Raw genomic sequence first — 72,089 nt, forward strand, 5'->3', positions numbered from 1 at the left:
TGCTTTAGAAATTAATTTTGTCCTTGGTAGTTTTCTATTATGAAATGTTAGTATTCTAAATTTTATTTTCTGTTGCCGACTTGCAAAAGATAATGCTTTTTTTTTTTCCACATCAATATATATGAAGTTTCTGCCCTCTTGATTATTTAAAAAAAAAGCTCTATATTTAAAAATATTACCTAATTGACGAGCTATTTGTAGATGACACCAATTTAGTCACATGCTCCTTACGTTTTGCTTTCCTGTATCTTGTTTTTATTTTTATTTTTTTAATCTCACTTATATAAATTTCTTTACATTATAGACTATATCTTTAAAAATCGAAAAAAAATCGCAAAAACCGAATCAAACCGATAAAATTAAAATCGATAAAATTTATACTGTATTGGTTTGGTTTAGTTTGAATATTAAAAAAATTATCTTAGTTGGTTTGGTTTAGTTTTAAGCAAAAACCGAGCCAAACCGAATCACGAACACCCTAACTCCAGGTCATTTCGGGGCAAATGGATCATTTATGATGAAGATGATAAGCTTCAAGATAATGATTTTGTGATGACCCAAAATGTCATCTCTAAATTTAATAAGTAAGTATGTGTTATAAGACCTCAAAAAATACCATTTATCATTCCTCGACTTGCGTGCACAGTCCGTATAATTTTTCGGAAAGTTTTTATGTGAAAAATGGATTAAAATGTGAAATAGAGCCTTAAAACTCAATTGAGTTGATTTTGGTCAACATTTTGAGCAAACATACCTAGATCAGTATTTTGACAGTTTCGGTAGCTTCGTATCGTGATTTGAGACTTGGGCATATGCCTGAAATTTAATTTGGATGTCCCTAGCTCAAGTTATGACCATTTAACGGAAACCAGTAATTCAAAGGCTAAAGATTTACAAGTTTGACCACGGGGTTGACTTTTTGATATCGGAGCCGGAATTCGATTCTGAAAATTTGAATAGATCCGTTTATGTTATTTATGACTTGTGTGCCAAATTTGAAGTCATTCCGGATTCATTTAATATGTTTTGGCACAAGATTTGCAAATTGGAAAGTTTAAAACTCAAAAGTTCGAATCGGGGTGTGAATTGTAATTTCAGAGTTGTTTGACGTGATATTAGACCCCGAGTAAGTCCGTATTATGTTACGGAACTTGTTGGTATATTCGGATGGGGTCCTGAGTACCCCGAGTGTGATTCAAATCGAAATCGGAACAAGAATTGGACTTAAAGTAAAATCTGATATTTGGCCTTCTGGTGTAATCGCACTTGCGGATTTTGGACCGTAGGTGCGAGCTCGCAGAAGAGAGCCTTCCATCGCATATGCACCCGGGCATGGCCGGGCAGAAGTCCGCAGGTGCGGAAACCTGCACGCACTCGCGCGTCCGTAGAAGCGGACACAATAATCGCAGAAGCGGAGGTCAGCGCAGATGCACATTTTTCCTCCGCAGATGTGAGGCCTCACCTGACAGCCACTTTTCGCAGATGCGAGATTTTCTCGCAAATGCAATCACGCAAATGCGAGCCCAGGCACCGCAGGTGCAAAAATGCCCGGGCAGTGTATAAATCGAAGAGTGCGATATTATTTCCACATTTTGGTCGTTTTGAGCTCCGTTAAGGCGAATTTTTGGGCGATTTTCACGAAAAATATTGGGGTAAGTGTTCCTTATCCTATATTAATTATATTTCATGATTCCATACTCGTTTATATCATGAATCCGTGAATTTATGGAAGAAAAATCAGATTTTTCTAAAAATCTTTCAAAAATGAAATATTTAGATTTGAAGGTCCATTTGACATCAGAATTGGATAATTTTTGTATGGTTGAACTCGTAGCGGAAAGGGTGTTCGGATTTCACAAGTTTTTTCGGGATTTGAGACGTGGGTCCCACTGTCGAATATTTTAATGAATTTTGGATTTTTATCCGAAAAATTAGTAAATTCATATGGAATTAATTCTTATGATTCGTATTGAGTATATTAAATTGTTTATGAATAGATTTGAAGCTTTTGGAAATAAATTTAAACGGAAAAGTTATGGTCGAGTAATTGATTGTAATTTGCAAAGCGATGTAAGTGTCGTGGTTAACCTTGACTTGAGGGAATAGAACCCTTAAATGATTTATTATGTGAACTGCATATGAACGACGTATAGGCAAGGTGACGAGTGTCTATACATCGTCGAATTAATTATTTGCATAATTATTTAAAAATCATAAATCATGTTAAATCATGAATGAATTATTATATTAATTGTTTCACTCACAATTCCTTGTCAAATATTAATTCTTGAATTCCTGTAATAATTGCTACATGCTTATTTGAATTATGTGCATTAATTGCTACTTGACATTTAGTATATTAAACTGCCTATTTTCTCTCTGATTTTCATAATAAATTATTATTTGTCATTGTTTGTTTCATAATTAAATAATAATTATTGTATGGTTGTTGTCTTAAAATTTTATATTAATTGTTGTATTTATTGGAGAAATTTCTTCTATAAAAATTGGTAAATGAATATATATTGGAGGATCAGGTTACACGCCGCAACCGAATTAATCGAAATGAATATATATGAGGATCGGGTTGCACGCCGCAACAGACTTATTAAAAGTCCATATTGGAGGATTGGGTTGCACGCCGCAACAGACTTATTTAAAAGTTGATATATATAAATATATTGGGGGATCGTGTTGCACGCCGCAATAGACTTGATTAAAATGAATATATTGGAGGAGCGGGTTGCACGCCGCAACAAAACTGAATGTGAATATATTGTGAGAGCGGGTTGCACGCTGCAACAGAATTGAATGTGAATATATTGTGAGAGAGGGTTGCACGCTGCAACAGAATTGATGGAAATGATAATTGGTTATGACTGCTGAGTTGGCTTCAATTATTATAAATGAGTTACCTGATTTATTTTTATTATTGTTGTTGTTACTAATATTGAGTACATGTAATGTAAGTGACCCGCCTTTGCCTCGTCACTACTTCGTCGAGGTTAGGCTCAGCACTTACCAGTACATGGGGTCAGTTGTACTGATACTACACTCTACACTTCTTGTGCAGATTTTGGAGTTGGTCCCAACGGCGTACCATAGACTTGCTCGGATTTCAGCTATTCAGAGGAGACTTGAGGTATAACTGCACGCCGTTCGCATTTCTGAAGTCCTCGTCTACTTTATTTTAGCTGTGTGTTTGTTTCCAAACAACTTTATTTTATTCAAACCTTTATTTGTATTATTTTAGAAGCTCGTGCACTTGTGTCACCAAATTATGGGATGGTATTTAGACACCATTTTTTGTTTCAGACTTTACTTCCGCAATTATTCTTTGATATTAATAAATTTAAAAATTATTTAAAAACTAGTTAATATTATTCTAACGTTGGCTTGCCTAGCAAGTGAAATATTAGACGCCATCACGGTCCAAAAGTGGGAATTTCGGGTCGTGACAGTTAGTATCAGAGCACTAGGTTACATAGGTCTCACGAGTCACGAGCAAGCTTATTAGAGTCTGAAAGATCGGTACGGAGACGTCTGTACTTATCTTTCAGAGGCTATAAAGTTTAAGAATAATATCACTTCTTTCTTAGTCTGTCGTGCGAATTTATTCTATCATCAATGATTGAATCATTATACTCTTATTCTCTCGCAGATGGTAAGAACACATGATACCTCTACCGATGGAGAGGGACCAGAACCCTCGGTGGCAACTATGGCCAGGGGTAGAGGTCGTGCTAGAGGCCGAGGTAGAGCTCAGTCCAGAGCTCGAGCAGCTGCACCTGTTGAAGAACCTCAGGTGGACCTTCAGGAGGAGGTTCCAGTTCAGAATATACTGGTTGGACCAGTTCAGGTCCCGGAAGGATTCATAGCCACTCTAGTACTTTAGGACCCTCTAGTCCATTTGGTAAGTCTTATGGAGGGCGTGACCCATAATGGTACATTTCTAGCGGCACCAGCCGTCTCACAGGCTGTGGGAGGAGCACAAACTCCCACTACTCCCGCTCCGGAGCAGATGGCTCCCCAGAATCAGGCTCCAGCAGCCCCGCCAGTTGGGGTAGTTTAGCTAGTTGTTGCGGTACAAACCGGTGATAGGCCCGCCATGTCTTTTGAGGCCTTATTGAGACTGGATAAGTTTACTAAGCTCTTTCCAGTTCACTTCAGTAGTACACCTTTTGAGGACCCACAGGATTATCTTAAACACTGCCACGAGGTGCTGCGGAACATGGGTATAGTTGAGACCAATGGGATTGATTTTGCTGTATTTCAGATGACGGGTTCTGCCAAGAGGTGGTGGAGAGATTATACATTGACCAGACCATTTGGATCACCTACACTTACCTGGGGGCAGTTCTCTCAGCTATTTCTGGAGAAGTTCCTTCATATCACACTGAGAGAGGAATTCCGCAAGCAATTTGAGCGTCTACAACATGACAGTATGACTGTTACTTAGTATGAGTCACGTTTTGTGGATTTGGCCTGTCATGCTCTCCTTTTACTACTTATGGAGGGAGAGAGAGTGAGGAGGTTTATTGAGGGACTCACTCACCCTATCAGACTTCAGATGGCCAAGGAGACCGGAAGTGATATTTCGTTTCAGGCGGTTGCTAATGTCGTAAGGAGGATCGAGATGGTTCTTGCACAGGAGAAACGGCAGATTTCCGATAAGAGGCCTCGTCAGTTCGGTCGTTTTGGTGGTGCCTCGTCTGGAGGCAGGGGTAATTTTGGTAGGGGGCATCCTCCCAGACCGTTTCATTCATCACTTCATGCATCTCATAGTGCTTCAGGGAGTCACGGTCCTATTATGCCTTACTATGGACAACCAACATTTAGTGCACATTCAGCTCCTATCAGTGTGCCGCCACTCCAAAGTTACTACAGTGGTTATCCAGCCCATTTGGGTCAGCTTCAACTTTAGCAGCCATGGCATCAAGATGGGTGTTATGAGTGTGGGAACATTGGTCATATCAGGAGGTATTGCCCTAGATTGGCGAGTAACAGATCTCGGCAAGATTCTCGTGCCATCATACCGGCACTGGTTGCTTCATCACCTGCTCAGCCAGCTAGAGGTAGGGGTCAGACAGCTAAAGGTGGAGGTCAGGCCACTAGAGGTAGAGGTCAGGCCATTAGAGGTGAAGGTCAGACCGTTAGAGGTGGAGGCCAGCCAGTTAGAGGCCGTCCCACGGACGCAGTTCAGAGTAGTGGGGCCCAACCCCTATTTTATGCTTTTCCAGCTAGACCTGAGGCCGAGTCATCTGATGCTGTGATCACATGTATTATTCCAGTTTGCCATAGAGATGCTTCAGTTCTATTTGATCCAGGATCTACTTATTCCTATGTGTCTTCCTATTTTGCTTCATATTTGGTTGTGCCTTATGATTCTCTGAGTGCTTTTGTATATGTATCTACACCGGTGGGAAACTCTGTTATAGTAGATCATGTATATTATTCTTGTGTGGTTACTATTGGTAATCTTGAGACTAGTGTGGATCTTCTACTTCTTGATATGGTAGATTTTAATGTCATCTTGGGTATGGATTGGCTGTCCCCTTATCATGCTATATTGGATTTTCATGCCATACAGTGACCCTAGCTATGCTGGGGTTACCTCAGTTAGGGTGGAAAGGAACTCCTGGTCATTCTGCCAGCAGGGTTATTTCTTATATGAAAGTTTGGCGTATGGTAGAGAAAGGGTGTCTAGCCTATTTGGCTTATATTTGCGATCCCAGTGCAGATGTTCCTTCTATGGACTCAGTACCAGTTGTTCGTGAATTTTCAGAAGTATTTCCTACAAATTTGCCGGGGATGCCACCCGACAAAGATATTGACTTATGTATTGATTTGGCTCCGGGCACTCAGCTCATTTCCATTCCACCATATCATATGGCCCCGCCGGAGTTGAAAGAATTGAAAGAGCAGTTACAAGACTTGCTTGATCAGGGATTCATTAGAACCAGTATCTCGCCCTGGGGTGCACCAGTATTATTTGTAAAGAAGAAAGATAGTTCAATGCGAATGTGTATAGATTATCGACAGTTGAATAAGGCCACTATCAAAAACAAATATTCGTTGCCAAGAACTGATGACTTATTTGATCAGCTTCAGGGTGCCAAGGTATTTTCGAAGATCGATTTGAGGTTTGGTTACCATCAGTTGAAGATTAGGGCATCTGATGTCCCTAAAATAGCTTTTCGGACTCGGTATAGGCATTACGAATTCCTAGTGATATCATTTGGGTTGACAAATGCCCCAGCAACATTTATGGATTTGATGAATCGGGTGTTCAAGCCTTATTTGGATTCTTTTGTGATTGTATTCATTGATGATATCTTGATTTACTCCAGCAGTCGAGAGGAGCATGAGTAGCATCTTCGAAGTGTGCTTCACACTTTGAAGAATAATCAGTTATATGTCAAGTTTTCAAAATATGAATTTTGGTTAGACTAAGTTGCCTTTTTGGGGCATGTTGTATCGGCAGAAGGCATAAAGGTGGACTCTAAGAAGATTGAGGCTGTTCAGAATTGGCCTAGACCTACTTCAGTTACAGAGATCCGGAGTTTCCTGGGTTTAGCAGGTTATTATCGTCGGTTCGTGGAAGGGTTTTCATCTATAGCAAACCCATTGACCAGACTGACCCAGAAAGGTATCCCATTCAGATGGTCAGACGAGTGTGAGTTGAGTTTTCCGAAACTCAAGACTGCTCTGACTACGGTGTCAATGTTGGTATTACCCACAGGTTCAGGATCGTATACAGTATATTGTGATGCATCTCACATTGGGCTTGGTACAATATTAATGCAAGATGGCAGGGTGATTGCATATGCGTCGCGGCAGTTAAAGGTTCACGAGAAGAATTATCATGTTCATGACTTAGAACTGGTAGCCATTGTTCATGCGCTGAGGATTTGGAGGCATTACCTCTACAGTGTCTCGTATGAGGTATTTACTGATCATCGTAGCCTTCAGTATCTGTTCAAATAAAAAGATCTTAATTCGAGGCAGAGAAGATGGTTGGAGTTGTTGAAAGACTATGATATCACCATTTTGTATCACCCCGGAAAGGCCAATGTGGTGGCCGATGCTTTGAGTAGAAAGGCTGTGAGTATGGGCAGTCTTGCGTATATTTCGGTTGGTGAGAGGTCATTAGCTGCAGATGTTCAGACTTTGGCTAATCAGTTTGTGAGGTTAGATGTTTCAGAACCCAGTCAAGTTCTAGCTTGCACAATCGCTCGATCTTCTTTATATGAGCGCATCAAAGAGAGGCAGTATGATGATCCTCATTTACTTGTCCTTAAGGACATGGTGTGGTACGGTAATGCCAAACAGGTTGTTGTGGGGGAAGATGGAGTTCTGCGAATGCAGGACCGTATTTGTGTGCCTAATGTGGATGGGCTTCGTGAATTAATTCTTGAGGAGGCACACAGTTCCAGGTATTCTATTCATCCAGGTACCGTAAAAATGTATCAAGATTTACGGTAACATTATTGGTGGAGGAGAATGAAAAAGGATATAATTGCATATGTAGCTCGGTGTCTGAATTGTCAGCAAGTTAAGTACGAGCATTAGAGACCTGGTGGTTTGCTTCAGAAGTTAGAAATTCCTGAATGGAAATGGGGGAGTATCACTATGGATTTTGTTGTTGGACTCCCACGGACTCAGAGAAAATTTGACGCAGTTTGGGTCATTGTGGACAGGTTAACCAAATCAGCACATTTTATTCCAGTGACAGTTACCTATTATTTAGAAAGGTTAGCTGAAATTTACATTCGTGAGATTGTCCGCCTTCACGGTGTTCCTGTGTCTATTATTTCAGATCGAGGTACGCAGTTTACCTCACATTTCTGGAGGGCTGTACAACGTGAGTTAGGCACGCGGGTGGAATTGAGTATAGCATTTCATCCACAGACAGACGGACAGTCAGAGCGCACCATTCAAATATTGGAAGATATGCTTCGCGCTTATGTTATAGACTTTGGAGGTTCTTGGGATCATTTCTTGCTACTTGCGGAATTTGCTTATAATGATAGCTACCAGTCGAGCATTCAGATGGCTCCATATGAGGCATTATACGGAAGGCGATACCGTTCACCAGTTGGCTGGTTTGAACCGGGAGAGGCTCGGTTATTGGGTACCGATTTGGAACAAGATGCCTTGGATAAGGTCAAGATTACTCAGGATGAACTTCTTACAGCTCAGTCTAGGCAAAAGAGTTATGCCGACCATAAAGTTTGTGATATTGCATTCATGGTTGGAGAAAGAATATTGCTCCGAGTTTCACCTATGAAAGGTCTAATGAGGTTCGGAAAGAAGGGCAAGTTGAGCCCTAGGTATATCAGACCCTTTGAAATTCTTGAAAGGGTGGGTGAAGTAGCCTACAGGCTTGCATTACCACCTAGTTTATCAGCGGTTCATCCGGTGTTCCATGTGTCTATGCTCCGAAAATATCATGGTGATCCGTCCCATGTGTTAGATTTCAGCTCAGTCCAATTGGACAAAGATTTGACTTACGAGGAGGAGCCGGTGGCTATTCTAGCCCGGCAGGTCCGACAGTTGAGGTATAAGAGTTATCCTTCAGTTCGGGTGCAATGGAGAGGTCAGCCGGTAGAGGCATCTACCTGGGAGTCCGAGTTGGACATGCGGAGTAAATATCCACACTTATTCACCAGCTCAAGTATTTTTTTCTAACTCTGTTCGAGGATGAACGTTTGTTTTAGAGGTGGAGAATGTGATGACCCAAAATGTCATCTCTAAATTTAGTAAGTAATTCTGTGTTCTAAGACCTCAAAAAGCACCATTTATCATTTCTCGACTTACGTGCAAAGTCCGTACAATTTTTCAGAAAGTTTTTATGGAATTTGCAAAGTGAGGTAAGTGTCGTGGTTAACTTTGACTTGAGGGAATAGAACCCTTAAATTATTTGTTATGTGAATTGCATATGAACGACGTATAGGCAAGGTGACGAGTGTCTATACGTCGTCGAATTAATTATTTGCATAATTATTTGAAAGTCATAAATCATTTTAAATCATGAATGAATTATTATATTAATTGTTTCACTCATAATTCCTTGTCAAATATTAATTCTTGAATTTCTGTAATAATTGCTACATGCTTATTTGAATTATGTGCATTAATTGCTACTTGACATTTAGTATATTAAATATTAAACTGCCTATTTTCTCCCTGATTTCCATAATAAATTATTATTTGTCATTGTTTATTTCATAATTAAATCATGGTTGTTGTCTTAAAATTTTATATTACTTGTTGTATTTATTGGAAAAATTTCTTCTATAAGAATTGGTAAATAAATATATATTGGAAGAGCAGGTTGCACGCCGCAACATAATTGATCGAAATGAATATATATGAGGATCGGGTTGCACGCCACAACAGACTTATTAAAAGTCCATATTGGAGGATCGGGTTGCACGCCGCAACAGACTTATTTAAAAGTCGATATATATAAATATATTGGGGGATCGGGTTGCACGCCGCAATAGACTTGATTAAAATGAATATATTGGAGGAGCGGATTGCATGCCACAACAGAGCTGAATGTGAATATATTGTTAGAGCGGGTTACACGCTGCAACAAAATTGAATGTGAATATATTGTGAGAGCGGGTTGCACACTACAACAGAATTAATGAAAATGATAATTGGTTATGACTGCTGAGTTAGCTTCAATTATCATAAATGAGTTACCTGATTTATTTCTATTATTGTTGTTGTTACTAATATTGCGTACAGGTAATGTAAGTGACCCGCCTTAGCCTCGTCACTACTTCGTCGAGGTTAAGCTCAGCACTTACCAGTACATGAGATCGGTTGTACTGATACTACACTCTGCACTTCTTGTGCAACTTTTGGAGTTGGTCCTAGCGGCGTACCATAGACTTGCTCGGATTTCAGCTATTCAGAGGAGACTTGAGGTATAACTGCACGACGCTCGTAGTTCTGAAGTCCCCGTCTACTTTACTTTAGCTGTGTGTTTGTTTTGAGACAACTTTATTTTATTCAGACCTTTATTTGTATTATTCTAGAAGCTCGTGCACTTATGACACCAAATTCTGGGATGGTGTTTAGACATCGTTTTTTTTTAATGGATTATTCACAATATTTCAAACTTTACTTCCGCAATTGTTCTTTGATATTAATAAATTTAAAGATTATTTAAAAATTAGTTAATATTATTCCTAGCAAGTGAAATATTAGGCGCCATCACGATCCGAAGATGTAAATTTCGGATCATGACGGATTCGGAGTTCTTGCGAAGTGAACCCATGCATTACCAGATACGATATAGATCATTTGGGACCCTTCAAATTCACTATTTTTTCCTATTCAAAGGGGGCTATGTGCTTTCACATTGATAATTATTTATAGATAAAGAGATATCAAAAGGACTTCTTAATTCCCAAACAAATCCTCCTACATCAATATATAAGCGCTACTTTATCAAGAATATGCAAAAAAAGCACTTCGAATTGTTGATTAATCTTTAGAGATTGCTTAGAACCAGTAGTCATTATATAATGGATCTTTTCGTTCTAATACTCTATCCGAGAGTTATTAGTATTTATCAAATCTATTCCTATCTAACAAAGTGTCATTGGATCATATGACAAAGATATTGTTAAGAAAAAGATGGATTTTTATGTGTCTTTCATACAATATTTATCACTTAATTGTATATAATTTCACTTTGATTTTTAACTATTAGCATAAAATTGATTTATATATCGAATGCGGATAAGTATTTAACGCAAATTAGTTAATGTGCTATCTGTCGAAGTCAAGTGGCAACTGGCATTAATCTTTCTGTGATAGTGTACTTCAAGTAGAAAACTGGCAAGCCATTTTCTTATTACTATTGTTTCTCCTTCTTGTTTCTTAGTTGCAATTAATGCCTCTCATGCTCCTTATCATATTTGCAAGTGACAACTACCAAATGCCAAGTCCAACTATGAGTATTAGGTCTCACTCTTTTCGCCATTTAATTAAGGGAGATTGAACAACCTAACAAGAATCCAGATTTAAGCTTTGAAATGATGAATATGATCCATGTATTAATGGCGAAAAATTTTGTTGGGTGTGCGAACAAATACTACACCAATAGCTTAAAAGAATGGAAACTTATATATTAGAAGGAGTAGGATCTCTTAATAGTATATGTCCTTTTGGAGAGTATCTTTGGGCTGGTTTAGCCTAACAATTGATATTAGAGCCCATGTTCAGGGGGACGAGTATGACGATAGTAGAATGATGGTGTGAGGCTCGGTTTATTTTCCATTACGAGCTTAGAGACGCACACATATAACAAGAAGGTAGTAGCGACTTCAATTGCCGTAACTACTCTGACGATGTACGCAACTCATGGGCCGTGGTAATGTACCACGTGGAATTTAGTTCCAGGAGGAGATTATTGGGTGTATAGGTGTCACACAGTGAATTTTAAAAATTGACTCGTAGATCGTGATAATGAGCCACGTGAAACGTAGTTCAAGGAAAATATTGTTGGTTGTGCGAACGGAGTCCCACGTTAGTAGTTGTGTGTTTGGCCCAAAACGAATAATATTATTTCAAGCTAAAGAGTATCTTTGAATTGATTTAGCACAAAATATTTTAAAGCAGTTACAAAGTTTTTGCTATTTTAATTGATGATTGCCTCGGTTAACATTTATGTAAACTTTTTCTATCTTAGGAGGTCGCAAAATGTTTGACTTCCTTGCACTAACAGTTATTCTACATAATCTTTAAAACTTTGAAGATTTTCAAATTCAATTAACTAATCAAACTTTTTAACTTTGATGATGCAATATTTTTTCATCATATTAACTTTATTACTATTGCTTTAATATTTTCTTATTAGTATTATTGGATCAAATTAACTAACATATCACAGCATTGTCCAAAGTTAGGATGCTCATGAGATGATCTTGTATTAGAGAAAGACCCAAAAGTATGCTTATGTGATTGAAATTGATGCAAAAGTGTTAGCGATAGCTAACTACCTGATATAAATAACCATACATGCACAAAAATGGTAAAAACTTATCCTCACCTACTGTTTCTAAAAGCAAATGGAAATAGTGGTGGTGTCAGCACTAGTTAACTCTCAGACACCCTATATATCACCCCTGCAAAAACATTTCTTTTTGCTATAATTAATTCTTCACACTATAAAAGGAGGTCAATTAGGCATTGGCCAATTCTGCTGCTGCTGCTGCTGCTGCTGCTTTTGCTACTCTTAACTATTGTTTACTTCTACTATTTTTTTGCAAATATTAGTATACCACTATTGGCTACTGCAGAAATCCAAGAATCCCATGAACTCATGGTTTTGTATCATTGTGATGCTCTTCTCTATTCCAATCACCCCTGTAAAAAGTTTTTAAAAAAAATGATAAGTCTTTTTCTTTCTTTTCTTGAATTTATGTTTGAATTGGATCCTTAGAATTATTTTGAGACTTACCCATTGTAAGAGCGCTAGCGAAAATGACACCAGAGAGTATGAAAACAATGATTGATGCTCTCTTTAATATTGTGATAACTTTTCTTATGAAAAACTGTCCCCAGAATCCAGCCACTACAGAAACCATCATCAGGAACAGAGCTGCAATTAATAGGGAAATTTAATTAGGACTATAGTAATATTCCAAATAAAAAAGATTAATACTGATGTGGAATTTTTAGAAAAGCAGAAAGTTGTGATTAATGAATGTACCATAAGGTATTGGGAATCTCTTGAGTAGATGAAACTCTACCACAGATAAAGATGATGAGAACATCATCACAAAAGTTGCTGTCGCACTAGCTACCTGATCATGAAAACAAACAAATCCAACAGTCAATTTCCCTTTAAAAACTTGTGACCTTACCCCATATAGTTAAAAAATTTAGGGTAAATATTTCGCCCGCAGTCAAAACTATTTACATTATATAACTGTAAAAGTATATAAAAGCAATTTTACCAGTGGAATGATGTTAGACCGAATTACATTGAGTCTATTGTATGCAATTTTTTTTATCGTTGGATGATGCGAAATTGAATCATATTGAGTCTAGAGGTGGAGCTAAGATTTTAATTTTAAATATGGGTTTTAGAACGATAATTTTAAGAACTAATAACTAAGTTCTAAATTTAACATATGTACATATTTAATGAATTTTTTAACACAAATATACTGTTTGAGCAAAATTTAATATAAATATTGTACTAATTCAAATGAATTCGTATTAGACTTGTACTGATTGAGTCTATTATATGCAATCATACCTGTGGGATGACGCCGATTTCAAGAAGAAGAGGGCCAAGAATGAATCCACCCCCAGAGCCAAGCAAACCACCAACAGTTCCTCCCAATATGCCACAAAAGGCACAAAATACAAGGTTTGTCACTGACCATTCAATGTCAGCTTCACAAACTGATATTGGGTTCCCTGCTAGTCTTCTTTTCTTGCTCTCTTTGTAAAGTTTGAGACATTCATACAAAAACACAGCCAGTGCTACTGGGACCTGAAATATAACATGAAAATATGCACTATAATATATAACTTAACCCCATTATAATAAAATTACATAGGTAGATTAGTAACAAGACTTTTCATGTACCTGTAATAAGATGAGCACCCAGTACAATGGACTACAAGCCACTAGATTATTCTGTAAACATGTAAAAACATGACTAATTTAGGCTCAAACATAAAAAAGAGATATTCACAAGAGTTTAAGTATTGTGCGCTGATGTCATTTATAAGGTAATAAGCATCTGATAGTGTAAGAACTTTTTTAAATTGTCAATGTATATATTAATTGTTTACTTTTTCTAGCTATATACATAGATTATGCATTGATTATACACGATTATGCACATGTAATACATAAATGATGCATATATTATACATTCACTGACTATTTTTAGTTTAAGTGATAGGGTGGACGGCTATTTGGGTTAATTCTTCTAATTTAAATCCCTATTTTAATGTGCTTAAATTTGGGAAATAGTTTGTAAAAGAAGGAAAACTAGTAAATTCAAGTTAGAAGAGTTGACTCGCCTTAAAGACTTGAAGAAGCAGAAATATGATCCAAAGTAGAAATAGCACAAGTACTCTCTTTAAATCAAGGTTGAACGTCATAAGTTGCTGTAAGATGATAACACAAAGATCATTTAATATTAACAAGAATAAGCAAAAAAAAAACAAGGTAATAAAAAAAGTAGAAATATCAATGCTGATAATTGATATGAATAAGCTTACTAGTGCAGTTTTCTCCTCCTTGGGGACCATAGGTTCATAAGCTGTATTAATTGCAACTGAAAAAACAGGAAGTAAAACCAAGTATTATTAGACTAATTTAAACCAAGAAATTTAATGAAGTTTCTTTTTCCTTAAACCTGCCAAAAGACAGGATTAATTGTTATTGGACTACTTACGTTCACCATGAGAATTAATTGTAGCTTCTTCCCTCGCTTTCTGCAAGTTTCACATTAAGGAGAATGGTTAATTAATATTTTTGCCTTCAAATCCTAGCAATTTGACCACCACTTTTAATGTACTATCCTGTATAATTAATAATGTAAAATGCACGTTAACAATACACCATTTGAAAGTAACACTTTCAAGCTCCGTTTGGCCATAGAATTTGAAAGATTTTATCAAATTTTGTTTTCAAATATCTGTTTGTTTATAGATTTTAACCATATTTGGGCAGATTTTGAAAATAAAATCTTCAAATCCCAAAAACAGCTCTAGAGTAGTTTTTGAAGTTTTCTCGTCATAAAATTTCAAATTCTTTTAAAGTAAAATACATGTCCAAATATAATTTCAACTTTCAAATACAATTTTTTATCTCATCTTCAAAAACTTATTTTTTCAAGTTCCAAACGGCAGCTAAATACTTATTACACTTAATAAGAATTATATGAGGATTATTATTTTGTTGATGCATGGATTAGTAAAACTAACCTTGAGAATAGTTTCTTCTTTCCACATCTTAATCCCTTTAAAAAATGACCTTGATGAAGTCCCTGTAAGCAATATTATAATAACAATAATTGAACAAACAAAATATTAGAATAGAAGGTCAAACAATATATGAAATTAATGATTGCTAGGAAAAGGTTGTGCAAAGTTACCTAAGAAAAGGATGATAATAAGGACAGTTATGAGCCAATAGGGGAAAACAACACTAAGAGAAACACCAATGGTGATTCCTAGCATGAGCATAGGCTGAAAAAGTAGAGCTAAATCATAATCAATTATTGGTACTTCTCTGCATGGATGTGGTACTCTTAAGTTGTACCATACTGATGATGCTGATGCCCCCATAATCATACCTGTAAAAAGCAAATCAACCAAAAAGTCTTCAACAACCCCAAAAAAGCCAAAAAAGAAGAAGAAAAGAGATGGATATTTATCCTCAGTAAAAAACTATTGCAGATTAGGTTCAATAAAGACAAAAAAATTGAGTGATTTCTTCAAAACTGTCTAAGTTCTAGTGACGGGCAAATTAAATGTTAGGTATAACTCGAATTACACAGTAATAAAAAGAATGATATTCATCCTTCTTCACCCTCTTTGCTTTCCCTTAACGACATTCATGTTTTTGCATGTGATAGTCTTTTTTCAAACTACAACAATAACAACAACGGCTTAATATAATTTTAGTCGGTTATATGAATTATCATTGTCTTTTTTTGAAACTGAAAAGAAGAAGGAGAAAAAGAAGCTTACACTTGGAAATAGCAGCAGCAGATTTGGTATCAAATCCAACAATCAAAGTGAGCATAGGAACAAAAATACCTCCTCCACCAACTCCACCTACTGTTCCACAAGCTGATCCCAAGAATCCTATCACTGCAGCTAAAACTGGCCTCCAACCAAACTTCAATTCCTGCATAAAAATTTTTTTGAAAAAAAATTAAGAAAGACCCCCATCGAAGTTAAACTCAAGAAACACATTTTTATGGTAACAATGGAAAGTGAAAAAAAATAAACAGGAGGCACTAGAGATACAAGACTACAAAAGACGCACTACAAGAAAAACTGGAATTATCAACGAATTTTACCAACCACTTAAATTTACTAACTAATTAAAAAATAAAACAAAAAAATGTGATGTAAACAGTCTAGCCTAATGCAAGCATTAGTTGTTGGTTTCACGGTTCGAACCCGTGACCTATAGGTCACAACTTTACCGTTGGCTCCAAGGCTCCCCTTAATTACAAACAGACTAATAACAAGTCTTTTTTCAAGAATTTAGCAAACATACCGGCCAAATTTTGGTTTGAGATCCAACAGGCAACTGCAAAAAGTTGGAATTTGGGGAATATCTTGGTTCAAAACCACCATTTTGAAAGTTATTGATGAAGAAAACTGCTAGAACAGCCACAGAGAAACTTGTTAACAAGTAAACCACAAAACTTTTTGTAGCCATTGAAGACTAGATTTCCTTTAACAATCACTTAAATATTTTCTTCCTTTAATTTGTCCCACAGCCTAGCTCCACCTTTAATTTGTCCTGTGTTTATATATGTTGTTTTATGAAAACCAATTGACTCTTATAAATACTACCAACTTTCTAAACACGGCAAACCAGCTAGCACATGTTGCATATAAGGAAAGAAATCAATTAAGAATCTTGCTAGCACCACACTAAATTATTACTACAAGACTTCCTTTATTATTATTATTATTTTTTTGGTAATGACTTTCTTTAATTACTTTCACTTTTTGTTTTATGTTTCTTGACGTTGGGTAGAGGAGAAGACCCCGGGGTTGGCGGGAAGGGGGGAGGGGAGGGTGAACTTTGTCCCGTTTTGTCGAATTTCTTTTACTAAATGTGTACAAATAATATGTAGTAAGTAAAATAAAAATATATATAATATATGAATATAAAAAATGATTCTGCTTGTCATTATAATGATTTATTTATATGTTTACTTCTTTAAATATTAACACGGATTATGAAAAATAATGCATACTCAATCTAGGGTGTAACAACTTATGCAGTTTCCAAAAGTAGGCAAAATGTTACACAATTGAAAATGCAAGGTTTCTTCCAATGTCCATACATGTGTACACGGTTATTGTTAAGACAATTCTAAAAACCGTTACTAAGTTGTTTAACTTCTACTTAAGTATGATTTGGAAGGGAAACTTTTACGTAATTATTCCACTTTCTTTGTATTTATTGCTTCCTCCATTTCACTTTTGTTTGGTGTGGTTATAGTTAAAATTCTTAACTTTCGGTGTAGTAAATTTAAAAATAAATTCTTCAAAATTTTGAAAATAAAATTTGCATATTTGAAAACTAAGTACTAAAGTCAAAATAGTTAAAGAATATTTTAATATGGTCAAATAATAACCTTTTTGATTCATTGTGTAGTTACTGCAATCCCATTATTAGTAGTTTAGTACCAACATAAAAAGTAAATAAAACGGGTTTTCATAATTTTGGGACAACGTTTTAATAGGAAATCTTGAGTTATGGTATTCAACTCTGAAAGAGGAACTTTTCCATAATTGCAAAAGCCTAATTTAAATTTGTTTTGCATGGTAACTAGTGAGCAATGATTTGCATATCTCTATGTTACTTAATTAAGTACCAAAAAGAGTTGTCTTTGAGCTCAAGGTTATAGAGTCTCATTTATTAAGGAACGTTTTACTCATAATGCGAGGTGTTCCTGCGCGAAATTTATTTGGGTCTCAATACGAATACCAGACATCAAGTAGGGAACCAATTTTTTTTAACAATAAGTGCATTAAATATAAATCAATAGGAATCTTAGTCAAACATTTAAGATTAAGCTATTAAAGTTAAGAGATACGAACGAAATAAGTTATAAGAAAAGAGCGTTTAAACTGTAAATGCGATCAATTAAAATGCTTTTCAAAGAATCTATCCAAACCCCAATGAGGCAATAACAATATTTGAGTCAAACTAAACAAAATACAGCGTGAAATTGACATAATGAAGTTTGACCTTATTGATCCTCACTATATATACACACAAAAGGGGGAGAAAAGTTGACGTTATTATCATCTATTTTTAAGTAGTCTATGCCAAAGTATAAAATATAGCCATGTGGCAAGAAAAAATCAAATCGTGGGGAAATATATATACATTCTTGATAAGTTGGACAAGTATTATTTTTTTCAACTCGAGGGTTGTAATATTTTTCATTACTGACTTTTTTTTCTGTCCAACCTCCAATAACGCACTAACAATATTTGAGTCAAACAAAATAAAATGTAGCGTGAAATTAACATAATGAAGTTAGGCGTTGTGAATCCTCACTATATACACAGACAGAGAAAAGGGGGGAAACAAAGTTTGACGTTATTATCATCTACTTTTTAACTTTTAAGTAGTCTTTTGTTCATATATGCCAAAGTAAAATGTCGACCCAATATACTATATGAATGACTTAAACGTGGGGAAATATTTTACTATATATATATGATTGACAAGTTCGTCAAGCATTACAATTATTATTTTCAACTCGAGGGTTGTATTACTTTTTATTTTTAACCTTTTGTTTTCTGAAGAAAATGTTGAGTAAACTCTATGATTTCCTCTTCTCTTTTTTTGTGCACGTCTGAAATGACCCTAAACGTGGAGGATTTTGCGTATCTTTTAAGGGAAAATAAAAAAGATCCTTTGAATGGCTCAATGAAGGTCTACAAATAACAAAGAGAGAAAAAATGAAGTGAAAGTAATTAAGTTGCAATGTGAATGAGTAATAACTAATAAGCCTCATTCCTCCACCTCTGACCTTAACAACATATAAGCTTAAGAATTTTAATTGGCCAAATACGCCCTCAAAATATGTGCGTAAGACCAACTATTCCTTCCATATGAGCCGTTTAAAAAATATTTTTGAAGCAAGTATTGAACAACATGGACATATTTGTACCAACGTATTAACGACAGACAAATTTGCTCAATATTACATAATTCAGGGACATATTTGGACCTTTTCCGTTGCTTTAACGAAGAAGGGAAATAATATGGTCACATTAACAAGCTAACAAGCTATTCTCCAATCAACAATTTGAAAAATTAAATATTTGGAAATCGAGACCCCTTTTCTAATTTTTCGCATTGTTCTGAATCGTTATATAAAGAAAATATGGGAATTTCGTAAATAATCTTTCATTTTCTTCAGCTCGTTCATATTTAAAATTTCCCTATTTGAACTCATCAATAATCTACAAAGTATTTCCTTAAGACATTCTCTTGGTTTAGCTCTTACATACCTTTCTTCGGCATTTTGCTATTCAGAATTTTTCTTTTACATAAATGTGTCAAATTTTATTTTAATTTCTCCCAAGAACCCAAAAAAAAACCGGACCCACCTTGGGGAAAAAAAAAACCAAATTTACAACTAGTAATTGAAAAATAGCCACAGTTTTAAAAAAAAATCGAAATTTAGCTATTTTTCATGTAAAGATGAAATCTGAACAAAACACCCTTAAAAATCTGAAAAATTTCCAACACAAAATGCTGGAGTTCGAATAATTTACATATGAAATTCCAGATAATGTGATGGCAGGGGCGTACGCTGAATTTATTGCAAGCGATGTCATATTTAAAGTATGGAACAAATAGCCTAATTACTTATTATTTGTTTTTTCCATAATTAAAGAATAAGATTGGGTGTTGTCCCGCTGGTTACAAGAAATTTTTGTTTATAGGAGGTGAGGATTCAAATCCAGCTCAACCTATTTTATTTTCAAACAAAATAAGCTTCAAAATTTGCCAAAAAAGAAATTACTAAGGAGGATCGAACACTAGACCTAGAGGTAATGAGGCAGGAGCTTAATCACTGGACCAAGAAGAGAATAGTGCTAAGCGGTGTCACTCTTGTGCTATATATACTTATCTGATAAAATTGAAATATTATTTGTATGCCATTTGGTAAAAAAATTTACAAGAAGGTGTCATGTGACGCCGCTTCGTTATACATGAATCCGCCACTGTGTACTGGATCTCATAATGTGCTGGAGTTCCGACATAATATTCTGGAAGTTTATATGCACGAGCTCCAAAATCTAGCATAATATGGTGGAACTTTCCGTGTTCAGCTAAAATAGTGGCTATTTTTAATGACTTTGTAAACGCTGACTATTTTTCAATTACTAGTTCAAAAACTCGCTAGCTCATGCTATTTTCACCATTCCCACCTATCACGACCCAAAATCCCACTACAAGTGTCGTTGATGACACTTAATCTTTAAGACTAGGTAAGCCGATTACAATTACATTTCAAGCCATTTTTTAAAAATAGATAATCGAAACCAACATTGGAAACAAATATGAAATCCTCCCAAGACTGGTAATACTGAGTCACGAACTCTAACAGAATACATGGAATGATCTCAAGGATCGAATACTCAATACTGTTTGATTAATAATTAACAGTACAATAAAATGGAAAGACTCCAAGGGACTGCGACGACCGAGGAGCTCTACCTTGAATTCTTGCGATCACGCTTTAACTCTGTCTGAGTCCGATATCTCCAATACCTGACTATGCACAAAAATATGCAGACGTGTAGTATGAATACACCACAGTCAGTACCCAGTAAGTACCAAGACTAACCTCAGTGTAGTAGTGACGAGGTACAGTCACAACACTCACTAGTCTAATAACCTGTGTATTATAGTATACAAAAATAATAGAAAATAAATAACAATAATGGCAACACTAATCAACCAGTGATATGCACAACAGGGCAACAAGAACACCATTAATATTGCTCAACAAATAATAAATACAAGTATACCCAATTAAATCAAGTCCTTCAAATATAAATCTTTCGCATATATGCTTCTCAAATAATAAATTTCAGGATATAATACTTTTCAATAAATATATTTCGAATATACTCCTTTCAAATAAATATCTTTCAAATATAATTCTTTCAAATATAATTCCTTCAAATAAATCTCTTTCAAATATAATTCCTTCAAATAAATCTCTTTCAAATATAATTCCTTCAAATAAATATCTTTCAAATAAATCTCTTCCAATTATAAGTCACCATGTGACGCCTCATTTCAAAATCATAAAATACGGGTCTCAGTCCACTTTTATATTTTCACAGTACCTCATGCCAATTTCTTTATCACAACCGCACGGACAACTCACGTGCCAATATCATCACCATTTAACCACGGCACCTCGTGCCCACATTTCATATCACACCTGCACGGATAATTCACGTGTCAATATCATCATTATTTACTCACGACACCTCATGCCCACATTTTATTTCATAATCTGCCTGCCAATAGCCACAGGCTCCCAATTTCAATATAGATCAGACTATTATCAAGTTTACCGAAACAACAAGATAAATTGCACAAGATATAAAAATAAACACAAGGAAGATCACAACATCACATATAAATTACCAACGCAATAACTCCACATCACCACATATCATCCCTGACAATAGCCACCCTTATCTCTCCTATAGCCACCTTATCACTCATATAATAGCCTCCCTTATCCCTCTGCCATGACAATATCACTAGCCACCCTTATTGCTCCTATAACCACCCTTATCACTCCGCCCAAATAATATCCCAACACATATAACAATAGTGAAATGGCACCCTTATACCCACATAATATCAATAGTGGAATGTCACCCTTATATCCTCAAAATAGTAACTCAAATAACACAACAATTTACACGGGATATTATCACGACAATATAACAATATCAATTCATATCACAATTTGCCCAATGGCCACAATCACTTCCAAAGATATAACAAAATCAATTAATTTCATAACAAATAGCCCAAGGCTCCACACAATGTGTATAAAACCTTAAACCAACAATAAAGATGGAAAAATACTCCGTATAGGGCAACAACTTCATTAATCCAAATTCTTGATAATTATATTAACGCCTCAGTTTAAACTTGTTTCATTAATTATTTGCAGATGGAAAATCGATAATATAATTATTTCCAGAAAATATCAAATAACCAAACTCATGTAATTCACATAAATATACAAGTAATAATCACATCAAATTGTCATATAAAAATAAATTCAACAAACACGAATTAAGGCATAACAAATAGATAATTTAATAAATGCCAACAATTATCTAATTTACTACACAATATGCCTAAGACTTTAACCCAATATATTTTGAACATATAAGCCCGAGTACGTACTCGTCACCTCGCGTACACGGCTTTTCACATTTCACAAATGGCACATAAGACTCGATGCCTAAGGGATAATTCACTCATTCGAGGTTAGGCAAGATACTTACCTTTTTGAAGTTATGCCGATATTCTAAAATCATCTTCTTGCTTGAATTGACCTCAGTACCGCTCAAATCTATCTAAATTAATTGTATAACTTCATTAAAATTTATCGGAAACAATTCTAGATAATAAAATGTCGACTTAAAAATTTATTATAAAAAGTCAACAAAAGTCAACGCGGGGCTCGCCTCTCGGAACCCGACATAATTTTTACGAAATCTGTACATCCATTCCGATACGAGTTCAACCATACCAATTTTATCGAATTCCAATACCAAATCGTCCTCCAAATCTTGAATTTCCGTTTTTGAAAAGCTTTTACAAAAAAATTCCATTTCCTCCATTAAACTCGAACTAAATGATGAATATAACCATGTATTTATGAAATATAAACACCTTCGTGTATAGAACACTTACTTGAGTTGAAATCGTGAAGAAATCCTCAAAATCGCCCAAGAACTGAGCTCCAAAAATTCCAAAACGAAATGGCAAAATGACCATTTTTGGTCCTTAACATTCTGTCCAGTTTCCGCTTCTGTGGACAAAATTTGTGTTTATGCGAAGCAGATTTTGCGAGACCCTTCTCGCTTCTGCAACAGACCACTGCCAACAACCCTACCGCACATGCGGACTCCTCTCTTCTTCTGCGCATTCACAGGTGCGATGCAACCTGCTCATCTGCGAAAGCAGTCGCTTCTGCGTCGTCCCTTCCCGCTTCTGCACTTCAGCAGGTGCGGGAATTTCTTCGCACCTGCAACCACTGCCATGCCCTTCCATCTTCGCTTCCGTGGTGCAGAGGTCGCTTCTGCAGCCCTGGCATCGCAGAAGCGATTTCACCAGCTGCTGCCATTTTTCAGCAGTTTCCTTCAAGTCCAAATTGCTCTGTTAACCTTCCGAAATCCACCCGAGGTCCTCGAGACCTTAACCAAATATACCAACATATCCCAAAATATAATACGAACTTAGTCGAGGTTTCAAACCACATCAAACAATGCCGAAATTATGAATCGCGCATCGAATCGAATTATGAGTTTTCAAATCTTCTAACTTCTATATTTTGCACCGAAACGTATCAATCAATCTGGAATGACTTTAAATTTTGCACACAAGTCATAAATGACATAATAGAGCTATTCCAATTTCCGCAATCAAAATCCTACCTCGTTATCAAAAGTTCGAACTTTTCAAAAATCTTCTATTTTTCAACTTTCACCAAAATGCGTCGAATTGTCCTACGGACTTCCAAATCCAAATCCGAACATACGCCTAAGTCCGAAATCATCATACGAATCTATTTTCATCATCAAAATTTTATTTCGGGGCCGTTTGCTTAAAAGTCAACTCCCCGGTTAACTCTTTCCATTTAAGCTTCTAAATAAGAATTGTTCTTTTAATTTAATTCTGAATCTTCTGAAAATAAAACTCGACCACACTCGCGGGTCATAATACATATTACGAAGCTTCTCGAGACCTTAAGTCACTAAACGAGGTGTTAAATCTTAAAACGACAAGTCGGGTCGTTATACCACCTTAGCTGGGTTCGGCTTCCTAAGAGTATCGTTCCAAGACCAGCCCATAGAGTCCTTCGACCCACTTTAACTCTTCCATTTTGACATGTTTAATATTAAGGGGTCGTTTGGTTACAAGAATAGGAATAATTTAAAAATATTTGATTATTTTATTTTGTGTTTCGTTAAATGTTTATTCGGGTATAAGCAATTAGGGATTATTCATACCACAATTATGGTATCATTTTGTACCACACTCAATGCAGGATAATAAACCTGAAATTACTAATCCCAAGATAAAACAACAAAACGATAGAAATGCCCTTCTTCAAAGATTTTGTCTCAAAGCCCTTAAAGAAATTCAAGGTTAAAATTAAGACAAAAGCTTATCCAAGTTTATCAATGTAAAATGAAACACATATTTTTATATTATGCTCTGTGTATCCCATTTCTAGTTCAATGAACTAAATTAAAAAAATGTGCGTGGATGTTCTAGCTGAAATACTTGGAATAATTCTATCACTTCTACTAGGAGTATCCTTTTTAGTACTAGTTGAACATAAAGTAATGGCTATTATGCAACGTCGAAAGGATCCTGATGTAGTGAGATCGTTTGGTTTGTTATAACCTCTAGCAAGTAGTCTGAAATTGATTCTGAAAGAACCTATTTCACCAAGTAGTACTAATTTTTTTCCTTTTTTAAAATGGCTCCAGTGTCTACTATGTTAAGTATGGTAGGTTGGGCCATTGTACCTAGGCTTCATGTAGGCTAGTTGCAACTTGAAATTCAAACTATGGATGAGTTTTATGAGTTAGTTCATCATAGCAGCGGAACTGAATTAGAAAGCAAGATAGAATAAGCTTTTATTGCTCTAGAAAAAACTTACCTTGAATCAACTAATATTGATAGTAGCATAGGGGCATCGTTGCCTTAAGCGGAGTATGAGATTTCTTTCTCTTTCTGGCAGTTACGCTCCTTTCTTATTCTTTTGTTTTCACTCTGAAAATGAATGTAGTCAGAAAACGTGAAGCGTTCTCTTGCTTTTCTAACCTGTTCTCTCTCAAGACTTCCCTCTTTCGGTTGCTAGGAAAGCTTCGATCCATATGAAACGAAAAGGTAATGGAGAAAGAGACCTAACCATTGAATGAAAGACTTTAGATTCGCTAGTTCGGCAAGAGCAATCAGAATACAAGGATGCAAGGACAGGATAGGGATAGAGGACTCTCTATCGTCCCCATTATCCTAGCAGATGGTCACGTCAAGCAATCAGAGTTATGAACTGTTTGATTATTTTTGGGAAACTAGATCCTTAACACAATCAAGGGTGCCGGGTGTGAATACCTAATTTTTGTAATATTTTAACAACTCCTAAAGTCATTAGTGTTTTGTTACTTTGATTATTTTTTCCAATTTTTGTGTCTTTGATTGAATATTTCCTATCATAAAAATACCAAAAAATAGTTCTTTCTTTATTTGTGCATTTTAGGAATTAACTAATTATTTAATTGGTGAATTAATCTAGTTAATTGATCATTTGAATAAGTTACTTAATTAATTTATTTATTTGTGTAAATTTAGTTTAATAAGTAGGATTAAGAAAGAAATTGGGCCAAATTTGAAAGAGAAAGTGGCCAAAAGTGCAAGATAAGGGGCTGCCCTTGAAAGGGTCTGAAACGACGTAGTTTTGCCTCAAAACTACGTCGTTTCATTAAGTGACCAAAGATCAAATCTCACTCATTGATTACCCCTTGATCTAATGGTCCATATTGATCTCTCAAGAGGTATTTAAAGTCTCAAAAATCTGAAAAATTCCCTCATTTCTCCCATAACTCTTTCTCTCTTCTCTCTCTTCTCTCCGCCACCGCCGCCGCCGGAAATCACCCACCAGCGGCGGACCACCTCCAAACACCTCCAAATTAACACCATGTAATCTCCACAACCTCCTCTTCCCATATCTATAAACCAATTCCTTCAAAACCCCTCTCAAACTCCTTGAATTTTAGATCTAGGAAACTTTAGCCACCACCCATTTTGCCCAAATTCGTACTATTCATGGCATCTCCACCCCATGATACATACATAAGCGAATAGACCTCCACGAGACGTATATTTTCATGTTAATTTCCACCCCAAACGCCCACTACCCCACTGCCCGCCGCCCACTCACACTGCCTCACCACTACCAAAATGCCCCGAGCCCCTATTTTAGCTATTGTTCGACTCAAAGACACTTGTTTCTTTTGGCGAGATGCTGAAACTCATTTCGTTCTTAGCATCTACCCAAAAGAAACGTGCGTTTCGGAGTCGGACAACTGTCTCTTGGCCTCCCTGGAGTTTTCTCGTGGCTCGCTCAGTTTCAAGCATACTCGTTAGGTATAATCGTCATCTCTTTAATTAATTTCTGATTTTTTATATTAGTAGATTAGTTTCTGAATTTTGATTTTTCTGTTTTGGTTGTTTCTTGTTAATTAGAGTTTCAAGTTAGGTTTATTTAATTAGTTATCTCTATTTAGTTTAGTGGTTTGTTAGATTGTTATTGATTTAAACATAATATTTAGTGTATTAGTTAAATCGTTCACTTAGTTTGTCGATTATTCAATTGTTGTTAGTCGTTGTTCGATTATTAACGATGCTCATTCTGGTTTGAGCATTTAGTTTGTGAATTTAGTTGCTTGTTTAGTAATAAGTTTGTAAAAATCGAATTCATTCCAATCAAGTTGGTTTGCATACTTAGTTCAATTACGTTTTTAGTCTCGTTTATGCTTTGTCAGTTCGTAGTTGTTCAAGTTTAATTTGTTTGAGCAATTAGTTTGTTGTTGATGGTTAAAATCTGAAGTTTAGGTTATTTTATCACAAAATAGGGTAATAGTAGCCTACTTTTACTAGTAGGGTGGCTGAAATGATATTTTTTCTCCTTGCTTCTGACACAGCAGATTTTCAGGCTGTCCTTTCACCTTTGGGACAGATCTTGAACAGTGTTTAGCACACAAAGTCAGTCTTTTGGACAGATTTTTGGTGAACCAAATTATGTCCCAAAAAGTGAGTGTATTTGCCTATTTAAGGGGCTGCTCTTCCCACACTTAAGGGACTCTATGTTACACATACAGAGATCTTGAGAGTTGCTTGAACACATATATGGTTGAACAAAAAATCAGCAGCTGAATACTTTAGTAAGCTGAAAATTTTTGCGCTTTGTGAGTGAATCTTAGAGTGCAAATTTTTAGAAAAGTAGAAGTCTTTCTTTAGAGTTAGTTCTGGGTTTCTTCTCTAAAGTTTTCGGCTGTTTAAACACAATTTGCTGCTGGATTTCTGCTGATTTTGTTGTTGTTTCTCTGTTGTTGAGCTTCAATTCCTCCCCTGTTGTATTTATATTCAGCTCTTCAGGTAACCTTCTAAATATTTGTAATGCAGACACTTTTTCTTTAATAACAGATGATGAAAATTTGAGCATATTTAGATTATATGTGCATTTTCAATATGGACGATGTCAAAGTGTAACCTTGAAATCGAATCTGGTGGTTTAAGTATTAAATCCATGACTTTGTTTAATTCCTTTTTTTTTTATTTTTTCTTTAGCTTAATAGCTTTCCCTATGTTAGTTTTCAAGTAGTGTTTCCTCGGTAATGGTAGTATTTTTATTTAAAAATATAAAAGTTATATAAAGACCTTGGAGTAGGCTAATAAACAAAGAATTTTGTTTGGTTTAAATTTTTGCCATTCTTTTCGCTGTGAAGTTTTAGAAGATTGCATAAAGGTCTATTTCTTATTACTTTACTGTTTTAGTCATAAGGTTTTTGTTGTGGTTAGGTTTTCGTTATCTGAATGCTTCTCGTTCCTAATTTTCATATTTCTTTACTTAATTACTTTTTTTTAAATGTTGTTCTTGATTTTACTATTTTCTTTTCTAATTTTTTTTAGTTTCTTTTAAAGAAAAGCAAAATTTATCTTATAAGTTATGTGACAACATTGTACGATGCATAATAGGCTTTTGGTTAGTTGTTAAGCTATTGGGTTACAATGTTAATTAAAATTAATATGATTGGGCCAAATTGGTTAACCTGCTAGTCTATTCTTGTTCTCAAAACAAGCGGGACCATTTTTCTTTAATAACATAGCTGCCCATTTTCTTTATGTAGCTAATTGGGCCAAATGGATTCATTTCAGCTGGCCCATTTTGTATACAAAAATTGCAGCAACCCAATACCAATAAAATTCAAGAGTTTGCCCATTTACTTTTAATAACAAAGCTGGCCTATTTTCTATGTGCTCATATACGATCCTTGGTCCATGTAATTAATAAAAAATGGTCGCGTATGCATTATCGCTCCTTGACCTTTGTTTTATAAATTATGCTCTTCGGTGATTAATCGCATTTAAACCATGTGTACCGACACGTATCTTGGTTTAGTACATGTAATTAAATAAAGACCTTGTGTGCTTACACGCTCCAAGGCAAAATTTATACTCCCTCTGTTTTAATTTATGTGAACCTATTTTCTTTTTAGTCTGTGCCAAAAAGAATGACCTCTTTCCTTATTTGGAAATAATTTACTTTTATGCAATGATTTAAAGCCACACAAAATATATGTGTCTCATTTTACACCACAAGTTCAAAAATCTTCTCTATTTTCTTAAACTCTATGCCCAGTCAAATGGGTTCACATAAATTGAAACGGAGGGAGTAAAATTTAATTATTAATTTTTAGGCATTTGACAATAGTAATTTAAGGCTAATAAAATACACTTTATCCAAAATTAATTCAAGCTAATTTTAGTCAATAAAAGCGACTGTGCTAGAACCACGGGACTTGGGGAGTGTCTTACACCTTCTCTCCGGTCAACAGAATTCCTTACTCGGAATTTGTTTTCGCAGACCAATAATAATAGACTCAAATCTTTCTTTGACTAGGGATTCAAATAAAAGGTGACTTGGAACACCAACAAAATCAATTCCAAGTGGCGACTCTGTAAATAAAAGAATCCCTACTCAATTTTGTCACTTTAATTGGAAAACCCTTTAATCCACATATTATTTTATGGGTAGAAAGGGGGTGTGACAGCTCTGGCGACTCTGCTGGGGATCTTCAAGAATTCGAGCTTGTACATTGACTTTATTTGAATTTATTAATTTTTATATAAATTGTGATTTATTTGGGTCTAATGTGTTACTTGTCCATTTTTTACTGTTTTGATATTGTTGAATTGTACATATAAATTGTGTCCTCTCTCGCATCCCTTTGAGTCTTCTGATAATTAGTTATGTTGTGTTTGCCTACCAGCATCACAAAAGTTTTGTCTTGAGATAAAGCCAGTTAGCCTACCAGCTTCTGGTGAAGGATTTAGTCACACATGTTTAGGCGGGAGAGCCGTTAGTTAGCCAGTACTGTTCTACTACTGGTGACGCTTGACGCTCCTCGGATCGGATTGTCTTCCCGGGTAAGCCAGGTCTAGATACCATCTCCTTTAGGATTTACAAACTTAGAAGAACAAGCCACAAGCAATGAATATCCCTAGTAGGCTATGCTTTATTTGCATCATGTGCATTTGACTTAGCAGCGCTCGACACAGGGGCCGAGTTCTATTTTAGGACAGGCCTTGTTGAGACCATTATGTCATTTTATGTGCTACTTGTTGCATTATTTGGGAGGCTTACTTGTCGACCGACTTTAGCATAAATCAGTTGAACGAACAGAGAAAAAATGATGTGGTCTAGTGCATATAGGTTTTAAAGATTAATTTTCATATAACAAAAAGAGAAGAACATAGTCGATTTTAACCGAACTACGCAGGTCTGATTCTCACCGGATGTGAGATACGTAGGCAAACCTCATTGATTTAGGCCCCAATTTAAAAAAAAAAATTCAAAAATATTTTTCTTTTCCTTAATTTACTCTTTACAATTCTTTCCTTAGAAAGTCCAAAAAAAAAAATACTAAATCCAAATATATTTTTCTAGTCCCACCGTTTAGTTTATATTTATTTATTTATTTTTATTCTTTTATAGAGTCAAAACCCGAGAAATTAGAATTTTTGTGTGTCAATAATATGTTTGATCAAAGCCTAACCCCGTGTCTGGGTAGACAGGTATACCATGAGTGGGGAAAGAGGTAAGTCCGAAAAGAGGCCCAGATTAGAAGGGATACCAGATTTTCCGATTGTCGATCAGATACCACAGTTATTGTGGGATTGGTGGAGAGACTTTAAGGAATATGAGCGAAACCAGATAAAGAAATACTTGGGACATTTGGTTCACATGATTACGATCAAGCCCAGGAGGGATGTGATCGAAGCTTTGATTCCGCACTGGGATCCTGAAAACAATGTGTTCTGTTTCACCGACTGTGAAATGACTCCGACCTTGGAGGAAATCGCCCATTTACAGGGGTGGGGCCGTAATCTTCGCCGCCAAAGGCCCATAGTACCAAAAAATATGAATGAGGGTAGGTTTCTGAAGCTCTTGAACATAAATTACGGACAATATGAAGGTTTATGAGGCAAGTGGGTTAAGTTGGGCTTTTTGTTTTAGTTGTATGGCCTAGAATGCAATTTCGAAAGGAATGTGGGAAAATTGAAATCAAAGGAAGATAAGGAAACATGGAAGGTACATAGAAGGTTTGTATTTATGGTTACTTTTTTGGGGCGTGTAGTTTTCTCGGAAAGGGAGGGACGCATTGACATCTGCTTGGCAGGTGTAGTTGAGGCTCTGACCTCAGAAGGGGATGATTATACTTTGGTCCCTATGATTCTTTCTTGCATTTTTCGTGCTTTAACTAGATATAAAATGGGCACGCGAAACTTTGATGGTTGCAACATTTTGTTACAGATATGGTTTTTGGAGCATTTCTATCGTCATCCTACGATCACTGATTTTAGTGAGCTATGGCCCAATCATACTTATGATCACCAGAAAAGAATTGACGAATGTGACTTACCAGAGGGGATTGGCGCCTGGAAAGAACTACTTCTTACTCTGTCTGCCAAACGTATCACTTGGAACTACGATTGGTTCTCCTCTAAAGAAGTCATTTGTGAGTTTGCATACCATTCTTATTTGGTACTCATAGGATTGGATGGTGTTCAGGCCTATGCTCCAATTCGGGTAATGCGCCAATTTGCATAAGTATAAGAGGTGCCACCAACACGAGATATGAGCAAGTTTTGTTATGATTTTGGTAAAGATCAACCTCATAACGAAGAAGAAATTATGAAAATTTGGTATGCAAGTAAAGTCTCGGAGTTGAATGATATGGTAGAAGACCGAGATCGTAGAGAGGTGATCCCTGAATATATTACCTAGTTTCATGATCCTTCGTTGCTTAGAGATAGGCCTGAAGGGTCCAACAGGAGGAGAAATGATCAAAGAGCTATAGAAAGGCTAAAAGAGGAATTGGAGCATGCCCGGATGACCATATCCAAACAACAAGCCCAACTGCAAGCCGTAGTTGCTCAGATTCGTTTAAATATTGAGAAAGATTATCAATCTGCCTTACGGGTCATGGATAAAGATCTAAAGCATGCTAAAAATGAGGCGGCCCTCTTAGAAGAAGAACTGGCAAGCACTATTGGTTTAGTCAGAAGAGTTGAGGCAAATAAAAATGCTGAAATGCATAAGCTGCAAGAAGACTTGAGTATCATTGAATAGGATGCGCACAAACAACAATTGGAGTTTGATCTGCAGAGAGAGCAGTTTGAAAGAGAAAAGGCCCACTGGATACGCTCAAAGGGTCAGTTTCATACACAATTGGAAGAAATAAAAAGGCATAAGAGAGGTTATCAACATGCAGATTTTGAGGCAGAGCGGCGTCAGTGGATGATTGAGAGAGCTGTGCTAAACCGTCGTATTGAAGAATACCAGGGACGCAAGACTCAGATAGGGAACACCCTCAACACTACCCAGATATGGTTGTAGAATTGTCACGTGAATATGGGTCAAGTCAGAGAGCAAGTACTTCAATTGGCAGAGAAAGCAACATATATTCATAACGATCATCGTCATCTAAACAATGAGAAAGTTGGTCAACATGCACGTACCCTCGTTCCATAGTTGCCGACAGTGTTTCAGAATTTGTACGAGATTTTCGGGGGAGAGTGGAGGCCAAGGGATGCAGACCATTGATGGTATCAGTTCAAGCAAGAATGCCATTGAATATTAAAGTTTTAGTGCAGTCAATTAGTTTTTAGTTTCATTTTCCATTTGTCGCATTTTTAATTTTATATTTGTCGCATTTTCAGTCATACTTATGTCTTTAGAGTCAATTTGAATAATAATAAATAAAACAAAATTCAAAATTATTATTATTTCCTCATAAACTATGTTATGATCTGATTCATACAGCGACATGATACATAGGCAACCCACAAAAGGTTCGATCAAAATATTTTTCAATGATTCTAAGATGAGGGATCAAAATGAGGCGTGAGTGAAAAGAAAAAAAGGAGAGAAGAAGATAAGAGCGTCAATAAGAAGCAACCTCATAAGCCGGAATGAAACATGAAGCCTCCAAAAGCATGTTAGAAATAGTGACAATGATAGGAGCATGGCACATTACGTGTGATTCATATCTATAAAATGCTTAACCCTAACACGTTTGCTGTCTCTTATATAGTAAGCTTAAGGTGGTTGGTTTGTGGTGAAACTAGAAACACACCATTACTTCACCAGATCTAAGGGAACGGTAGTAATGGCCAACGATGATGAGATAGAGCTGGTCAGTGATGACCCCCAGGGTCAGTCAGTTGAATAAGAGTCAGAGGAAATAAGAAAATTGAGACAACAATTGTCTGATATATATCAAGCTTGGGTGTCTGGTCAGCCTCCACCTCGGGGTCCCTTAGAGGGAACTTCCACCGTACCCCTTGCTACTCAACCACCGCTCCATGAAACGAGCGACCACATTCTACCACCAGGGTATGTGCCAAACTACAGCCTCCATGCTACTCCTGGTACCTCTAATGTGCGACCTCCAGTCGCACTGGTCAGGAACACTCCTCTAGTCGTGTCTGGCGCACCGGTATACACAATCCTGCCTCCACCTTCTGTGACAAGGCCAATAAATGAGCCACCATCTCATGCTTATGATGACCAATACTACTCTCCAAATATGTCTTTCGGGGTCTCGGCTCCATACAATCAAACTCCTCAGTACGAGTCACCAGTGGAAAATGAAAAGCTTGCCAAGACGGTTGAGCCGGATGAGATGGCAAGGAAAATGAGAAGTCTTGAACAGAACATAAAGAACATACAGGGACTAGGTGGTCACAAAAGTGTTTCGTTCAGTGATTTATGCATGTTTCCTCACATCCATTTTCCACCAGGGTTCAAGACCCCAAAATTTGAGAAGTATGATGGACACGACAACCCTATAGCCTATTTGAAAAGGTACTGCAACCAGCTGAGGGGTGCAGGTGGAAAAGAAGAATTGCTGATGGCTTATTTTGGGGAAAGTCTTGTGGGGGTAGCCTCCGAATGGTTCATTGACCAAGATATCTCTCACTGGCATGTCTGGGACAACATGGCCCAGGCCTTCATCAAACAATTTCAATACAACATTGATATTGCGCCGAATCGCAATTCCCTGTCCAATATGAAGAAAAAGCCGACTGAAAGCTTTAGGGAATATACAATCAAGTGGAGGGAGCAAGCGGCTAGAGTTAAGCCACACATGGATAACCACGAGTTGATCACTGTTTTTCTGGAGGCCCAAGAGCCTGTATACTTTTAGAACATGATGTCCGCAATGGGTAGACCTTTTGTGGAAGCGATAAAAATAGGAGTAAAGGTCGAAAATGGCCTCAAGACTGGCATAATTTTAAGTCAAGCTGCTCTCAAATCCACCAACCAAGCTATCCAAAATGGGTCGGGAAGTTTGGCAAATATAAAGAAGAGTAATGAAGGGTCCATGATGACTTCAGGATCCGGGGAAGTTCAAAGAGGGGCATCGCACCCTTATGTGCAAGTTCAACAGGGGCAATCCAGCTACCCTCAACATTACTATCCCCCGCCAATTCCTCAGTACTCTGTGGGACCACCACAGTATACAGTGTTTAATGCTCAATCCTATGCTCGTCCTCCCAATCAACAGGTACGGGCACCAACTACAAGATTCCCCCGACCTTAGCAGCAAAATTTCCGAGCACCCTACAATGCTCGTCCTAGGCAGGATTATGGTCGAGAGTAGAGGCCGGTGGAAAAATTTACTCCATTGGCTGAATCATAGTCTAGTCTATTCCAAAAGTGGAAAAATGCTAGATGTGAATATCATTCAGGTGCTTCGGGGCATAGCACTGATGACTATTGGACCCTGAAAAGAGCCATAGAAAGACTCATTGTTGAAAAATTGATTGTAGTCACGAATGGAGAGGACCCTCCTAATATGACCAATAACCAGTTGCCAGTACACAATGTTGTTCATTTTGAGGGAATGATTGGCCAAGATCGTGAATACAAGCCGATTGGTCGAGTAGAAATGACAGTGGTAACGATTCAAGAGGGAACCAAACTGGAAGTAAGTCCAAGCCGAGATGAACCGTTGATTGTGAAAGGCGCCCAGAGCTCAGAGAGGGCAACTTTATTTGTTCCAAAAATCTCGAGGTTGGAAGTTCGCTCCAATGTTCCAAGCCCAAAGTTATATGTCCTTGGAGGTCACCCCATCACAAAGCAGAATCAGGGCGGTACGACGGGTATAATACAGCCGATCATAATCAAGCCTACCACACAACCCCGTGTAACAAATACGAAAACCATCCCTTGGAACTACAACAAAATTGTAGTAACCTACAAAGGCAAGGAAATCATAGAAGAAGTGGGGGAAACTGGAGGTTTGACTCGATCATGGAGGTGTTACTCTCTGGAAGAGTTGAGGAAGGCTAAGCAAATCAGAGAAGGCCAAATGCCAATAAAGAAACCGGTCACTGAAGAAGAGGCGGAGGAGTTTTTGAAAAAGATGAAAGTTCAGGATTACTCAATCATTGACCAGCTGAGAAAGACTCTTGCCCAAATCTCTCTGTTATCTCTGCTCATACACTCAAGAGAGCATGCCCGTGTACTAATCAAAATCTTGAATGAGGCACATGTCTCAGAGAAGACCACCGTGAATTAGTTAGAGAAGATGGCCAATAGATTTTTTGAGGTGAACAAAATTTCCTTTACTGATGATGAACTTCCTGAGGAGGGAGCCGGTCACAATAGGGCTTTGCACCTGATTGTCAAATGTGAGGGGCATTATGTGAAGCGAGTCATGGTTGATGGAGGCTCGAGTGTAGATGTATGCCTTCTCTCTACCTTGCAAAGCATGAAGATCAATACAGACAGAATCCAACCCAACAATGTTTGCGTCCGGGCTTTTGATGGCTCAGCGAGAGATACCATTGGGGAGATCAACCTCACAATGACGATTGAGCCTGTTGATTTTGAAATTGTCTTCCAAGTAGTGGAAATGGAAACTTCTTATAACTTTCTTCTTGGAAGGCCATGGATCCATACGGCCCGAGCTGTGCCATCCACCTTGCATCAGATGCTCAAATTCGAGCACGACAAGCAAGAAATTATTATTCACAGAGAAGACGAGTCATCCATTTATAAAGACCTGTTAATCCCATGTATTGAGGCCAAGGAAGGATGTGAGTCTATTGTCTATCAGGCTTTCAAAGTGGTGGTTGTGGACCATGTTGAGGAAGGAAAGCCCATTCTGTATCCTTGTCTCTCCACCACATCTGTAATGGTGGCTGCACTTATGATGAGATAAGGTTATGAGTCAGGAAAAGGCTTGGGGGTATCATTGCAAGGAATTTCAGAACCTATTTCTCCGTTCAGTAACATGGGTACTTTTGGTTTAGGTTTCAGGCCAATACAAGAAGACGAAGACAAAGTCAAGCACCGCAAAAAGCACGGGTGGGTCTTGCAGCAACCTGTCCCTCACATTTTCTACATTTTTGTCAAGCCACGACTCAAAGAGGGTCAAAATTCCTCAGCGCAGGCAAACATTGATGAAATTTGCCATGGCCTCAGCCAGATGTTTTCTGAAGTGAATATGATCCAGGCTGGTGAAGGCACTAGTCGTGTCGATATGCAACTAATTGGCTCGGACACTATGCTCAACAACTGGGAAGCAACTCCTCTCCCCACAAGGAAAGTGTCTTGGTAGTTTGCTTTTGCAGCTTCTTTCTTTTGTACTTTGGGTTACTTTCAGGGTTGTAATCCAAACATCTTAGTATGATTATTTAATTTGATATTAACCCTTTTATCCTTTCAAATTTAATGAAATACAGTTCAGTTTCGTATTAAGTTTTGTATCTCTTCATTTTCCTATTTCCTGCCATTTTATTTCCATTTTAGTTTTGTTAATGCCGGCTTTAATAACATGACATGCATGCGGAATTCACGCCCAGATCTCAAAAAGCTGTCTAATTTCGAAATAATGCATCAAGAGGTCAAATATGATGAAGATAAGGGTTTTTAGGAAATAAAAAGAGAGTTAGAACAATTTGAAAACAAGCCTAGGCCCAACCTAAATGAAACTGAGCCAATTAATATCGGAGGTCATGAAGAAGTCATAGAAATAAAGATAAGCATTCACACTGAACAAAAAATCATAGATGCCTTAATTCAAATTTTATTTGAGTACATAGATATGTTTGCTTGATCTTATGATGATATGCCAGGTTTAAGCGCCGATTTAGTGGTTCATAAGCTTCCCACGTAACCTGATTTTCCACCAGTCCAACAGAAGCAACGGAAATTTAAAACGGACATGAGTGATAAAATCAAAGAGGAAATAATGAAGCAATTAAGCGCCAACGTAGTTAGAGCCGTACGATACTCCACCTGGGTGGCAAATGTTGTGCCTGTACCAAAGAAAGACGGAAAAACCAGAGTCTGTGTTGACTACAAGGACCTGAACAAAGCAAGCCCAAAGGATAATTTTCCTTTACCAAACATCCACATACTTGTATATAATTGCGCTAAACATGAGATACAATATTTTGTGTATTGCTATGCCGGATACCAACAGATTCTAATGGATGAGGGTGATGCAGAAATGACCGCTTTCACCACTCCGTGGGGGTACCTATTGTTACAAGGTTATGCCATTCGGTTTAAAGAATGCAGAGGCAACTTACATGAGGGCCATGGCCACCATTTTTCACGACATGATGCACAAAGAGATTGAAGTATATATTGATGATGTCATCATAAAATCAAAGACACAGGCTGATCACGTGCACGATTTGAAAAAGTTCTTCGAACGGCTTCGAAGGTATGACCTTAAGCTCTATCCAGCCAAGTGTGCATTTGGGGTTCCATCTGGGAAACTCCTCGATTTTATAGTCAGTCGGAGAGGCATCGAATTGGATCCATCTAAGATAAAGTCTATTCGAGATCTGCCACCCCCGAAGAATAAAAAGGAAGTCATGAGTATGCTCGGGAGGTTGAACTACATCAGTAGGTTCATTGCTCAGCTCACAACCACGTGCGAGCCCATCTTTAAGTTGCTGAAAAAGGATGCTGCTATCAAGTGGGCGGAAGATTGCCAAAATGCTTTCGACAGGATCAAAGATTATTTGGGATCAGGGCAATCCTCATCTCACCTATTGGACATTATTACCCTGCAACGGCCTGACTTTGGTTCTTTTGTACCAATAATACGGCAGAATACGAAGCCTGTATCATGGGTTTGAAAATGGCCATCGATCTGGATGTGCATGAACTATTGGTTATGGGAGATTCTGACTTGCTTATCCGGCAAGCCCAAGGTGAATGGGAGACTCGAGACATAAAGCTTATTCCATACAGACAATGTGTACAAGATTTGAGAAAAAGATTCAAATCCATCGAGTTCAGGTACATTCCCAGGTTTCACAACGAGCTAGCCGATACTTTGGCTACTTTAGCCTCGATGCTCCCTTATCCGAAAAACACTCATATCGATCCACTAGAAATCCAAGTTCGGAATCAACACGGTTACTGCAATAAAATTGAGACAGAACCAGATGGTGAACCATGGTATCATGACATAAAACGATTCCTGAAAATAAGAGAATACCCAGAGCATGCCAAGGGAGATCAAAAAAGAACTATAAGGCAGCTCGCCAGCGGTTTCTTCCTGAATGGGAAATTTTATACAAAAGGACCCCAGATTTGAACTTGTTGAGATGCGTAGATGCCACAGAAGCTGAGCGGATCATGAGTGAACTGCATTCGGGGGTATGCGGACCTCACATGAATGGATATGTTTTGGCAAAGAAGATTCTGCGGTCATGGTATTATTGGCTTACAATGGAGCGAGATTGCTTCAGTTTTGTTCGCAAGTGTCACTAATGCCAGATTCAAGGTGACATGATTCACTCGCCACTTTCGGAGTTGCATCCCATGTCCTCTCCTTGACCTTTTGTTGCTTGGGGAAAGGATGTTATTGGGCCAATCGAGCCAAAGGCTTCAAATGGGCATAGATTGATTTTGGTTGCAATTGATTACTTCACTAAGTGGGTAGAAGCCATCACTTTCAAAGCAGTCACCAAGAAAGCAATGGTAAACTTTGTTCATTCCAACATCATCTGCCGATTTGGTATCCCAAAGACCATTATCACTGACAATGCAGCCAACCTCAATAGTCATTTGATGAAGGAGGTATGCGAGCAATTTAAAATTATGCATCACCATTCTACCCCATACTGGCCAAAAGCCAATGGAGCCGTTGAAGTGGCGAACAAGAACATCAAGAAGATTCTTAGGAAAATGATCCAAGGTTCCAGACAATGGTATGAAAAGTTACCTTTGCTCTTTTGGGATACCGCACGACTGCTCGTACATCTGTTGGTGCAACTCCTTATTTGTTGGTATATGGAACGGAAGATGTAATACCGGATGAAGTCAAAATTCCCTCTCTTCGGATCATTGTGGAGTCAGAGATTGAAGATACATAATGGGTAAAGAACCGATTAGAACAACTAATGTTGATTGATGAAAAACGGCTAGCAGCAGTGTGCTTTGGCCAGTTATACCAGCAAAGAATGGCACGTGCTTATAACAAGAAAGTGCGTCCAAGGAAATTCGAGGTAGGCCAACTCGTTCTGAAATGCGTTCTTTCACACCAAGTAGAAGCTAAAAGAAAGTTCGCCCCAAACTGGAAAGGACCCTACATTATCAAGAAAGTGTTACCTAAAGGGGCCTTGCACTTGGTAGATGAAGAAGGACGGGTACCAGACATGACTATTAATGCAGATGCAGTCAAAAAATATTATGTCTAATATATACCCACAGTGAAACTTTCACGCATGATTTTATTAGATTGAGACGACGAAGGCTATCATTGCTCGCTTTCCAAATAAGTGTCACCCTTTTGTTACCCCTTTTAAGCTGTATTTGTCTTCCTTGTTTTCCACTTTTTGGAACCTATGTACTTACAAAAAAAAGAAGTCAAACAACAAATTTTCTGAGTCATTGAACTACGTCAGTTAGCGAAAACCCGCAAAGGGCGCTACTAGCCGAATGAGGGTCTTCGATGCTCCGGCATGAGCACAACCAAGACAGTTTCTAGATGAACATTTGCGACGTATTTTGAGAATTAAACAGCTCAGATGGATCAGGCGTCCAGTCCAAAATGCATGTCATGACTCATTGAAGTCGGCACATATCTCCAGATAAGTCTCCTTATTTCTCTCCCCGAAAGGGACACCTTTTTAGACACATTTCCTTTTTCACTTCTTATTGGTCTTCTATTCTTTTCCATAATTTTTCTTTGATTCCCTTTCGGTCTAATCTTGCATCCAAAGCAAAGCAAAATGACTGCAAAACTAGCTACAGTTTCCCCGTAATACCGAGCACAATTTGGAGCATATACTGCATTGAAGAAGGCAGGAATCCATCTGTGATCTCTTTTGATAAGGCGGACAATATGTCTCAAAGAAACTGAAAAGGTTGCCTAAGCAAGACTTGCTTAATGGGAAAAGTTGATAAGTACAACAGACACAAATTGGTTCTGGGTGCAAGACAACTAAGTTTGATTTTAAAGAAAAATTGCCTTGCCTTTGGGACAAGGATTAGCGGTACCATGGACATCCGGGTATGAAATAGCCAGGGGCAATGTACCGGGCACCTCGGTACCACACTGACAAAATCAGTTCTTCGACAACGGAGTATTGAATTCAAACTACTCAGGGCATCAAGGCCACAAACCGACCACCATTTTAAAAACTCACAAATTTTTATTTGTTTAAAGCAGGATCAAAGCAGTGCAGAATGTCGATTCTCAAAGGACGAATGTCACCAAAGGTAAGTTTCCTCAAAATCTCCACTTTCCTTTATTTGCAGCATGCATCACTACTGTTCGTACCTCCCATTTTCGTAGCTTAAATCAGGTAGAACCTTTTCGCCTAGGGGGATCCAGCTCACAGTTCCGGGTAGAAGTACTCTTCGCTCAGGATGTTTTATGTAGCTTAAACCAGGTAGAACCTTTTTGCCTAGGGGGATCTAACTCATAGTTTCGGGTAGAAGTACTCTTCGCTCAGGTTGTTTTACAGTAGCTCAACCCAGGTAGAATATTTTCGCCCAGGGGATTCAGCATCTTCCAGTAATGCAGGGCGTCAGCCTCTGGTTACACTCCTTTTTAGGTAATACAGGGTACTAACCCCTGGTTACATTCCTTCTCAGTAATATAGGGTGCCAACCCCTGGTTACACTTCTTTCAGTAATACAGGATGCCAGCCCCTGGTTACATTCCTCTTTAGTAATACAGGGTACCAACCCTTAGTTACATTCCTCTTTAGTAATATAGGGTACCAACCCCTGGTTACATTCCTTTCGGTAATACAGGGTGCCAACCCCTGGTTACACTCATTTCAGTAATAGAGGATGTCAACCCCTGATTACACTTCTTTCTGTAATACAGGGTACTAACCCCTGGTTACACTCCTTTCGGTAATACAGGGTACCAGCCCCTGGTTACATTCCTTTCGGTAATACATGGTACCAACCCTTGGTTACACTCATTTCGGTAATACAGGGTACCAACCCTTGGTTATATTCCTTTCTATAATACAGGGTACCAACCCCTGGTTATACTATTTTCAGTAATACAGGGTGCCAACCCTTGGTTACACTCTTTTTTGTAATAAAGGGTACCGTGCCCTGGTTACATTCCTTTCGGTAATACATGGTACTAACCCCTAGTTACATTTCTCTTTTTGTAATACAGGGTACCAACCCCTGGTTACACTTTTTTCGGTAATACAGGGTACCAACCCCTGGTTACACTTCTTTCGGTAATACAAGGTACCAACCCCTGGTTACATTCCTCTTTAGTAATACAGGGTACCAACCCCTGGTTACATTCCTCTTTAGTAATACATGGTACCAACCCCTGGTTACATTCCTTTCGGTAATACAGGGTGCTAACCCCTGGTTACGTTCTTTTTCAGTAATATGTGGTGACAATCCCTGGTTATGTTCATTTTCAGTAATACAAGGTACCGTCCTCTAATTCCATTTCCTTTTGTAACATAAGGTACTACCCCTCGTAGTTGCATATCCTCGCACAGTTAGTTTATCCTACTCCTGTTGTCTTCATTTCAACAAATTAGATACTTTATAGCTTTCTCTAACTCACAAAAGTTTCCTAGTGCCAAACTGAGGCAGAAAAAATTTGTTCGTTTTGTTCGTCTTTGATTGCTTTGCAGGCCCCGCCGCATAGCATAAGTGACGATTAAAGCTTGCAGTTTCAGCTTTTTCATCAGAATAAAGTAGTCCTTCGGTCACAAGATGGTTGGAGTTAGCTTGGATAATGTGTCAGCAGCCCAGCTTCTCGAGTTTCATTTTCTCGAATTCTGATCCGAAAAGCAAGCAATCGAGAATGAGCCATGATCTTTTCCTCAAAGAGCATCAAGATCCAATCTAAGGTAAACACAAGCGAGCATGTCAAGAATCAAGATTTGACTCTACAAGACATATAGATTAGAAATTTTGTAACTCTTAGTTTGCAGACATATGTAGTTCTCTTCTCTTTTCCATTTGATGTAAGCATCAAGTAACAGTAACAACAACAACAACAACAGTCTTAAATCTAGTGTCTGGTAGTCCCAGCTACCAAATTTTCCCAGAACTACACTGACCTGATTTCTCTAAACAAGGATATGTAGGCAACCTCGGAAGCAGGGTTCGGTCACCATTTTTTTTTTAAAAAGTGCTTTTATTGGAGTGATATGTGAGCAAAAATTAGCCATGTCATTCACTTTTCTTTGCACGAAAACTCTTCGTGTTCACGAGCAAAGAGGGGCAGCTGTGAATACCTAATTTTTGTAGCGTTTTAACAACTCCTAAAGTCATTAGTGTTTTGTTACTTTGATTATTTTTTCCAATTTTTGTGCCTTTGATTGCATATTTCCTATCATAAAAATACCAAAAAATTGTTCTTTCTTTATTTGTGCATTTTAGGAATTAACTAACTATTCAATTGGTGAATTAATCTAGTTAATTGATCATTTGAATAAGTTACTTACTTAATTTATTTGTTTGTGTAAATTTAGTTTAATAAGTAGGATTAAGAAAGAAATTGGGCCAAATTTGAAAGAGAAAGTGGCCAAAAGTGCAAGATAAGGGGCTGCCCTTGAAAGGGTCTGAAACGACGTAGTTTTGCCTCAAAACTACGTCATTTCATTAAGTGACCCAAGATCAAATCTCACCCATTGATCACCCCTTGATCTAATGGTCCATATTGATCTCTCAAGAGGTATTTAAAGCCTCAAAAATCTGAAAAATTCCCTCATTTCCCCCATAACTCTTTCTCTCTTCTCTCCGCCACCGCCGCCGCCGGAAATCACCCACCAGCGGCGGACCACCTCCAAACACCTCCAAATTAATACCATGTAATTTTCACAACCTCCTCTTCCCATATCTATAAACCAATTCCTTCAAAACCCCCTCAAACTCCTTGAATTTTAGATCTAGGAAACTTTAGCCACCACCCATTTTGCCCAAATTCGTACTATTCATGGCATCTCCACCCCATGACACATACATAAGTGAATAGACCTCTACGAGACGTATATTTTCATGTTAATTTCCACCCCAAACGCCCACTACCCCACTGCCCGCCGCCCACTCACACTGCCTCACCACTACCAAAATGCCCCGAGCCCCTATTTTAGCTATTGTTCGACTCAAAGACACTTGTTTCTTTTGGCGAGATGCTGAAACTCATTTCGTTTTTAGCATCTACCCAAAAGAAACGTGCGTTTCGGAGTCGGACAACCGCCTCTTAGCCTCCCTGGAGTTTTCTCGTGGCTCGCCCAGTTTCAAGCATACTCGTTAGGTATAATCATCATCTCTTTAATTAATTTTTGATTTTTTATATTAGTAGATTAGTTTCTGATTTTTGATTTTTCTGTTTTGGTTGTTTCTTGTTAATTAGAGTTTCAAGTTAGGTTTATTTAATTAGTTATCTCTATTTAGTTTAGTGGTTTGTTAGATTGTTATTGATTTAAACATGATATTTAGTGTATTAGTTAAATCGTTCACTTAGTTTGTCGATTATTCAGTTGTTGTTAGTCGTTGTTCGATTATTAACGATGCTCATTCTGGTTTAAGCATTTAGTTTGTGAATTTAGTTGCTTGTTTAGTAATAAGTTTGCAAAAATCGAATTCATTCCAATCAAGTTGGTTTGAGTACTTAGTTCAATTACGTTTTTAGTCTCGTTTATGCTTTGTCAGTTCATAGTTGTTCAAGTTTAATTTGTTTGAGCAATTAGTTTGTTGTTGATAGTTAAAATCTGAAGTTTAGGTTATTTTATCACAAAATAGAGTATTAGTAGCCTACTTTTACTTGTAGGGTGGCTGAAATGATATTTTTTCTCCTTGCTTCTGACACAACAGATTTTTAGGCTGTCCTTTCACTTTTGGGACAGATCTTGAACAATGTTTAGCACACAAAGTTAGTCTTTTGGACAGATTTTTGGTGAACCAAATTATGTCCCAAAAAGTGAGTGTATTTGCCTATTTAAAGGGCTGCTCTTCCCACACTTAAGGGACTCTATGTTACACATACAGAGATCTTGAGAGTTGCTTGAACACATATATGGTTGAACAAAAAATCAGCAGCTGAATACTTTAGTAAGCTGAAAATATTTGCGCTTTGTGAGTGAATCTTAGAGTGCAAACTTTTAGAAAAGTAGAAGTCTTTCTTTAGAGTTAGTTCTGGGTTTCTTCTCTAAAGTTTTCGGCTGTTTAAACACAATTTTCTGCTGGATTTCTGCTGATTTTGTTGTTGTTTCTCTGTTGCTGAGCTTCAATTCCTCCCCTGTTGTATTTATATTCATCTCTTCAGGTAACCTTCTAAATATTTGTAATGCATACTCTTTTTCTTTAATAACATATGATGAAAAGTTGATCATAATTAGATTATATGTGCATTTTCAATATGGACGATGTCAAAGTGTAACCTTGAAATCGAATCTGATGGTTTAAGTATTAAATCCATGACTTTGTTTAATTCTTTTTTTTTTTTTTAATTTTTTCTTTAGCTTAATAGCTTTCCCTATGTTAGTTTTCAAGTAGTGTTTCCTCGGTAGTGGTAGTATTTTTATTTAAAAATATAAAAGTTATATAAAGACCTTGGAGTAGGCTAATAAACAAAGAATTTTGTTTGGTTTAAGTTTTTGCCATTCTTTCACCGTAAAGTTTTAGAAGATTGCATAAAGGTCTATTTCTTATTACTTTACTATTTTAGTCATAAGGTTTTTGTTGTGGTTAGGTTTTTGTTATCTGAATGCTTCTCGTTCCTAAATTTCATACTTCTTTACTTAATTACTTTTTTTTAAATGTTGTTCTTGATTTTACTATTTTCTTTTCTAATTTTTTTTAGTTTCTTTTAAAGAAAAGCAAAATTTATCTTATAAGTTATATGACAACAGTGTACGATGCATAATGGGCTTTTGGTTAGTTGTTAAGCTATTGGGTTACAATGTTAATTAAAATTAATATGATTGGGCCAAATTGGTTAACCTGCTAGTCTATTTTTGTTCTCAAAACAAGCTGGCCCATTCTTCTTTAACAACATAGCTGCCCATTTTCTTTATATAGCTAATTGGGCCAAATGGATTCATTTCAGCTGGCCCATTTTGTATACAAAAATTGCAGCAACCCAATACAAATAAAATTCAAGAGTTTGCCCATTTTCTTTTAATAACAAAGCTGGCCTATTTTCTATGTGCTCATATACGATCCTTGGTCCATGTAATTAATAAAAAATGGTCGCGTATGCATTATCGCTCCTTGACCTTTATTTTATAAATTATGCTCTTCGGTGATTAATCGCATTTAAACCATGTGTACCGACACGTATCTTGGTTTAGTACATGTAATTAAATAAAGACCTTGTGTACTTACATGCTCCAAGACAAAATTTATACTCCCTCCGTTTCAATTTATGTGAACCTATTTCCTTTTTAGTCTGTGCCAAAAAGAATGACCTCTTTCCTTATTTGAAAATAATTTACCTTTATGCAATGATTTAAAGCCATACAAAATATATATGCCTTATTTTACACCACAAGTTCAAAAATCTTCTCTATTTTCTTAAACTCCGTGCCCAGTCAAATGGGTTCACATAAATTAAAACGGAGAAAGTAAAATTTAATTATTAATTTTTAGGCATTTGACGATAGTAATTCAAGGCTAATAAAATACACTTTATTCAAAATTAATTCAAGCCAATTTTAGTCAATAAAAGCGACCGTGCTAGAACCGCGGGACTCGGGGAATGTCTTACACCTTCTCTCCGGTCAACAGAATTCCTTACTCGGACTTTGTTTTCACATACCAATAATAATAGAGTCAAATCTTCCTTTGACTAGGGATTCAAATAAAAGGTGACTTGGAACACCAACAAAATCAATTCCAAGTGGCGACTCTGTAAATAAAATAATCCCTACTCAATTTTGTCACTTTAATTGGAAAAACCCTTTAATCCACATATTATTTTGCGGGTAGAAAGGGGGTGTGACAGCTCTGGCGACTCTGCTGGGGATCTTCAAGAATTCGAGCTTGTACATTGACTTTATTTGGCTTTATTAATTTTTGTATATATTGTGATTTATTTGGGCCTAATGTGTTACTTGTCCATTTTTTACCGTTTTGATATTGTTGAATTGTACATATAAATTGTGTCCTCTCTCGCATCCCTCTGAGTCTTCTGATAATTAGTTATGTTGTGTTTGCCTACCAGCATCACAAAATTTTTGTCTTGAGATAAAGCCAGTTAGCCTACCAGCTTCTGGTGAAGGATTTAGTCACACATGTTTAGGCGGGAGAGCCGTTAGTTAGCCAGTGCTGTTCTACTACTGGTGACGCTTGACGCTCCTCGGCTCGGATTGTCTGCCCGGGTAAGCCAGGTCTAGATACCATCTCCTTTAGGATTTACAAACTTAGAAGAACAAGCCACAAGCAATGAATATCCCTAGTAGGCTATGCTTTATTTGCATCATGTGCATTTGACTTAGCAGCGCTCGACACAGGGGCCGAGTTCTGTTCTAGGAAAGTCCTTGTTGAGACCATTATGTCATTTTATGTGCTACTTGTTGCATTATTTGGGAGGTTTTCATGTCGACCGACTTTAGCATAAATCAGTTGAACGAACAGAAAAAAAAATGATGTGGTCTAGTGCATATGGTTTTTAAAGATTAATTTTCATAAAAAAAGAAGAAGAACATAGTCGATTTTAACCGAACTACGTAGGTCTGATTCTCACCGGATGTGAGATACGTAGGCATACCTCATCGGTTTAGGTCCCAATTTTCAAAAAAAAAAAATTCAAAAATATTTTTCTTTTCCTTAATTCACTCTTTACAATTCTTTCCTTAGAAAGTCCAAAAAAAAATAATACTAAATCCAAAAATATTTTTCTCGTCCCACCGTTTAGCTTATATTTATTTATTTATTTTTATTCTTTTATAGAGTCAAAATCCGAGAAATCGGAATTTTTGTGTGTCAATAATATGTTTGATCAAAGCCTAACTCCGTATCTGGGTAGACAGGTATACCATGAGTGGGGAAAGAGGTAAGTCCGAAAAGAGGCCCAGATCAGAAGGGATACCAGATTTTCTGATTGTCGATCAGATACCACTGTTGTTGTGGGATTGGTGGAGAGACTTTAAGAAATATGAGAGAAACTAGATAAAGTAACTGTATTTGCCTATTTAAGGGGTTGCTCTTCCCACACTTAAGGGACTCTATGTTACACATACAGAGATCTTGAGAGTTGCTTGAACACGTATATAGTTGAATAAAAAATCAGCAGCTGAAACTTTAGTAAGCTGGAAAATTTTGCGCTTTGGAAGTGAATCTTAGAGTGCAAACTTTTAGAAAAATAGAAGTCTTTTTTTAGAGTTAGTTCTGGGTTTCTTCTCTAAAGTTTTCAGGCTGTTTAAACACGATTTGCTGCTAGATTTCTGCTAATTTTGCTGTTGTTTCTCTGTTGCTTTTTGTTGCTGAGCTTCAATTCCTCCCCTGTTGTATTTATTTTCAGCTCTTCAGGTGACCTTCTAAATATTTATAATACAAGCTCTTTTTCTTTAATAACAGATGATGAAAATTTGAGCATATTTAGATTATATGTGCATTTTCAATATGGATGATGTTAAAGTGTAACCTTGAAATCGAATCTGTTGGTTTAAGTATTAAATCCATGATTTTGTTTAATTCCTTTTTTTTTTTATAATTATTTTTCTTTAGCTTAATAGCTTTCCCTATGTTAATTTTCAAGTAGTGTTTTCTGGGTAATGGTAGTATTTTCACTTAAAAATATAAAAGTTATATAAAGACCTTGGAGTAGGCTAATAAACAAAAAATTTTGTTTGGTTTAAGTTTTTGCCATTCTTTTCACTGTAAAGTTTTAGAAGATTGCATAAAGGTCTATTTCTTATTACTTTACTGTTTTAGTCATAAGATTTTTGTTGTGGTTAATTTTTCGTTATCTGAATGCTTATCGTTCCTTATTTTCATATTTCTTTACTTAATTACTTTTTTTTTAAATGTTGTTCTTGATTTTACTATTTTGTTTTTTAATTTCTTTTAGTTTCGTTTAAAGAAAAGCAAAATTTATCTTATAAGTTATGTGACAACAATATAGGATGCATAATGAGCTTTTGGTTAGTTGTTAAGCTATTGGGCTACAATGTTAATTAAAATTAATATGATTGGGCCAAATGAGTTAACCTGCTAGTCTATTCTTGTTCTCAAAATAAGCTAGCCCATTTTTCTTTAACAATATAGCTTCCCATATTCTTTATATAGCTAATTGGGCCAAATGGATTCATTTCAGCTGGCCCATTTTGTATACAAAAATTGCAGTAACCCAACACCAATAAAATTCAAAAGTTTGCCCATTTTCTTTTAATCACAAAGGTGGCCTATTTTCTTCAACCAATCATTCAACTGGTCCAACACCATGAAATGACAACAAACATGAGTTTGTCTACGTTTGATATCATATTTAGTTAGATAATTATAATGTCATATCCTTGCCTTTTAAATAGATAATTTAGTAACTCAATCACTTCTAATAAAATAATTAAATGCTAAGCAGTTTTAGGTGTGTTCCAAATATTGACCATGTGCTCATACACGATCCTTGGTCCATGTAATTAATAAAATATGGTCGCGTGTACATTCTCGCTCCTTGACCTTTGTTTTATAAATTATGCTCTTCGGTGATTAATCGCATTTAAACTATGTGTACCGACACATATCTTGGTTTAGTACATATAATTAAATAAAGACCTTGTGTGCTTACACGCTCCAAGGCAAACTTAATAAAATTTAATTATTAATTTTTAAGTAGCATTTGACGATAGTAATTCACGGCTAATAAAATACACTTTATCCAAAATTAATTCAAGCCAATTTTAGTCAATAAAAATGACCGTGCTAGAATCACGAGACTCGAAGAATTCCTTACACCTTCTCTCCGGTCAACAGAATTTTTTACCCGAACTTTGTTTTCGCAGACCAATAATAATAGAGACAAATCTTCCTTTGACTAGGGATTCAAATAAAAGGTGACTTGAAACACCAACAAAATCAATTCCAAGTGGTGACTCTGTAAATAAAATAATCCCTACTCAATTTTGTCACTTTAATTGAAAAAACGCTTTAATCCACATATTATTTTGCGGCTAGACAGGGGGTGTGGCACCGAGCTTTGCTCAATATTGCGATAGAAGGAGACCTAGTTTCCTAGGCTGTTTTTCAGGCCTTTTTACAAAGTTATACCGATATTCACGACTAACTTCCTCTGTAAAGTAATAGAATATTTATCAATAAATATATGTTAACTAAATAATTCAGTAATTATTTAATTCTCGTATTATATTCAATATAGCTTAGTATAACCTATTCACACATCAAAAGACCCATTGTTTATTTTAATTGAAACTCACAAGATATATAAGTGTGATTAATGTACTTTGTTTGTTTTCTCGGGAAAAATTAAAAAAAGGTAAATGATAGTCAGGTTGATTATTGGCTATTGATTGAACTGTCTAAAATTCATTAGACTATGGTTATGTACCTATGAGAGGCGGAGCTAGGATTTGACGTGTATGGGTTCTAAATTATAAATACAGGGTCTCAGAAAAAGCCTCCGGATTTTCTTCTACTGTAGCTCTATTGTAGCTCCGCCCTGACTACATATGAAAGTTTTCTTCTTAATAAGGGCATAAGGCTACTCCATGTGAATGCAAGTTGGTCTCGCTAAGAAACTAAAAATAAGAAAGTAGGACAACAATCACATACCTTGTTAGTCGGCTTGTCGGAGACTCCAAGTTTGAACTTTTGAAAAGAACCAAAGCACAAATGACAAAGAGAATGAAGTTCAAAATGTGGGACAACCCTAGAATCAAAAATTAAAAATCAGATTTTGTATAAAAAATCAGGAAAGAAGAATTGAAGAAGGGAGAAGGGTCTAACTTCTAAGGGAGAAAGAGCATATATTGATACACAACGAGTGTTGAATGGCGTCTCGATCCGACAGATTGTGGTAGCAGCGCCAGCGATCAATAGATCCAGAACCCTAACTTTTTTGATTTGGGATTGAGAAGACGAGAAGACGTGTTTTTGTTTAGAGAAGGATTTGTTTAATAGAAAGAAAAAATGTTTTATGTTTTATTTATTAAAAAGTATAAATGTTAGTTTAAAGGAAGGCAAAATGTCGTTTGGACTTTGGAGTTATTCCAGAATTACGATGTCGTTTAATTATGCTTTCTTAAAAAGAAAAATTATAAAAAATAACAAAATAGCTCATTGCTTTCAACAGGATTCAAATCCGCGCTTTCTCCGAGCGAACCCAGAACTCTTACCATTGAACTCAGAGCCCTTTTGTTATTGGGTTCGACATGATATATTTATATAGAATTAGTAAATTTTTTCAATAAAAATACGGGGTCTCGAAAAAAGTCATTGGGTTCACCCGCACCCGCACCCTCTACCGTAGCTCCGCCCATGGTACCTATCCTAAACTGTCAAATAACAGTAGAATATGGTATTCAAATTTACTACAACAAACTTTGAGTTATTAGATGGATTAATAATATTCTTTTCACTCTTCAATCGACCCAATTGCCTATCCTCGATTATCGGCCCAGCCCAACTTTCTCAAGCCCATTTTTATTATCATCAGTATAAAGGAGAAGTGAGACCAACTATGAATACACATGCATATCATCCATCTTTAGTACTATTTGGTTGTTAATGGTGCTTTAATCATGCATAATCTAGTCATATGTGTCACAAAGATTGAATTATGTCATTTCCACAAGAAATAAATAAAGGTTCATTGAACAGGGCTATCAAATTGTAACAGTTGAACATTCATGTCCAATCGCTACATACACAACACAATGTCACATTAATCAAATATATAAAATAACTTTTAGTAGTTCGTAAATGGTGCACAAGCATGAAACATAATGATATGTATTAATCTTTTTGGAAAAATCAATTACTATAAAACACAACCATCTAAAAAATAAATTATATTCTAAATAAAAATTCACAGTTTCCTCTCCACCAACCAAAACTTATAGTTCAAGATTCATCCACATCACGAATTCGGACATTTAATCTTCTAAGCCAAATGGAATGGAGAATCATATGAAAAACATCATATCTTTTTGGAGGAGAATTAACCTCAAAATGCTTCCTCATTTGAATCCCCCTCTTCTGCATTTCTAAGTACTTCTCTTGAGGAATATCCAATAGAATTTTCTTGAGATTAGGAATATCCTTAACAGGAATTATAACAGAAAATGTATTCCAATCAAGAACATCACTAAAAGGGATAACATAATTATCCTTAATAAGGACAGGAACACATCCCATATAAAGTCCTTCAACCATTCTTGGACTTGCAACTTCATATCCACTTGGACATATACAATATTTGCTCTTTTTTATCATATCATAATATGAAATACCCTTTGGAAGGTATTTATGAATTTGAACATCTTTATCCTTATTTTCCCAATGTTGTAAAAGAATTGGCCTAATTGGACCGTGTAGTCCTCCGGCGAAAAAAACCAGCACCGGCCGTTCCGACGGCGGCGGACCGCCTAATAGGCCTTCAGTTGTGCCATATGGGAGATGGATTTCTGGAATTGAGACATCTTTTGTTGGATTAAATTTTTCTGAGGTATTGGCATTGCATAGAGCTCTAATTGAGTTCTTGTATAAGTATGGAATAGCAAAAGAAATTTCAGGCCCCTGTATATTAACAATTCAACCAACAATTAGACACTATAATATAAAATAAATAAAAAAAGAAGTCATATACGCCGACCTATATATTGTCACACTTTATAGAGAGCCGTTGTAAAAGAATATAACAATGTATAAAGAATATTACATGTGACTTACCTAGATAATTCAACCAACCGTTTAAAATAAATAGCTGACGCCATGTATATATCAATGTATAATCAATATATATCCGCTAGAAAAAAATAAATAATGGATCCGGCCAGTTATTTATGCAAATATCCCTATATTTCTTGTCTATTAGGCTAATAGCTAACCAATGTTAATGTTACGTATTAGAAACGGTTCAAAAACTCAACCGAGTGATATAATATTTGAAAATTTTCAAAGATCTATTTTATTTTTAATAACTTTAACAAATGCTACATGTGTATCAAAATTTATGAGTTTAAATCTTTTTTTTTTTTGTCTCTTCCCCTTTGATTTCCCCTTAATGGTTCAAAAACTCAATTGAGTGATATAATATTTAAAAAATTTCAAAGATCTATTTTATTTTTAATAACTTTAACAAATGGTACATGTGTTTAAAATTTATGAGTTAAATTTTTTTTTTGTCTCTTCCCCTTTTGATTTTCCTTTGATCCCTTTGTTAGAGTTTTTTTATTCTTTTGGTGACTCGAACTCACAATTGTGAAGTTAACTATCTGAGCAACCCCGAGTTTCAATCATCATTTTGAATTACCTATTCAAATGAGGAAGAGTGGCAGAGTATTGACTAAAACCATGCAAGAAATGAATTTGAACTGAAATTAGTCCACTTATTCTATAAAGACATGACACTATTTGGAGAGTCAAACTAGATATCTTTAATTATGTTTGTTAGGTACTGTTTTTTAGTATTTTTAACCATTTTAATTAAAATGATGTTCAAGTTTGTCTCACAATAATGTTGTCTCTTGTGCTCCGAATCCAGATCATTTTTCTTTTTTTCCTTTTAGAGAGAAAGTTATTGCTATGGACGAATTTAAATAAATGATATAAACTAAAAGGGAGTCCGGTGCAAAAGGTATTTTGCGTTCACGCATGGTCGCATCTCAACGAGTGTGATATAAACAGTCTACCCTAATGCAAACATTAATCGCTTTCACGGCTCGAACCCGTGACCTATAGATCATACGAATACAACTTTACTGTTGCCAAGGTTCTTCTTCTATTAAATTATATACACTGATAATGTAAAAAAGAGTCGGGATTACGTACCCAATCATGACAAGCAAGCATGAAATGATCAGCTCCAAGGCTTCGATTCCAATAAGGATACTTGTTGGAAATGACATTGACATAGTCGAGTGCAGTGTTTTTCATAAGACCCCATTCATGGGAATCATGCACATAAATGAATTGTGTTAACATTGTAACACTCATTGGAAGGAAATACACATGAGCTTTGTTTGGATCCGAAGTTCTGAATTCGCTGATTTCCATTGTATGAATGAAGTAACCCTCAATAGCATATGTATGTTTGCAGGGACCAAAATGAAATACTGGGGGTTCCCCTTCTTTGTACACATATACCTTGAATTTGTTTTCCATCTCCAAATAGCTCCTGCACATTTAGAGATATTGGTCATTTTCCGTCCCTTTTATCCTAATATAATAAATAATTGAAGTTGTTTGAGTGTTAATAAGAATATGAAAAAGAATAGTTTAGTTTTTTTTGGTTAAGTAGAACAGTACATATCAAATGATATTGTAACACTGCTGATAATCTAAATGTTGATAAAATCTCTATTAAGTTATTTAGTTGTGCTTGCTATAGTAGATAAGTAGCTCCTGCATTTTAAGAGTTTATGTATGAGATTTTCTCTTTATTCCCTAATTTACAATTAAAGTTGGTTGATTATTAAGAATATAGAATAAGAAATGTAGTGCTGTGTATTAATTAATTTGCACTTGTACTCAGCCGAAAAGCTGTAGTAAATTTTCGAAAATGTGCTGAAGAATGATGCCTTTCACAGCTAGCAAGCAACAGTAAATTTGGTTCCTATAAAGAATCTCAGGACTATTTCTTCTCCCACCTACTTTTTTTCAAAGGTGAATCCATAATTTTAAATTTATAGATTATTACATAAATATCAAGTTAATATACAATAATAACTGGATTAACGAACTGCGTTCCAAGCTAAATATTATTATATATTTAATGAATTTTGCAATACAAATATCAGATATAGACAAAAGTTACTGAGTTTACAGGAACCCGTAACAAATGCACTGGATCTGCCCCTAACTTTTTGGTTATTTATTTGTTTAGTAATTGATGAGTTTAATTCTATTAATTAACAGAATAATATATTTTTTACATTTCAATTAGCTAAAAAATAACTGCATAATTAGTGAAATTATTTACTGGAAAAATAAAGTAGATTGATAACCGACTATAATATATTATATTACAGTGGTACCGTAGAAATTACACCGATACATATAAATTAAATCCTTTATTTATTTTAGAGTCTTCAAAATATTGTAATTAAGAGTAACTAACAGTGAATGGTATGTATATTTTTACCTGTGGAAGGCAGTAGCATTTAAGTACATAGGACCATGAGGTATATACTCATCTTCTGTCTGATTATTCCAACTTTTGTTCTCTTTTAATATTGCAGCTCGAGCTTTTGCAAGACCTGCTTCCAATTTCTCTAATTTGCTGTATCTTTTTGGTGTTTCTGAGCTCAAGGTTCCATTTGGGGCTTCATCCTTCTGATTTACCTATTAATTAGGTTAACAATAAATGAGCAATTAGCACATGGGAATAAGTATTTATGACAACATTAAGTCATAAACTTCTAATACCATACAACATGATCATGGTCCATTAAAATTTTAAGATTAATGTAATTCTAACGATTATGCATATAATAATGATTTTAAACGAGTATGGTAATGAAATATAATATGAATGATCAAGAAAGCTGTAGAAAGTTTGGAAGAATAACAACATGGAGTACTAGCGAGACAACTATAGGGTCGAAATACACATCAAGATTAATTTGGGTAAAGCTGAGTTATTTTTGGTTGGGTTTGGGTCGAAATTCGAGTCGGGTAAGGCTTAAAGGGGAAGCGCTCCTTAACATGATTTTTTCCATACTTAGGGGCTAGAGCTCGAACTCATATCTCTGGTTAAGAGTGGAGAGATCCTATCCATTCCACCACAAACCATGTTGATAATATTGAGCTTTCGCTCCGAGGTTTTTACATCAATCTAAAAAATAAACATTTTAAGATAATGAGAAAACCAATTCCAAGTTATGCACCACACTTTTTCCCTTTGGAATGAAATCAAGAATTGCAATATTAAGGTTCTTGGACGCATGATCAAGAACTGAAAAAACGTGCTAAAAATTTGGAACGATATTTATTAATAACAATGTTTCCTTGAAGAATATTGATGATGAACTGTGCAGGCCAGGGGTGGATATAGTATTCTAATGACGAGTTCAATTGAAACTACAACTTTCGATACTGAGTATAAATTTATGCGTAAAATTCACTAAAATTATAAAAATAATAGATATGAACTCATAACCTTAAAAATATAATGAATTAATCCAGGTGCGGGCCTTCCACATGATGCACGGGAATTGAGGAATTGATATAAGTTAAAAAGATAGTAAATATTATTTTCTTATGCATAATGTCTCATCATTATATAAAAACTCACCAGTGTTGAAGTTGAACAACTATTATTGAGAGTCTGTAAATACTGAGAAGTGGATAGCCAATTATAAATGGAACCCTGTGGACCAGTGACAACAGCAAAACCAACGACCAAAAGCAATGGCAAAATAAACCATAAAAGCTTTAAAGAAGTTGATGACCATGCCATTATTTTTCTTTCTTCTTCTTCTTCTTCTTCCCCTTTTCGTTCTTACTTTTTCTCTTTTACTTTTCTTCCTCCTTTGATGATTTTGTTTGAGTTTCTGTGAAAGAGATTAATGAATGAAGGGAAAAGGTAACGTTTGGCTTTGGTGTCATGTGGAATTTCTCATGCAAAAATGGTAACAAGTGTAAGTTTAATTTAGCTAATTGATTCCTTACCATTTTATTGTGCAATGCATATCTTCCTTCCTTTATTATTGTCCTACTGCTCAAATTATAGTAATTCCTACATCCTTTTAATATACTCTAAATTTTGTTTTTTACCTTTACGAAAAGTGCAGGCGAGAGAACCCCGGCCAGAAGAAGTGATTGGACTATTTCGCTTAGCCCAATTTGTTTATTGTTTTTTCTTTGGGCAAATATCACTTTTAGTCTACGACCGAAATTATTTATATTTTGTAATCGTAAAAGTGCATAAAATTTATAAGATTATAACATGCTATATATATATATAATTATAAAAGTATGAATATAATGTTGGTTTACAAAAATAACCTTTTAATATTAAACATAATAACTCACAATAAAAAGAACATAACCGGAATTCTAAATATTAGCCTTGTAATCCTATTAGATTTAGGACATAATACACGTTATGAATCTTACATGAATACCTTTAGGAATCTTATTAGTATAATCCTAATACTTTTAGCCATATAATCCTATTACTTTTAGGATATACTTCTTAAAAAAATCCTACTACTAATTTAATTTGAAAATGTACTATATTGTCCAATTACTAATTTAATGTCACGATCCCAATTTTTCTCTGTAGGATGTCGTGATGGCACCTAGTCTCTAAGACTAGGTAAGCCTAACGAATTTGCGGAATAACTAAATAATAAACTGAACTCCAATCTCAACACATGATATATAAATAGAAATTGCGGTTTAAAAAATTACAACTCTCAAAACTCGGTAGAAATAAGTCACAAGCTTCTAAGAGAAAATACTAAGTGTCTCTATACATCAAAGTCTAAAGAGAATAAGGGAAAATAACATAATAAGGATAGAGGGGGATTTCGAGGTCTGCGGATGCTGACAAATATACCTTGAAGTCTCCACGTACGGTCCAGCACACTAGTATCTGGCCTGGTAAGAAGAACCTCGATCTGCACAAAAAGATATGCAGAAGTGTAGTATGAGTACACCACAACGGTACCCAGTAAATGCCAAGCCTAACCTCGATAGAGTAGTGACGAGGTCAGGTTAAAAGATAAGCAAGGCAGAAGATATAATCATATTTTGAAATGACTGATAATTTAAACAACGAGAAATTTCAGAAAAATAACAGCACAACTGTGATGACCCAAAATATCATCTTTAAATTTAATGATTAATTATATGATCTAAGCACTATTTACCATTACTCGACTTGCGTGTGCAGTCCGTAAAAATTTTTCCGGAAAGTTTCAGGTGAAAAATGGATTAAAATGTGAATTAGATGCTAAAAACACAACTGAGTTGACTTTGGTCAATATTTTGAGCAAACAAACTCGGATCAGTATTTTGACAGTTCCGGTAGGTCCATATCGTGAATTGGGACTTGGGCGTATGTCCGGAATCAATTTCCGAGGTCCATAGCCTAAGATATGGAATTTTGACGAAAAATTTAAAGTTTAAGTTCAAATAATGACCGGATGTCGAATTATGTGCAAATGACCCCGGAATAGAATTTTGATGATTCCAACAGCTCCGTATGGTAATTTTGGACTTAGAAGCGTGATCGTAATTTTATTTGGAAGTCCGTAGTGGAATTAGGCTTGAAATGCCAAAAGTTAAATTTTTGGGAAGTTTAACCGAGGGGTTGACTTTTTGATATCGGGGTCGAAATCCGATTCTGAAAATTTTCATAGCTTCGTTATGTCATTTATGACTTGCGTGCAAAATTTGAGGTCAATCGGACTTGATTTGATAGGTTCCGGTGTTGTTTGTAGAAATTGAAAGTTTCAAAGTTCATTAGGCTTGAATCTATGTGTGATTCGTGATTTTAGCATTGTTTGATGTGATTTGAGGTTTCAAATAAGTTCGTATGATATTTTAGGACTTGTTGGTGTATTGGGTTGAGGTCCCGAGGGCCTCGGGTGAGTTTCGGATGGTTAACGGATCAAAAATGGGATTTAAACAGCTGCTGCAAAAGCTGCTACAAATTCTCTTCTGCTGTGCAATCGAGCCCCAGAAATCGAGCCGAGGATCGAAGGCAGGCTCGAGATCAATGATCGAAGGCCATTGATTGAAGGCCCAGGATCGAGGGTTATGACCAAGGCCAGTGATCGAAGCCATGATCGATAACCAGGATCGACGACTGTGATCGAGCCCCAGGGTCGAGGGCCATGTTTGGACTCCCCATGATTGGACTCCCATGATCGAGGTCCAGGATCGGACTCTCATGATCGAGGTCCAGGATCGGACTCCACGATCGAGGTCAGCCTGGACAGATCCGTAAGTTATAAAAACAGGGGGGTTTCGTCCCATTCGCCATTTTTAACAACTTGGAGCTTGAGCAGAGGCGATTTTTGATATATCTTCAAGGAAAAACATTGGGGTAAGTGTTCTTAACTCAATCTTGGTTAGATTACCCGAATCCATCATTATTTTTAACATTTAATTGGTGATTTAAGTTGAAAAAATTTGAAAACCCTCTTGGATAGATTTGTGGATTTGAGGGTCGAATTGTTATTGGAATTTAGTCATTTTGGTATGGTTAGACTCGTGGTTGAATGGGCGTTCATATTTTGTAACTTTTGCCGGATTTCGAGACATGGGCCCCACGGGCCATTTTTGAGTTAATTTCGGATTTTTATTGAAACAAATGTAGTATTTTTGTATAGAATTAATTCTATAATTTTTGTTGACTGTATCGAATTAATTATGACTAGATACGAGTCGATCGGAGTCGGAAAATCGAGGAAAAAGCATAATAATTGATTAAATTGGAGCAAGTCGAGGTAAATGACTTGTCTAACTTTGTGTGGGGAAAATTTCCCCTAGAATTGATATTAATGTGATTATTGAAATGTGTTGAAAGTCGTGTACACGAGATAACGAGTGTGTACACGGGCTAAATGTGATAGATTATATTTTTAAATGGTGTAGATTATTGTTGCGCAGTTATTAAATTATTTTATCTATATTCTTCATCATTGATCTGTGATATATATTTTAGATTTGTTTACCTTTTTTCTGCTAATTGTTTTACCTGTTTAATTGAAAATTGGTTTATTTTATACTGTGCATTATTTGAAGGTTGATTTTCTTTAAATTAAATATTATTAATATGAAGTATTTGACATTTTTAAATTTGATATTGAAGCAACGTATTAAAAATTTGAAATATTATTTTTCTGAATTATTTATTCTTGAATATTTTCGTAAGATTGTTTTTTGGATTATTCTGGCATGAGCCGTGAGCTCTTTATTATTGAAAAATATTGTTGTTGATTTTTTTGTGGAAAATTAAAATATTGGGCACTTGAGGTACAAATTATGATATTGGTACGCATGCGGTGGTATAAGGTCTGGGTGTTGAAACGCATGCGGTGAGATAAGAGTGGCTTGATACGCGTGGCTAGTAGGGGTGACTACTAGAAGTCATGCGGTGTAATAAGGGTGGCTAAAACGCGGGATGCTATTTCAGGAAAAAATGCTTTCTTTAAATAAATTGTGAAGGCTCCCGCGGTGGTATACGGAAATGAGTTATTGTGAAGTTATTTATAATTTGGGACTACGAGGCGGTACCTCGGTAGTGCCCTTGTTGATATTGATTTATGGCCATAGTTGCTTTCGATTAATTATTGTGATTTTCATAAAGTTGAAGGAAATTCTGTTTTGATTCCACGAGATATTATTTGCAATTATTTGGTGTCATTAAATGTGACATACTATTTGATGCATTTCCAATGTCATTTTATTTTACTATATTGATAAACATTTTACCATGCCATTATTATATTCCAGTAGGGCCTCACCTGACCTCAGTCACTACTCTACCGAGGTTAGGCTTGGCACTTACTGGGTACCGCTGTGTTGTACTCATACTACACTTCTGCACATCTTTTTGTGCAGATCCAGGTACATTTTACCAGCCTAGACATCAGTGAGTTACCTGCGCACTGAGACTTCGAGGTATATCTGCCTGCGTCCGCAGACTCTAGAGTCCCCTTCTATCATTTTATGTTGCTTCCTTATATTTTAATTAGACCTTGACATATAGAGACATTGAGAATAAATTCTTAGAAGATTGTGATTTATTTCTACCGGGTTTTGGGAGTTGAAATTATTTGAATTGTAGTTTATTTATTTCAGATATTTATTATTATTCCGCATTGATAGGCTTACCTAGTATTAGAGACTAGGTGCCATCACGACCTCCTACGGAGGGAATTTGGGGTCGTGATAAGTTGGTATCAGAGCACTAGGTTCATATGTGTTTGAGTCACAACCAGGTTTAGTAGAGTCTTGCGGATCGGTACGGAACCGTCTGTACTTATCTTCGAGAGGCTATGGAACTGTTAGGAAATATTCACTTATTTGATTCCTTATCGTGCGTATTTGTTGACTTCAAAATTTTAAACAATTGTCTTTCTATTCTCTCACAGATGGTGAGGACACGTACGACTGGATCTGATGATCAAACACCCGCGCTCCCTGTTGGAGCCGCAAGAGGCCGGGGTCGGGGCAGAGGCCGAGCCAGAGGCCGAGGAAGACCATGTGGTGCAGCCAGAGCACCTGCACGAACTGCTGCACCAGAGCCACCAGTAGCTCCAGTTGGAGAGCAGGCACCTGAGACGCTTGTTACTACTCCTGCACTTCAGGAGACTCTTGCCCAGTTTTTGAGCATGTTTGGCACTTTAGCTCAGGCAGGATTAATTCTACTTGCTCCTGCCACATCTCAGGCCGGGGGAGGAGCACAGACTCCCGCCGCCCGTACTCCAGAGCCACGTGCCCAAGTTGACCATGCCCTAGAGGTTATACCAGTGCAACCAGTTGTCCCAGTTCGGCCTGATATTAGGACAGCAGTTTCAGAGGGGGAGCAGCTCAGGCTCGAGAGGTATAAGAAGTACCACCCTCCCACTTTCAGCGGTTTAGCTTCAGAGGATGCTCAGGGTTTTCTGGAGGAATGTCACCGTATCCTTCGTACTATGGGTATTGTGGATTCCAGTGGGGTTTCTTTCACTGCATTCCAGTTTAGAGGAGCAGCCTACCAGTGGTGGCAGGCATATGAGTTGGATAATACCGCTGAGGCATCTTCACTCACTTGGACTCAATTTTCGGATATGTTCTTAAGGGAGTATGTTCCTCAAAGTCTTAGGGATGCATGGTGCGCAGAGTTTGAGCAGTTGCGCCAGGGTTCTATGACTGTGTCAGAGTATGCGGTTCGATTCAGTGATTTGGCTAGGCATGCACCAGCCTTAGTTGCTACTGTTTGAGAGCGGGTTCGCAGATTTATTGAGGGCCTTCACCCTAGTATCAGATAGAGTATGGCCCGAGAGCTAGAGATGGACATCACATACCAACAGGTGGTGTTAATTGCTAGAATATTGGATGGTATGCGGACTCGGGAGAGGGAAGAGAGGGAAGCTAAGAGACCCCGATGTTTCGAAACATATAATAATTCTCGTGCCCCAGTTGCAGCCCGTCATGGTAGAGGTTATGTGAGCCATCCTATTCATTCAGTACTTCCAGCTTCCAGTGGTATTCCGACTACTCCCAGACCACAGGTTCCATATTATGCACCACCAGTATCTGCTGTACCTCCTGTACAGGGTGCTTTCAGCGGACAGTCTAGTCGATCAGGCCCGATCCAGTCTTAACAGCCACGTCCTCTGAGGGCTTGTTTTGAGTGTGGTGACACTCGTCATATCATGGGGGATTGCCCCATAATTAGTAGGGGTGCACCTCCACGGATTTCTCAGGCCCCACCTATTCTATAGGGTCCTCAAGCTTCTCAGGCCATGATTACTGCACCAGTTGCCACTCCACCTGCACAGCCAGCTAGAGGTGGAGGTCGGGCAGGTAGAGGTTGCCCTAGAGGGGGAGGCCATGCCAGATATTATGCCCTTCCTGCTAGGACAAATGCCGTTGCATCCGATTCTGTTATCACAGGTATTATTCCGGTCTGTCATAGAGATGCATCAGTTTTATTTGATCTAGGCTCCACTTATTCTTATGTGTCATCTTATTTTGCCCCATATTTGGGCGTATCACGTGATTACTTGAGTTCTTCTGTTTATGTATCTACACCCGTGGGTGAATCCATTATTGTGGACCATGTGTATTAGTCGTGTTTAATTGTTATTAGTGGTTTTGAGACCAGAGCTGATTTATTATTGCTCAGTATGGTGGATTTCGATATTATTTTGGGCATGGACTGGTTGTCGCCCTATCACGCTATTCTTGATTGTTACGCCAAGACGATGACATTGGCTATGCCGGGTCTACCGCAGCTAGAGTGGAGAGGTACCTCAGATTATGTTCCTAGCAGGGTTGTTTCATTTCTTAAAGCTCAACGAACGGTTGAGAAGAGGTGTGATGCGTATCTGGCCTATGTGTGAGATGTTAGTATTGATACTCCTACTATAGAGTCTGTTCCTGTAGTAAGGGATTTTCCTGATGTATTTCTAGCAGATCTTCCGGGTATGCCACCTAACAGGGATATTAATTTTGGTATTGATCTATTACCGGGTACTCAGCCCATTTCTATTCCACCATACCGTATGGCCCCAGCAGAGTTGAGAGAATTAAAAGAACAGTTATAGGAATTGCTTGATAAGGGTTTCATTCGGCCTAGTGTATCGCCGTGGGGTGATCCTGTCTTATTTGTAAAGAAGAAGGATGGTTCTATGCGGATGTGTATTGATTATCGCCAGTTGAACAAGGTTACAGTGAAGAACAGGTATCCATTGCCACATATTGATGACTTATTTGATCAGCTTCAGGGTGCCAGGGTATTCTCTAAAATTGACTTACGTTCAGGCTATCAGTTGAAGATTCGGGAGCCAGATATTCCGAAGACTACTTTCAGGACTCGGTACGGTCATTACGAGTTCCTTGTGATGTCTTTTGGGCTGACCAATGCCCCAGCAACATTTATGCACTTAATGAATAGTGTATTTCAACCCTATCTTAATTCCTTCATCATTGTATTTATTGAAGACATTCTGGTGTATTCCCGGAGTCGAGAAGATCATGAACAACACCTGAGGACTGTGCTTCAGATTTTGAGAGAAAGGAAGTTATATGCAAAATTTTCAAAGTGTGAATTCTGGCTTGATTTAGTGGGATTTTTGGGTCATATAGTTTCGTTCGAGGGGATCAAGGTAGATCCAAAGAAGATTGAAGCAGTGCAGAGTTGGTCCAGACCGTCCTCAGTTACGGAAATCCGGAGTTTCCTTGGTTTGGCTGGGTATTATCGCCGATTTGTAAAGGGTTTCTCTTCTATTGCTGCATCTATGACCAAATTGACCCAAAAGGGTGCTCCATTCAGGTGGACCGAGGAATGTGAGGAGAGCTTCCAAAAGCTCAAGACAGCTTTGACTACAGCCCTAGTATTGGTATTACCTACAGGTACATGATCTTATACTGTGTATTGTGACGCATCACATATTGGTCTCGGCGCAGTGTTGATGCAAGACGGTAGGGTGATTGCTTGTGTGTCCAGACAGCTAAAGGTGCATGAGAAGAATTATCCTGTACATGACCTGGAGTTAGCAGCTATTGTTCATGCCTTAAAAATTTGGCGGCATTATTTGTACGGTGTCCATTGTGAGATCTACACCGATCATCGGAGTCTACAACATCTGTTTAAATAGAAGGATCTTAACTTGCGGCAGCGGAGGTGGTTGGAGTTGCTTAAGGATTATGATATCACCATTCTCTATCATCCTGGGAAGGCCAATGTGGTGGCCGATGCCTTGAGTCGTAAGGCGGAGAGTTTGGGCAGCTTAGCATATTTATCGGTAGCAGAGAGGCCTTTGGCCTTGGATGTTCAGGCCTTGGCCAACCAGTTTGTTAGATTGGATGTTTCCGAGCCGAGTCGAGTTTTGGCTTGTGTGGTTTCTCAGTCTTCTCTTTATGATCGTATCAGGGAACGCCAGTATGATGACCCCCATCTGCTTGTCCTTAAGGATACAGTTCAGCACGGTGATACCAAGGAAGTCACTATTGGAGATGATGATGTATTACGGATGCGAGGCAGGCTATGTGTGCCTAATGTGGATGGCTTTCATGAGTTGATTCTCCAGGAGGCTCACAGTTTGCGGTACTCCATTCATCTGGGTGCTGCAAAGATGTATCAGGACTTGAGTCAACACTATTGGTGGAGGCGGATGAAGAAAAACATAGTGGGGTATGTATCTCGGTTTCTAAATTGTCAACAGGTGAAATATGAGCATCAGCGACCGGGTGGATTACTTCAGAAGTTAGAGATTCCAGAATGGAAATGGGAGCAGATCACTATGGATTTCGTTGTTGGGCTCCCACGGACTCAGCGGAAGTTTGATGCAGTTTGGGCAATTATGGATAGGCTGACCAAATCAGCTCATTTCATTCATGTGATTACTACTTACTCTTCAGAGCAGCTGGCTCAGGTATATATTCGTGAGATTGTCAGACTTCACGGTGTACCAGTATCTATCATCTCTGACCGGGGTACACAGTTTACCTTATGGTTTTGGAGGGCAGTACAGCGTGAGTTGGGTACTCGGGTAGAGTTGAGCATAACATTTCACCCTCAGACGGACGGGCAGTCCGAACACACTATTCAGATACTGGAGGGTATGCTTCGGGCATGTGTGATAGATTTTGGGGGTGCTTGGGATCGGTTCTTACCACTTGCGGAATTTGCTTACAACAACAGTTACCAGTCAAGCATTCAGATGGCTCCGTATGAGGGCTTGTATGGTAGGCGATGCCGGTCTCCAGTGGGTTGGTTCGAACTGGGCGAGGCTAGACTATTGGGTACAGACTTGGTTCAGGATGCCCTGGAAAAGGTTAAGATGATTCAGGATCGACTTCGTACAGCCCAATCTAGACAGAAGAGTTGTGCGGATCGGAAGGTTCGCGATGTTGCATTCATGGTTGGTGAGCGGGTATTGCTCCGGGTTTCGCCTATGAAGGGTGTGCTGAGGTTCAGAAAGAAGGGCAAGTTGAGCCCTAGGTATATTGGGCTTTTTGAGATTCTTGAGAGAGTTGGAGAGGTGGCTTACAGACTTGCACTACCACCTAGTCTTTCTGCTGTTCATCCGGTATTCCATGTTTCTATGCTTCAAAAATATCACGGCGATCCGTCTCATGTGTTAGACTTCAGTTCGTTTCAGTTGGACAAGGATCTATCTTATGTTGAGGAACCAGTGGCTATTTTGGATAGGCAGGTTCGAAAGCTGAGGTCAAAGAACATTGGTTCCGTGAAGGTTCAGTGGAGGGGTCATCCGGTCGAGGAGGCGACTTGGGAGGCCGAGCATGATATATGCAGCTGTTATCCACACTTATTCACCAGCTCAAGTACTTTTTCTAACTCCGTTCGAGGACGAACGTTTGTTTTAGAGGTGGAGAATATGATGACCCAAAATGTCATCTTTAAATTTAATGATTAATTATGTGATCTAAGCACTATAAATTTTTCCGGAAAGTTTTCAGTTGAAAAATGGATTAAAATGTGAATTAGATGCTTAAAAAACACAACTGAGTTGACTTTGGTCACATTTTGAGCAAATAGACTCGGATCAGTGTTTTGACAGTTCCGGTAGGTCCATATTATGAATTGGGACTTGGGCGTATGCCCGGAATCAAATTCCGAGGTCTCTAGCCCAAGATATGAAATTTTGACGAAATATTTAAAGTATAAGTTCAAATAGTGACCGGATGTCGAATTATGTGCAAATGACCCCAGAATAGAATTTTGATGATTCCAACAGCTCCGTATGGTGATTTTGGACTTAGGAGCGTGATCGGAATTTTATTTGGAAGTCCGTAGTGGAATTAGGCTTGAAATGCCGAAAGTTGAATTTTTGGAAAGTTTGACCGAGGGGTTGACCTTTTGATATCGGGGTCGAAATCCGATTTTGAAAAATTTTCATAGCTCCGTTATGCCATTTATGACTTGCGTGCAAAATTTGAGGTCAATCGGACTTAATTGATAGGTTCCGGTGTTGTTTGTAGAAATTGAAAGTTTCAAAGTTCATTAGGCTTCAATCTATGTGTGATTCGTGATTTTAGCATTGTTTGATGTGATTTGAGGTTTCAAATAAGTTCGTATGATGTTTTAGGACTTGTTGGTGTATTGGGTTGAAGTCCCGAGGGCCTCGGGTGAGTTTCAGATGATTAACGGATCAAAAAATGGGACTTAAACAGCTGCTGCAAAAGCTGCTGCAAATTCTCTTCTGCTGTGCAATCGAGCCCCAGAAATCGAGCCGAGGATCGAAGGCAGGCTCGAGATCCATGATCGAAGGCCACTGATCGAAGGCCCAGGATCGAGGGTTATGACCAAGGCCAGTGATCGAAGGCCATAAGGATCGAAGCCATGATCGATAGCCAGGATCGACGGCTGTGATCGAGCCCCAGGGTCGAGGGCCATGATCGGACTCCCCATGATCGGACTCCCCCTGATCGAGGTCCAGGATCGGACTCTCATGATCGAGGTCCAGGATCGGACTCCACGATCGAGGTCAGCCTGGATAGATCCGTAAGTTATAAAAACAAGGGGGGTTTCATCCCATTCGCCATTTTTAACAACTTGGAGCTTGAGCAGAGGCGATTTTTGATCTTCAAGGAAAAATATTGGGGTAAGTATTCTTAACTCAATCTTGGTTAGATTACCCGAGTCCATCATTGTTTTTAACATTTAATTGGTGATTTAAGTTGGAAAAATTTGAAAACCCTCTTGGATTGATTTGTGGATTTGAGGGTCGAATCGTTATTGGAATTTAGTCATTTTGGTATGGTTAGACTCGTGGTTGAATGGGCGTTCATATTTCGTAACTTTCGCCGGATTTTGAGACATGGGCCCCACGAGCCATCTTTGAGTTAATTTCGGATTTTTATTGAAAAAAATGTAGTATTTTCGTATAGAATTAATTCTATAATTTCTGTTGACTGTATCGAATTAATAATGACTAGATACGAGTCGGAAAATCGAGGAAAAAGCATAATACTTGATTAAATTGGAGCAAGTCGAGGTAAGTGACTTGTCTAACCTTGTGTGGGGAAAATTTCCCCTAGAATTGATATTAATGTGATTATTGAAATATATTGAAAGTCGTGTACACGAGGTGAAGAGTGTGTATACGGGCTAAATGTGAAAGATTATATTTTTAAATGGTGTAGATTATTGTTGCGCAGTTATTAAATTATTTTATCTGGTTATATTCTTCATCATTGATCTGTGATATATATTTTAGATTTGTTTACCTTTTTCCTGCTAATTGTTTTACCTGTTTAATTGAAACTTGGTTTCTTTTATACTGTGCATTATTTGAAGGTTGATTTTCTTTAAATTAAATATTATTAATATGAAGTATTTGACATTTTTAAATTTGATATTGAAGAAACGTATTAAAAATTTGAAATATTATTTTTATGAATTATTTATTCTTGAATATTTTCATAAGATTTTTTTCTGGATTATTCTGGCATGAGCCGTGAGCTCTTTATTATTGAAAAATATTGTTGTTGATTGTTTTGTGAAAAATCAAACTATTGGGCACTTGAGGTGCAAATTGTTATATATTATGATATTGGTACGCATGCGGTGGTATAAGGTCTGGGTGTTGAAATGCATGCGGTGAGATAAGGGTGACTTGATACGCGTGGCTAGTAGGGGTGACTACTAGAAGTCATGCGGTATGATAAGGGTGGCTAAAACGCGGGATGCTATTTCGAAAAAAAATGCTTTCTTTAAATAAATTGTGAAGGCTCCCGCGGTGGTATAAGAAAATGAGATATTGTGAAATTATTTATAATTTGGGACTACGAGGCGGTACCTCGGTAGTGCCCTTGTTGATATTGATTTATGGCCATAGTTGCTTTCGATTAATTGTTGTGATTTTCATAAAGTTGAAGAAAATTCTGTTTTGATTCCACGAGATATTATTTGCAATTATTTGGTGTCATTAAATGTGACATACTATTTGATTCATTTCCAATGTCATTTTATTTTACTATATTGATAAATATTTTACCATGCTATTATTATATTCCAGTAGGGCCTCACCTGACCTCGTCATTACTCTACCGAGGTTAGGCTTGGCACTTACTGAGTGCCGCTGTGGTGTACTCATACTACGCTTCTGCACATCTTTTTGTGCAGATCCAGGTACATTTTACCAGCCTAGACGTCAGTGAGTTACCTGCGCACGGAGACTTCGAGGTATATCTGCCAGCGTCCGCAGACTCCGGAGTCCCCTTCTATCATTTTATGTTGCTTCCTTATATTTTATTTAGACCTTGACATATAGAGACATTGAGAATAAATTCTTAGAAGCTTGTGACTTATTTCTACCGGGTTTTGGGAGTTGAAATTGTTTGAATTGTAGTTTATTTATTTCAGATATTTATTATTATTCCGCATTGATAGGCTTACCTAGTCTTAGAGATTAGGTGCCATCACGACTTCCTACGGAGGGAATTTGGGGTCGTGATAACCACAAATAGAGGTAAACAACAAAGGCGCTCCTGAGGTATCTCCTCGTAACCCAAATGTAAATTCTCAACAGGGGGATCTCCTGAGGTACTGCCTCGTAGTCCCAAAAGTAAATATGCACGACAGGGGCAATCTTCCGAGGTACCGCCTCGTAGTCCCAAAATAAATATGCAAGATAAGGGGATCTCCTGAGGTACCGCCTCATGGTCCCAAAGTAAATATGCAAGACATGGGGATCTCCCAAGGTACTGCCTCGTAGTCCCAAAGTAAATATGCAAGACAGGGGGATCTCCCGAGGTACCGCCTCATAGTCCCAAAGTAAATATGCAAGACATGGGGATATCCCGAGGTGCCTCGTAGTCCCAAAGTAAATATACAAGACAGGGGAATCTCCTGAGGTACCGCCTTGTAGTCCCAGAGTAAATATACAACTCATAAATTATGGAACCATGAATTTACGGCAAAAAATCCTATAGTTAAAGACCAACTCAGTTAAGAAATCTAAAAGAAATATACTCAGCAAGAATCGAAATTTTCATAATTAGCCCGTGTATGCACTCGTCACCTCGCGTACACGGCGCACACATACCACAAATTGTTACAACAGTACCAAATCCTAAGGAAATTTTCCCCACACAAGGTTAGGCAAGTCACTTACCTCAAATCTTGCTCAATCAATCGATAAAGATGCCATTCCCTCGACTTTTCGACTCCGAATGGCCCAAATCTAGTCAAAAGAAATTACATAACATGAATACAACTACAAGAAACTAATTTAAATCATAAATCTACGACTTTAGCAAATAATCAAAAAATCGCCCCAAAAAGTCGACCCGGTCCACGTCTCGGAACTGGGTAAAAGTCACAAAATACGAACACCCATTCGATATTGAGCTCACCCATACCAAAATTACCAAAATCCGACACCAAGTCGCCACTCAAATCTCCAAATTAAACTCTCCAAATCCCTAGCCTCAAACTCCTAAATTCCACCTTAAACACACATAATCTAGGTGGAAAAATCAATAGGGAACCAGTATTATTGATCAAAGATGAGTACAAGAGACTTATCTCAAGAAATTCCTCGAAAATGCTCTCAAAAATTGCCAAGACCCGAGCTCAAAATGTTTAAAATGAAGCAAAATCGCGAACCCTCGTATTTAAGTGTTCTGTCCAGCACTTCCGCTTCTATGGAAATTTAGCCGCATCTGCGGCGTCGTAGAAGAGACAACTTATCCGCTTCTGCGGTCACTTTTCCGTACCTACGAAACTTCCGCTTCTGCGCAAACTCGTGCGCTTTTGCGGACTGGCCTCCCAAGCACTCGTCCGCTTCTGCTATCACTCTTTCGCAGAAGCGACTCCACTTCTGCGGCCTTCACGTCGCATTTGTGACCACTAGCCACTTCCCCCAGCCCCACATCTGCGCCTAGTTGCTCGCTTCTACGGGCTCGTACCTACGGTCAATCATAGGCAGGTGCGATTACACCAAAGATGGTGCCTTCATCCATTTTTACAAGTCCAAATTCTATCCGTTAACCATCCGGAATCCACCCAAGGCCCCCAGGACCTCAACCAAACTTGCCAACAAGTCCTAAACACATAATACAGACTTAGTCAAGCCTTTAGATCACATCAAACAATGCTAAAAATACAAGTTGCATATTGATTCAAGCCTAATGTCAGAGAGCGTGCCCATCGATTTATTAAGGGGCTCCACCCTAGTATCAGATTCAGTATGGCCCGAGAGCTGGAGATGGACATCACATACCAGCAGGTGGTGGCAATTTCTAGAAGATTGGAGGGTATGTGGATCCGGGAGAGAGAAGAGAGGGAAGCTAAGAGACCTCGAGATTCTGGCACGTATAACAGTTCTCGTGCCCCAGCTGCAGCACGTCAGGGTAGAGGCTATGTGGGCCGTCCTATTCATTCAGCACTTCCAGCTTCCAGCGGTGTTCCGGATACTCCCCGACCTCAGGTTCCCTATTATGTACCGCCAGTGTCTACTGTACCTCCTGCACGGGGTGCTTTCAGCGGTCAGTCCAACCGATCAGGCCCGAGCCAGTCTTAGCAGCCACATCCTCCGAGGGCTTGTTTTGAGTGTTGTAACACTCGTCATATAATGAGGGATTGCCCCAGACTTAAGAGGGGTGCACCTCCATAGATTTCTCAGGACCCACCTATCCCACATGGCCCTTAGGCTTCTCAGGCCATGATTTCAGCACCAGTTGCTACTCTACCTACACAGCCAGCTCGAGGTGGAGGACGGACAGGTAGAGGTCACCCTATAGGGGGAGTCCATGCCAGATATTATGCCCTTCCTACTAGGATAGAGGCAGTTGCATTCGATTCTGTTATCACATGTATTGTTCCAGGTCTGTCATAGAGATGTATCAGTCTGATTTGATCTAGGATCCACTTATTCTTATGTGTCATCTTATTTTGCCTCGTATTTGGACGTATCCCGTAATTCCTTGAGTTCTTCTATTTATGTATCTACACCCGTGTGTGATTCTATTATTGTTGACTGCGTGTATCGGTCGTGTTTGATTGTTATCAGTGGATTTAAGACCAGAGCTGATTTATTATTGCTCAGTATGGTGGATTTTGATATTATTTTGGGCAAGGACTGGTTGTCACCCTATCACGCTATCCTTGATTGATACGCCAAGACGGTGACGTTGGCTATGCCAGGTCTACTGCGGCTAGAGTGGTGAGGTACTTTAGATTTTGTTCCTAGAAGGGTTGTTTCATTTCTTAAGGCTCAACGAATGGTTGAGAAGGGGTGTGATGCGTATCTGGCCTATGTGAGAGATGTTAGTATTGATACTCCTACCTTGGAGTCAGTTCCGGTAGTAAGGGATTTTCTAGATGTATTTCCAACGGATCTTCTGGGTTTGCCACTTAACAGGGATATTGACTTTGGCATTGATTTGTTACTGGGAATTCAGCCTATTTTTATTCCACCATATCGTATGGTCCCATAGAATTGAAAGAATTAAAAGAGCAGTTACAGGAGCTGCTTGATTAGGGTTATGTTCAGCCCAGTGTATCGCCTTGTGTTGCTCCTATCTTATTTGTGAATAAGAAGGATGGTTCTATGCGGATGTGTATTGATTATCGCCAGTTGAACAAGGTTACAGTGAAGAACAGTTATCCATTGCCACGTATTGATGACCTATTTGATCAGCTTCAGGGTGCCAGAGTGTTCTCTAAGATTCACTTACGTTCAGGCTATCATCAGTTGAAGATTCGGGAGGCAGATATCCTAAAAACTGCTTTCAGGACTCGGTATGGTCATTATGAGTTCCTTGTAATGTCATTTGGGCTGACCAACACCCCAGCAACATTTATGCATTTGATGAACAATGTATTTCAGCCCTATCTTGACTCTTTCGTCATTGTGTTTATTGACGACATTCTGGTATACTCCCGGAGTCGGGAGGATCATGAGCAACACTTGAGGACTGTGCTTCAGACCTTGAGAGAAAAGAAGTTATATGCAAAATTTTCAAAGTGTGAATTCTGGCTAGAGTCAGTGGCATTCCTAGGTCATATAGTTTCGTACAAGGGTATCAAGGTAGATCCAAAGAAGATTGAGGTAATGTAGAGTTGGTCCAGACCGTCCTCAGCTAACTGAGATTCGGAGTTTCCTTGGTTTGGTAGGGTATTATTGCCAATTTGTAGAGGGTTTCTCTTCTATTGCTGCACCTATGACCAAATTGACCTATAAGGGTGCTCCGTTCAGGTGGACCGAGGAGTGTGAGGAGATCTTTCAGAAGCTCAGGACAACTTTGACTACAACCCCAGTATTGGTGTTGCCTACAGGTTTAGGGTCTTATACTGTGTATTGTGATGCATCACGTATTGGTCTCTGCGCAGTGCTGATGCAAGACAGTAGGGTGATTGCCTATCCGTCCAGACAATTAACGGTACATGAGAAGAATTATCCTATC

General features: G+C 37.6%; 2 protein-coding genes across 3 annotated transcripts; both read right to left on the reverse strand.

The window, feature by feature from the left end:
• Nucleotides 1–11,991: 11,991 nt before the first annotated feature.
• On the reverse strand, nucleotides 11,992–16,550 carry LOC104108278 (sulfite exporter TauE/SafE family protein 4-like). Its single transcript, XM_009617271.4, has 12 exons — nucleotides 16,283–16,550; nucleotides 15,745–15,904; nucleotides 15,147–15,347; nucleotides 14,977–15,038; nucleotides 14,445–14,484; nucleotides 14,269–14,324; nucleotides 14,068–14,154; nucleotides 13,625–13,675; nucleotides 13,289–13,528; nucleotides 12,737–12,830; nucleotides 12,485–12,625; nucleotides 11,992–12,390 (listed from the first exon to the last, which is right to left on the reverse strand). The coding sequence occupies exons 1-12, from the start codon at nucleotides 16,445–16,447 to the stop codon at nucleotides 12,308–12,310; spliced, it is 1,380 nt and encodes a 459-aa protein (XP_009615566.1). The 5' UTR covers nucleotides 16,448–16,550; the 3' UTR covers nucleotides 11,992–12,307.
• A 34,047-nt stretch (nucleotides 16,551–50,597) lies between these two features.
• Nucleotides 50,598–55,842, reverse strand: LOC104120901 (probable glycosyltransferase At5g03795). Of its 2 annotated transcripts, none has more exons than XM_018766439.3 (4): nucleotides 55,282–55,842; nucleotides 54,130–54,320; nucleotides 52,818–53,163; nucleotides 50,598–51,563 (listed from the first exon to the last, which is right to left on the reverse strand). In XM_018766439.3, the coding sequence occupies exons 1-4, from the start codon at nucleotides 55,444–55,446 to the stop codon at nucleotides 50,889–50,891; spliced, it is 1,377 nt and encodes a 458-aa protein (XP_018621955.1). In that variant the 5' UTR covers nucleotides 55,447–55,842; the 3' UTR covers nucleotides 50,598–50,888. The 2 variants fall into 2 exon arrangements, with proteins under 2 accessions (XP_018621955.1, XP_009631064.1); XM_009632769.4 differs by having other exon boundaries at nucleotides 54,130–54,329.
• Between the last annotated feature and the right edge of the window lie 16,247 nt (nucleotides 55,843–72,089).

The sequence above is a fragment of the Nicotiana tomentosiformis genome, chromosome 2 (assembly GCF_000390325.3).
Source record: "Nicotiana tomentosiformis chromosome 2, ASM39032v3, whole genome shotgun sequence".
In the NCBI taxonomy this organism is placed as follows: domain Eukaryota; kingdom Viridiplantae; phylum Streptophyta; class Magnoliopsida; order Solanales; family Solanaceae; genus Nicotiana; species Nicotiana tomentosiformis.

Coding starts and splice junctions, on each gene's coding strand:
- LOC104108278 (XM_009617271.4), bottom strand. CDS start 16,447: ATGGCTACAAAAAGTTTTGTGGTTTACTTGTTAACAAGTTTCTCTGTG. Junction 15,348..15,744: donor TGCTGCTGCTATTTCCAAGT/GTAAGCTTCTTT, acceptor TGCTTTTTACAG/GTATGATTATGGGGGCATCA. Junction 14,325..14,444: donor AATTAATTCTCATGGTGAAC/GTAAGTAGTCCA, acceptor CTGTTTTTTCAG/TTGCAATTAATACAGCTTAT.
- LOC104120901 (XM_009632769.4), bottom strand. CDS start 55,446: ATGGCATGGTCATCAACTTCTTTAAAGCTTTTATGGTTTATTTTGCCA. Junction 54,330..55,281: donor GTTGTTCAACTTCAACACTG/GTGAGTTTTTAT, acceptor CCTAATTAATAG/GTAAATCAGAAGGATGAAGC. Junction 53,164..54,129: donor AATGCTACTGCCTTCCACAG/GTAAAAATATAC, acceptor CTAAATGTGCAG/GAGCTATTTGGAGATGGAAA.